The sequence below is a fragment of the Myripristis murdjan genome, chromosome 1 (assembly GCF_902150065.1).
Source record: "Myripristis murdjan chromosome 1, fMyrMur1.1, whole genome shotgun sequence".
Classification (NCBI taxonomy): Eukaryota; Metazoa; Chordata; class Actinopteri; order Holocentriformes; family Holocentridae; genus Myripristis; species Myripristis murdjan.
The window spans coordinates 29,244,202-29,305,149 of record NC_043980.1 but is presented as its reverse complement, the minus strand read 5'-3'; the positions used below and the strand labels follow the sequence as shown (position 1 = coordinate 29,305,149).

Genomic DNA, 60,948 nt, shown 5'->3' with positions numbered 1-60,948 from the left:
CACACACACACACACACACACACACACACACACACACACACACACACACACACACACACACACACACACACACACACACACACACACACACACACACACACAATGAGCAAATCCCCACACAGCTGCATCATTAATTACCAGACGCTTCTCTCTGCAGATCCTTGGTTTGAAACAGTGGTTTATTTGAAATATACTGCAGCCCACCACGCAAGCTGCATGTTGGCCGTGCATTGGGGTCTGATCAGCAGAGCCGGTTGGGGTGGGGGCTGCTGGTTGTGCGTGCGTCGCGGCTCGACCTGCTGCGCCCCCTCACCATGTCAGGTATGTGCCGAGCAGCAGGCCCTGTGACCCGTCCTGCCGTCACCTGGCTCTTCTCAAGCAGCCTGACAGGAGGAACGCTCCGTCTGTCCGCACACCGCTCCTTAATGGAGCCACACACATTCCTCCCTCTCTCTCGGCTTTCAACCTTCACGACCTTTTCCTTCCTTGCAGCTCGCGGGCAGCACGCTCCTCTCCCCCTCCCCTCTCTCTCTTTTATGAATCTCTGTTTATCCAGGGAGAGCAGAGCGGCCAGGTTTCTTCTTTCTCTCTTTTTTTCCCCCAGCATATTCACACAGCTGCACATATTCACTGCTGCGAGCGCTTGGGGAGGTGAGTGCCTTGCTCAAGGGCAGCTGGACAATAGTTTTTGAGGGAGGGGAGGGCATAACTCACATTCACTTTACCCACTGATGCTTTCATTGCCCAAGTATTTGGCCCAGCAACTTTCTGGTCTTTGCCTTCACACACATAGGTTCCTTCTGCCCCTGTGATCCTGATGCTTGTACAGTTACTATTATAGTTATTATCAGTCCTATCCTGTAATAATAATTCTGTAATAATAATTCATTCATAATCATTCATGTTTCTCGTTATTACTATACTAATATTACTTTACATCTATATGTGAAACTTGCATTGTAGGCCAACTATGTTCTGCTCTCTCTCTCTCTCTCTCTCTCTCTCTCTGTCTCTCTCTCTCTCTCCCTCTCTCTTCACAGAATAAGCCCAAATCTGTAAAGTGCCTTGACATAGCTTTTGTTATGATTTGATGCCATACAAATAAAACTGAAATGAACTGAGCATGCACAACACACACATGCAACACATCTTGTAGTCAGCTAGTGAATGAGAGAGGGAGGTGGGGATGGTGAATGGAAGTAAAATGGGGGTGGGGGGGGTGGGGGGTGAAACAAAGGAATGTTGTAAAGTTCCAGGTGAATGAAAAAGCCTTCAGTGTTTAACCTCTGTGAGCTCTCTTCACCCAAACACACCCAGCTCTTATCTGCTGCTGCACGGCCAGAGCGAGTACGCAGTTCTGTGTGTGTGTTCGGGTGCGTATTTATTTGGCCAGCAAGGGCAAGCAGGTTCCAGCGTCAGGGATATTCGTGTGTGTGTGTGTGTGTGTGTGCGTGTGTGTTATCAGCTCTGATGTCTGCAGAGAGACAAGGCGAGTGACTGAGTGTAAACATAGACTAAAGCTCTGTTTGCTCTCTCTCACAGACTCCTTCATAGATTCTCCATTAGGGCCCGCTCTGATCATCCTCCATGTGATTTGTTATGAGGACAGAGCAGCAGGAATGGATAAAACAGACGGGATGTATTTAGAAAGAGCATGGCCGTACTTAAATAATTCCTTTCTTAATGATATATACGCTATTTGGTAAAAGGTGCTTTAATCCTAAGCACCTTTTAGCTCCGTGACTGCATACATTTTTAGGCTCCAATGTTATGCGTCAATGTTATGCTGCACCTGCTGAACCATAAACTATGTAAGGATATTCACTAAAATGTTTAGTATTAGGGATGGTGAAAAGGGTAAAAAACCCATTATCAGTAAATAGAAAGGAGGGGATAAGGAATGAAAAAAAAAGATGAATAAAAACATTAGAAATGAGCAAGGAAGACCTTGAAATCCTGCTTCTCTAAATGTGGTGGATTCTCATGCATGTGTTTCTGTGTGTATTGGTGTGTGTGTTAGAGAGATAAAGAGAGGGAAGAGGGGTCTAGGTGGAGACTATGTGCTAAGTAGATGTGATAGTTTTCTCAGCCACTGGACTGGAGGAGGGCGTCTGTGGGCAGCTCCAAACACTACTGCCACCAACTCCAGCTCTGTTTCAAGGCCAGTCCACAGCTCTAGTATGATACTTTCATGACGATTCTGTGCATCTACACCTATGTGGTACTGTATTTCACAGAGGAATATAGTGGAAAATTGGAGGGAAAAAAAACGTCCTGGCAGAATTGAAGCCCCCTTCCCAGTCTCTTCCTTGTACTGTAAGTTCCCTACAAATTGCTGCGGCCAGATTTACAGTAAGGCAGACCGCCTCTCTGACCCAGGAAGCACCAGGGGGAGATTTGTGGGGAAAGGTCTGTTTACCTTTGAGCAGAAAAACTCAACACTCTGTGTGGTAAAATAAACCTTTTGTGTGCGCCTCTGTGTGCCTGCGTGCGGGTGTTTACGCATCAGAATTGCGCTCTCTTAAAGACGTTATTGTTCTTTTAGATTTCATAAGAGACCCACGGAAAGAAAAACAAATCTTGTGCAGTATCTGCGTTTTTAAGTTTGTAACAGATGTGTGTGTGTGTCTGATTTTTGCGTGATTGCATCAGAGCAAGAGCAGGGTAACCATTCTGGAGTCATGAAACATCCCACCCCATTTACTTGTAGAAACAACAGGGAAAATCTTTTGTAACAACATTTCCTTTTACTCCGAAACAAGGTCAAATTAAAAGTTGAAAGGGTTAAAAACTAAAAGGGTTTTCAAACCCTTGTTTTGAATCCCTTAGCTGACTTTCATTAAGCCACGGACCCACATGTGAACTGATTTTGCCCTATGGACCCTTACATGAAAAAATATTTTGATTTGAATGAATAATTAAATTATTTAGATGTCATACTTACATACATTCACAAAGGGATTCAAAGCCATGAGATTAAAACTTATTGTAAAAAAAAAAATACTCATACATTTTATCTCTAGTACAAGTACAAACAGCTGTGAAATTAAACCACTCTTTGTTTTGTTAAAGGAGCACTCCAACATTTTGTGCAAAATACCCTTTTTCCTACTTACCCAGACTATGCCAAGATGTTTGATACCATTTTCACCTCAGTGCACCCACAGGAACTGAACCGCTGGACGTGTTGAGGTTAAAATGGCATCAAACATCTTGTCTCAGTCTGAGTAAATCGGAAAAACAGTATTGTTCCCCTTTGACGACCCCATGGGAGCCCTTCAGGGACCCTTGGCAGTCTGTGGAGCTAAAAGGACTGCATTATGTGATTTTAAGTCTCAATTAAAGTAGAGCTGCAATTAGAAAACAGAATAACATTTTATTTATCCAATGGTCAACATTGGCAACATTTGTGTCACGTTACATGATAAACAGCTGTTTTCCTTCAAGTACATTTTTCACTCAAATTTTGACCACAGTAACTGAAAAAACAGTGAGATCACATTAGCATTCCTCCACTTCTTTCTTTATCCCATCTCTAGTCTTCATATATTTCCCATTGTTGTCTTTTCTCTAATGGGTTAGTTTATGGTTTCCTCTAGTGGCTCGACCCACCCTATTCCAGTTTTGGAGATCTCTGCAATATCAGTAGTGAGGTTCAGGTGTAATGCAAGAGGAAATCGGGGCAGGGATATACCTTGGAGCCTTTTTCAGTTGGAAAACAGCTCCTACTTCTATTTTGCCTTGTAAATCAGTGATTTACTTGGAAGGCTTGTCTGACAAATTTCAAATTCCAAGTGTGTCGGGGCTTTATAGTTGTAAAAGTATACTGCCAGCTTCTCCTCTCGCCCCTCTAGGTATTGTCCTTCAACCTACTGCAGGGCGTTGTTCTTTTATCATCCACCCATCACTTGGCTAGTGTGTGTGTGTATATGTGTGTGTGTGTGTGTGTGTGTGTAAGTGATCCACTCCTCTGCATTCCTCTGCCTGTTAAAGCTGCAGCGCTCCTCCTGCATCCGTCCCAGCAGTCACCTCAGCTGAAATGGTAGTAGTCTGTTCCTTCTTTCAGCTGCAAAGAGACAAGGTTTTCCTCCAGCACGCCTCCTGTCATGTCCTGCATGGCAGAAAAAAAAGTGCAAGGTGAAAGTTAGAGTCTGTTGCTTTTGTGGCCGCCGCCGCCGCCATCAACGGCAACACAATGGATCGTTACATGAAGCGTTCTCATTTCCCATTGCCAAAACTCGGCCGTTTACTTCCTCTTGGAGAACAAGGTCACGTCCTGCTTCCACTGCTTCCCTGGCGTGTGGTTTATCCACGTAGAACCAAAGCCAAAGTTTAAATTTAGACAGAAGAGATTCAGACTCACTGAAATGATATTTAACCTCTGTAATCTCACAAGATTCATATGAATTGTCTGTTAATTAGACTTATTTGACATCTGGGCGGATTTGAGAACGACTTGGACCCAGCTGTGATTGGCTCCAGGTGTCTATGTGTGCACGACCGTGTGAATGTGTGTATGTGTGTGTATCACAGAGACAGAGAATGATTGAGTCCAGATCTCCTTGTCCTGTAGCTGGATAATTACTACTCCCAATTCCCATAATTGACCAATTAGTAGCCCTGTAGGTGGGGTCACTTTAGATTTGATGTCTGAACCTTGCTGGGTGATAAATAGGCAATTAGCTGTCAGCCTGTCTGAACAGCTGGGTGTGTGAGAGAGAAATAGACAAAGTTGGTAAAAGACCAAAAGTCATGCTAAGAGATATTAGTTATCTTCAGGATTCTTGTTGTGAATTTTTGAAACAATCGTGAACAGGGCTGATGCTCATAAATGAGCAGCAGTAAAAACATCAAATGTTTGTACAAGCATCACGTGGCCAAAGATCAGGCTGCTGTCTCTACCCATTTCCTGCCTGCCTTCTGTGTGTGTGTGTGTGTGTGTGTGTGTGTGTCCTGTGCCAGGCACACGCCCTTGATCATTATGTCATTAACTGAGATTACAGACCTGAGGGACACACGGTCAGTGACAGCAAACACACAAATACACACACAAACCCAAGTGCACACGTATGCGTGCTCTCGACTCACCAGTTTAACACAGATGATGAAGGGAGCAGAGGCGTCTTTGTAGTGAACAACCGGGATCTTTGGCTTTGGTCTTTCCTGGAAGTAGAGTCAGTAGAGACAGAGACAGAGGGACTCCACTGGCAAACCACACGGCACTGCTGGTCACAGCTTAGCTTGGTTTCATACAAATTCCTTTGTAGAAAATGCTTGGGTGACCACGGTGCCATGGAAGGTAATCACAATTCAACAATGACCTTGCTAACATCTAAAAAGCTGGAGAAGAAGGGCTGTGGAATAGATGTGATTGCTCTTTGGCCTGCGTGTCAGAGACGAGTGCTTCTGCACAATAAAACCTGATGAACGTCCTGTTCTCTCACCTTGGATTCCTCATATGTGTAAAAGCCTTTCTGGATCTTGTTCTCATCCACATCGCAGAATGCCTTGACCTGATAAACGTAACAGAATGGAGATTAATGCAGGCGCACGCCCACATACCACAACTATTTCCACCAGCTTTAGCCAGTGAGAGAATGAAAACAGTCAGCCACTTACTGGGCTCTCACAGGAACATCCTGTCACTCAACAACCAAAGGACCACACCAGAGATTTTGCATGTTTAGCCTAATATCAACAAAATGTACATACAATACTTCATGTTTCTGCTCATCTTTTCCCAAAGCAAGCATCGTATTTTGGAACTCAATATCATTTTTTCTTTTTCCATTCATTCCACTACGATATGAAAATAAACTTTCAGAGACTTCAAACTTTCTCAACACCAGTTTTCCATCACTGTAATGAAGTTGTGCACATTAGTTTTTCTTAAGGCAGCAGCATTGTTGTGTTTTGATGATTTGAAACTGGACAAAGTGAAACAGTCCCTCCGCCAGAAAATAGGACATAGGGGAAACATTTTTTTTTTTTTTTTTTTTTTTTTACAGGCAATCATCAGTTCCATGGTTTAGAAATACTCATGACTTTGGACAGTATTAGGTGGATGTTCCAACCAAAAATTCTAATTTGAAAATTGAGGGATTTTAATCATATGTTGTGAAATCTTTAGTATGATTCTGCATGATTTACAAAATGGTTTGTTGCAACGTAAAATGTGGCCTAATCGTAGTAAATGGGCCAAACATTCAAAATCACTGGTATGGTCCTTTATGTTGCTCATATTCCGTGTCTGTACACACACACACGCACACACACACACACACACACACACACACACACATATGCAGAAGATTAAGAATGCTTGCATGTAGGAATAAGTGAACTGAAAGGAGCAGCTGAGCTACCTGGATGATGTGAGAACATAACAGGTTTCATCGTGTTACAAATGTGTAACTGAACGGTTAATTTGAATTTCCAAAAGTAGTAAAGGACACAAAGCAAAAGTAATGCGTTGCAACCTTAAAGGCTCAGGCTTGTGCACCGGAAATGAATATATGTCATTCATAAGCCTGGCGCTCTCTCTGAGTCACTCCCCTTTTGCCTGGTTACTGTGTTCCTCTGTTTATGTAGGTGCAGCTCCCTTTTTCCTGCTCCACACGGCTAAAAAAACCTTTGAGGTTGAAATTGTTTTGTGCCCTTTACTACTCTTGAAGGTGCACATAGTTTGTTAAACTGTTACACATGTGCAATATTTGTTTGTCATGAACGAGCAACAGGCCTCACCCCTGTATTTTCAGCTGCATCACTGCACATCAGCTAGCAGATGTCAGGCTCCTGTCCATACACACACAATCAGGCTAATCTGCACAGTAATCAGAGTCAACTTCGCTTGGCGCTCCCTGTTTCCAGAAGGACTCGACACCACTAATTGTCGCTCTCGTTAAAAATCATGTGAACCTGACCAAATTAAGTAAAAAGTGACAACCATATTTAGCTGCAATGTGCAAAGGGCTTTAGCATTCTCACATCTGACCTTCTTCTGATTGGCCGGAGTCAAGCTTCGGTACAGCTTCCGCCCCTGTTTCCCAGCGTTCCATATGGTGAAGCTCTCCCATTGGCTGAGAACTCTCTCCTGCAGGAAGCCCACACGCAGGTTCCAAATGGTCTCCCTGGAAACATGAGAGACGCCGACGGTATTGGAGAATGGACACAAAGAAGCACGCTGACGCAGAGCAGATTGGCTAGAGGCGGTGTTGCGGTTGATCCCGGCATGACGTTATACGATCATCTGCCCGTGGTGGCCTCGGTCATGCCACCGCTGTTGCTTTCATCCAGTTTGAAAACCAATTTTTGATTTTGTCTGGCAAAATAAATTAAAAATAATCTAAAGCAGACAGCTAAATGTGGTTATTGTACAGACAGAGTACGTATGACATGCACATGTGCACATATACAGGAATTACATGGACATGTGGATATATGTGCACATGCTCTTAAAAACACCCACCCACACACACTCTGATAGTAATCATATGGATGCATTAGCAGGGCGTCCTCGACTCTCATCCTCTGATGTGAGGGTCCAATTGTAACAGTGGGCCTCCTATGACAAACAAACCCTAACCCAACACCATCATAAAGCATGGGTGGTCTGCCATACGTTCCCCACATAGGCTTTGATTCCAAGGAACGGCTGAGATGCACTGAAGCCTTCAGTCTGCTAATACCCTGCAGATCAAAAGACAAACATCACGCGCTCGGATATCGGCCCAGGAAGGAGCGTGAGCTTGCACACACACGCACAGGTATACACACATATACACACATACAAGTGCACTCACGAGTAGGCTCGTATGTCCAAGCACACACAAAGTCGCTGTTGTTAAGAAGGCTCTTATCTCAACCTCTCTTTGGCACCATCTTAATTTTCCAGACACACACTTCTCACCTCAGTCAGGCCCCTCAGTGATTACATATCTGTGTGTGTGTGTGTGTGTGTGTGTGTGTGTCAGAGGAATAAAGATGATGTTTTGCATTGCGTGAAGAGAGGAGGTAGGTAGGCAGTGAACAGCAAGGGGTGACAACGGGGCGGAGTGGAAAGTAAGACAGGGTGAGCTTGAAATAGGCGTCCCAAAATAGATAGATGATAGATAAAGACAGAGAGGAGGATGACCAGTGAAGGAGTGCGTCAACGAGGGCTGACATACGAGCGGCAGACCGTCCGAGGGAAGGAAGGAAGGAAGAGAAGAAGGAGGGATAACAGGAAAGAGGGGATGAGAGGGCGGGTGGTGTGAGGGAGGGAAGGCAGGAAAAATCTTCTGCTTCGGTGTATTTTACAGATGCTGGCTTTCCGCTACGCTTGTCTGCCTGTGTGTGTGTGCGCGCGCGCGCGCGTGTGTGACCCAACAACGTCGCCTTCTACGCCCACGCACACGCAGACACCACATGACCTTGCTAAAGCACGGAATACAGCGGGAATGTCAACCCACCCACTCACCCACCCACATATACACACACACACACACACACACACTTTCTCACATAAATTTGTGGCAGACAACTTTTTTTTTTGCTCTTCACAACGAGATCCGATTCCCTTTCAGCAATGTCCGAGAGATACTGAACATTCCACAGGGAGAAGAAAACAGGTTGGAATTCCTGATTCATATGCTGGGAAAGTGGCTGGAATTCTGGAAAAAAAGAAAAAATTCTGGGAATTTGTAGAGCATGAAAACACGTGTGTATGTGAAAAACAGATGAGATAGACAGACAGAGAGTGATAGAAAGTAAGGCAGACAAGTAGGAAAGAGAGACACTCGTGTCTGTGTGTGTGTGTGTGTGTGTGTGTGTGTGTGCATTACAAAAATGAGCCCTGAGGAAATCTGGGATGTCTGCAGGCAGCTGTGTGAGTGCAAGTGGAGGATGAATGGTGTGTTTGTTTTTGTGTGTGTCCGTACGTGTGTGTGTCGGTCACACTTACTCCAGCACAGAGTGTGTGGCGGCCTTTTCGTGGTAGCGGTAGACCACCAGGCAGTGGTCAACCCTGGCCACGCCCCCTCCCTGACGAAGACTCTGGTAGAAGAAGAGCAGGTCCTCCGGGACGCCCTGCAGACACACAGAGAGGACGGACGTCTGATCTGAGGATAAAACCTGCTGACGAGACTTAAGGTGAAGGAGAAGAACACGGACCATCAGATGGAGGGAACAAGTTGGAGAAAAAGGGAAAGGATGCGTGAGAAAAAAAAGACAACAGTTTGGTCCCAGACCCCTGAATCGCCCATGCACTTTTGAACATTTTCAAATGATTCAGAGGTCCGCTGTTGCCCTCTTTCATCACTGTTTCTTGGTCGGAAGTTCACCCGAACCAGTCAGCACCTTTACTGGGCGGGACGAAAGTTGGTGACATTATGAAGCTCTGTCAAAGTCAGATTTTATCAAGCAAAATGGCAACAGTCGAAGAAATTATTGATTTTCTGAGTTTTAAATAGATTAAAAGTAACAGCACTTGATTAAGAGCAACATGATGGGCTGACAGCAGTTTTTCATGTGGGAGATGTATTTTGCATTTTCCCCAGGGCCAAAAATCCAATTCACCAACCAGCCCCTTTAACATTGACTCATTGAATTCCAACAAAACAGCATCCCGGGCAACTCTGTGCACCAACTCGGTAAATATTATATCAAGTATATGGATAAAATAGCTGTTAACTGTGTCTTTTTTCCATTCAGGCCACACAAAAGACACACATCCCCTCCATTACTTTTAGGGAAATCGGAGTGAGTTTCCAAGCTCTTACCTTGCCTCCCTCATCGAACGGGCCAACACCGTGGAACCAGTTTCTGGAGCAGAACCATGTCGGCATGACCACCGTGGGCCCATGAGAGGTGTACACCTAAGATACAGTGAAGGCTATGAATCCAAGCACAACTAGGAAAAACATCATCTTAAAAAATCATTCAGTCTCAAATTCAGTCCTAGGATGTTGGTTTTCAAGCGAAAAAACTCTGCCAGTGAGATGAGATAATCCCATTTGTTTCCAATTGAGTTTCACTTGTTTCAGGAATCTTTCTGGGAAGAGGGATAAATTGAAACAAGGCAGAATAAGGCGGATCGGCCCACTAACAGTTTTTTTCCTAAAATATATAAATACATAAAGTAAAATTTGGGATTAAGGTTGGGATTAATCACTTAATATGAGACTAAATGATTTGTTGTGAGATTTTTTGGAAAAAATATTTGTATTTTTGCAGCAAACTCACAACTAAGTCCAGTGTCCACCTTTACTTCTGGTATTTTGAGTCACTTTTAAACTCCAAAGGACCCAGTGATGCATTTTGTGAGAACTCAGGTTTTGGCTAATTTTGATTAAAATGTGTATTTAACAAACTTTATCCATCAACAACAAATCAAACAGGGCATGGATGACTAGCGGCACAATAAAAAAGTTGACATTAAAAAGTGTTTACACATACTTCTACACCGGTTTTATGATTCTGTGAAAAAAAGAAACATGACATGCAACACTGATGTTCAGTGATGTCACATGACTCAAACTACAGCAGGACTGCGACACCATAAAACATAGTACACCAGATACCGTGGCTGTTTGAGCATGAGAGTGGGACGCAGCGCTGAAAGAGATCAAAAACAGCTCCCATTCACATTCACTGCAAACATGAATGCGTAAGTCAGCACTCAGTTCACACACACTTGCAAGCCGCCACAATCAAAGCCTGCAGGAGTACACAGATGTGTAATTACATTCATCCTGTGCACTTAATCTTTCAGCGAGCTCTCCATCTCTCACGCACACACACACACACACACACACACACACACACACATGCTTTCACGAACACTGGGAAGGAAGCTCAATTTTTCTCCCACTGGCTACACTGGCTGGAGGATTCAAACTCTGGCAAGCCACTTTGAGTTTTCCACAAGCCAAACAGGATTTTTTGCACAGAAAAGGAACTTCCAATTGTGGTCGCAGCAGAAAATCTAAAATCCACGGCCAAAGCTGACCAGAAATTGGCGAATGGCTGTTGGAAACTTCCCACCCGCTTCAGGGTACACATTAGACATAGCTGATCGGAGAGAGGCCTTGGCGAAAGTTAGCTTCCAGTGCTGAAAATGGAATAGACAAGAGTGCAACCGCACGCACTCGCTTCCTGAAGCGTGTGGCGGAAGGACACACGCCTCCTCTCACACACACTCTATGACTAATGAGTTTGCTTTGGCCCCTGAGAGTGAGGCAAAGTCCTACAGCAGGAACACAGAGACGACTCTTTTTCTTTCTCCCTCTGTCTCTCCAAACAACCCCCAACCCCCTTTGTTTGACTACTGCTGCGACTACTTCTCTTGTCATTTCTTCCCTCCATCTGTGTGTGTGTGTGTGTGTGTGTGTGTGTGTTTTGTAACTGTAGCATTGTCTTAGAAGACTGTGGTGTTTTGAATCTCGGGGTCATTTGAGGCTGATCTGCTTCTTCCTCCAACTACATCGGTCCTTCACACAAACACACACACACACACACACACACACACACACACACACACACACACACACACACGTGCATGGGTGTGTATGTGCATGTGTTTGTTTTTTGGTTCAAGTGGAATATTACTGTGTAACTGATCTGCATCACAGATGAGAGAAATTGAGAAAAACATCTGGATTCAGCCTGGCCAACAGCTGGACAGAATCTGCTGTGTGTGTGTGTCTCTGTGTGTGTGTGTGTGTGTGTGTGTGTGTGTGTGTGTGTGTGTGTGTGTGCGTCCACCTACATGTCCTCTTAAGTTGTGTTATTGCAACATTTTGCCGATGTCAGCTGTGGCCAAAAGCATGAATATGAACAGTTTCTGGGAATTCAGGGAGCAGAGAGAGAGAGAGAGGGAGCGAGAGCGAGAGAGAGAGAGAGAGAGAGAGAGAGAGAGAGAGAGAGAGAGAGAGAGAGAGATTGGGGTGGAGAAAGTTATGGATAACCATATCTAACGTCCTTCAGCTGAACATTCAGGGTGCAGCGCTCCAGTCATATCATTCCCCATACTCATACATTCTCTCTTTCTCTCTCTCTCTCACACACACACACACAAATACAGTGAAAAAGCTGGATCAAGTTAAATAAGCACCACCCTTGATAGACTTTGGTTTACTGTCCGAAACCCAGTTAGGATCTACTTTTTTATCCAAAGAGACAGAACCTGAAGAAAAGGAGAGAGTGTGAGAGAGAGCGAGCCTGCAGAATCTATGTATGATCTCACTCTCACTTGCCATGAAATTCAATATCATATAAATATCCTGGAATGTGTGCTGAGGAGTTATGCAGACTGTGCGAGTGGAGAGAGACGGAGACGGCGATGTGAGGCAGCCAGACAGAGTCCAGGTTGTCTTGTATCCCTGGTGACAATGTGTTTTGTGCAGCAGGCAGCAACAGCAGACTTAACAGATAAACAGAAATATTTCCAATGGTTCCTCTGTGACATGAACACACCGCTTTCATATCTTCCAGTGGCCCCTTTGTCTGCTTAGCACAGCTGCAGGCGGCTGGACAAGTGGTGTTTAAAAGGATTCGTCATAGTACCTGGCCATCTACATCATCAAATTAAAGGAATACTCCAACATTTTGGGCAAAACATTCGTTTCCTGACCCAAACTGAGACAAGATGTTTGATGCCATTTTCACCTCTGTACGTCCACTGGTTCAGTTCCAACAGGTAGCATTTCGTGGTAGCTTAGCATAAAGACTTGAAGTCTATGAGAATTGTTAGCCTGGCTGTGAAAAAATAAACCTGACAGCAACTCTGAAGCTGTCTTATTAAACAGTGTATCATGTGTACTTGAAATACAAATACTGCAAAAAAAAAAAAAAAAAAAAAAAAAAAAAGTTAATCTGTGCCACATCTTCCTATTCCTCAAGAGCTTCAAACTACCCTGGATAAAGGTAAAAAAAAAAAAAAAAAAAAAAAAAAAAAAAAGCTTCTCATAACAACGAATATGCATTTACTCACACTTTCACTCTATCGACTATCTCCAACTGTAAAAAACTGAAACCTTTAGGTCCATTTGCATTGGAAGAACAGTGGCCCCCTTTTTGTCTTGTGCTGAATTGCAACATTGTTTGTGCTGTAAGTCATCACAAAATGATTACCTACATTCCAGATCTGAAATATTATTGTCTGGTCTTATTTTGGCTACAAGAACCAGACGACTGCCACAGATAGATGAGGACAGAGCAGGGAGAGAGAAGCAGAGACTAAAGACTGAATGCTCAGAATCCAAAAAGGACATTCATGGGTGTTTTTCAGACAGTTCAGGTGCCCCTTATAGATGAGCTAGAGTCCAATTTTAGCTTCTCCATTCTAATGCAACTAGCAAAATTTGTGTATTTATTAATGACTGCCACGATAGAGAGGCCAAAAGTACAGCCTAACTTTAAAAAAAATAAAAATAAATATTCACACGGCGCTCAGTCACAAAAACATTCTGTGCAATAAGGGCAGAATGCTTTGTGGTTATCATAATGACACCATCTGCATAAATGAGTTTTTCCACAGCCAACAGTTTCCACTACCCATCAGCCCCAGTGGGCTCGTGGCAGAGTGACCTGCTTCCTCTGCTGTGGCGGCGCTGGGCAGACAGAGGTCACCAGTGATGCTGTGCACTCTATTCAATCCACGGCTCTGTTTCCGTGGAAACTGTGGACTACAGGTACACATCCTGTTTCTGTCTGACCGGGTCACTGCCTGGAACATGACCCCCCCACACGTATGCACACACATGTGTACAATTACATACACACATACAGTTAAAGCGGCGGGCTGCTTACCTGGGTGATGAGCTGGTCCTGAGTGGTTGTGTTGATCCAGCGAGTGTAACGCTCAGTAGATCCCTCCGGAATCCTCCGAACTCTACAGCCAATCAGCTGTCATGAAAACACACACAGACACCTTATGTTTGGGAAACACCAAGCCGCCTAGTGCCGACTGAGGCCCACGGTCGGCTCACTTGGCATCTTCTCATGTCCGCTGCTTAAAAGTTTCCATGAACACACTGCACAGACGACGGCTGAAGGTTTACATTCAGTAATCTCCTATGCCAGAAGGGGGCAGTAGTCTCAAAAAAGCAATCTGGAGATTCAAGATTCAAGCGAACTTATTTGCCAATTGCACAAATAGTTAAGCACATGTACACTGGAATATTTGCACGGTTCCTAGGGCTGCTCTCTAATGATCGACCAAATGTTAATCGATGAGGAAAGTCTTAGTCAGCCCAGTTTTCATTGGTTGGTTAGTTGCAGACAAAAACAACAAATAAACAAACCTAGCTTTGTATATGACTACACCATGTACGAAACACTAGAGGGTCGTCTCAGTCAGATAGGGAAAGACAGTGTGGGATCATTTGGAGAGGGGAAAGGAAGACGCAAAGACTGTGACATGCAAACTCTGCATGTCTTTGATTCACCTGTCATCCACTGACCTTTTGCCCTTTCTGTTTAGTTAGCATGCTAACTGGTTAGCACAATATCAACACGGCTGGATGTGTTTCTCTTCTTGTTCCCTGATTCCCTTTAATTTGACTGCCAATCAGAAAGCTTTCTCAATGTCAGAGGCTTTGCAAACAGAAGACTGTGAGTGGAGCCTGGTTTCCTTACAGATAAACATGCAGGAATATGTTGAGAGATCCAAGAATCTAAGGGAGGCAGGGAGGAAGGAAACTCAAAGAGGACTTGAGCATGGAGCGGCAAGCAGAGATCAGAGGCGCGATGAATGGCAGACCTTTTTTTCATCCAGAGGATAAGAAAAACAATAAATCCACAGCTGGAAGGGGCAGGTTGTTTGTGCAGGGCAGCAAGCCTGCTGTCTCCAGTTGTCTCTCTCACCTCCCACACACACACGACCTTTCACCCCTGACCTGGCAGGCCACAGACAGCATCAACACCGGATACTCACTCACTCCACTCTGCATTCCACACACAAACATGCACACACACGCACACAGTCTACTATATCATTTATCAAAAAAATACGTTTCTTGCCAAATGTTATTACTCAAGCAGGATTTTTTTTTCATTATTATAGATGAAACACATTTGTTAGTATTTCCTGAAATTCAAATTTGTCCATCATTGACATTAATCACAGTTTGCACTGTGCAGTTTGGCATCAAATCTACACGTTTTTGCAGAATTTTTGAGGAAACGTCATTCCAGCTCTATTTCAGAGCACCTCAGAGTGCCGTGTAATGTTGCAGTATGTTCCACCTTTTCCCTTTTCAAATATTCCCTAAAGAAAATCAGGGCTCGAGGTCTGGTGATTTTGAGGGAAAGCTGCTTGGTTTTGGTCGGTGTGTAGCTGATTCCAGAAGAGGTGAAACATTCTCACACCTAAATATTATTACCACCATGCTTGACTGTAGGTTTTTATGCACTGTTTTATGACCCTCTCATACAACTGTCTCACATAAGCTATCCAACTGCAACTATAAAGTTCAACTCTGATTCATCCCTAAAGCAGCTTCTTCCAGTCTTCAGCAGTAAAACAGGTGTTATTTGTTGGAGAAGTGGTTTGGAAACTGCTGCTCTCCCATTAAGGCTGCAAATTACCAATCAGCATTTGACTGTACTTTTCCTAACTGGACTTGGGTGTCCTTTGCTCAGCTGGCTCTGTATCTTGGATGTATCTTGGCTTTCTGTGTCACAACATTGTTAGCTTCATGCTCTGGTCTTCACACGCTGTTATCTCTTTAGGTCTGCCTGGTATTGTTTGTATGACAGTGACACCTCTCCAGTGTGTGCTGCACTACCCCGTTAAAAACAGCAACTGGATTTTTTTGGACTATGTTATGTTGGATTATGTCAATTAGACTATGTTAATTCACTCAATATCTAGTCTTAGTTGTTATAAAGACCAAATCAACTCACACTTTGTATTAGGACAAAGTGTGTTAGGAGATTTATGTTAGCTTTTGAAAGACATATATGGTGTGACAATTTGATATTACCTTGATAATTAGATATCAAGGTAATATCAGTTTTACAGGAGAACTTCTCACAGACAAGAAGATTTTGATTCGCATCAGCTCTAAATAATGCAATATATTCTTATATTTAGTGACTTGGGAGCACAGAGGGAACACAGCCATGGAAGAAAATGATGGACTGTAAGGAAGGATTGTTCATATGGACAGTGAGAGAGGGAGAAGGGGAAGGAGAGACGTGAGGAGAAAAGAAGGGAAGGAGAGCTTTCAGACACACACACAACAGAAAGAGAAGAAAGTAAACTTACAGAGTTTGGGTGGAGGACAGCGGTCTCGTACTGCAGGCGAATCCTCTCAGGCAACATCACATCATCCTGGAAGACACACAATATCAACTCAGACATGTACAGCATGTAAATGACTGCAAGTAGGCATCATCATGAGACAGAGGTAAAGCTATCTGTGGGTTGGCTGAATAATATATGTCAATCCACTCCATATGAACACTGTACATATGGAGTGACTACGTATTCACACACTGCACAGCGTACACCAGAGAAGAGAGAAAGAGAAAAAAGTCTGGCCTGAGGGAGCCATACAAATCCAGTCATTCAAAAATGCACATAGATACAATTTGCCAGTTTTCTTCGGCAGGAAAAACCTCCCAGCTAAACTCTTCATCTTTGAGGCCTGTGGATCATGTCGGGTATCCATGTCATTGTTTCCACAAAGAACTGTTACTGCTGAGTTTTTTACAAGTAATTTTTTGTTGCTTTGAGCTCCAAAACCCATCCAGCTTCACTGTATCAGGTTGAAGGGAGAAAGAGAGAGAGAGAGAGAGATCGCAGCAGACTGGAAGCTCTGCCAAATCACACAGAAACTACCTGGATGGATAGACTGCACTAGTAGTGACTAGAGTATGATTATCTTTGTTTGTTTGTTTGTTTGTTTTGGTTGAAGTGTCCCTTTAAAGGCTAAAGAGGAATCTTGATATGATGAGCTGTCTAACAGAAATAAGCAAAACATGAAAACTATTATGAACAGTTATGCAGCTGTATGTAGTAGTACAGGTTCTGTTCTCTCGAGGCTCCCTGCTTTAGGATCCCCTCTACTGCTAATCAAGTTTTTAACCTTGTTAACACGTCCATGTCCTGTTCATTTGCTACAAGACATGAATCAGCAAAATCAGCATTCAATGCCATTGCTGAGTTCTTCAGATTTGAAACTGCAGTGTAGCAAGCACAATATCGAAAAGGCAAATACAGAAATGCCAAGTTTATGATGTCATAAACCTAATGAACCAATCAAGTTATGTGTGTTATTTGCAAAAAATAAACCAAACCAACTCGAGATGGCTTCCTCATATGAACAATATTAGCGTAACTAAGACTATTCACTGAAAAAAAAACAAAAAACAAAAACAATTTACATGGATAAATTATCAAATACAATACAGCAAGCCAGCGGGGTGGGCGGAGACTATGTGCAGATTCATAGATAAGACTTGATGAAAGCAAGGTATAGTTATATCTAAGCCATTTTAAGGCATAGAGGGATGTTTTTCTCATGGAAAAACCTACTAAATATGTAATACTAATGACCAAAGACAATTTTTCAGGGGTATAATCAATGCCTGCAGGGGGTCTTTACGATTAAACAAGAAAAGAGAACAGAAAGACACACATCACTGACATTTGGAAGACGATATTGATATTGGAATATAAGAGTATTGATTAATACGGCCACAGACAGGAGGAGGCAGCAGAGCCAGAGAACAGCAGCAGGTAGGAGCCACAGGAATGAATGCGGAGCTGACGGCTTGAACACACCACCTTCTATCAAGAGCTGAGAGTGATTGGTGTTTGTCTGGATCAGCTGATAAATCAGTTGATACTGTGTGCGTGACATGTGTCCTGCCTGAACTAACGTGATACTTCATAGAATAAGGTGGTTATAGTTTGAAAAGCAACCTTTTTTCCATGCAGCTGGACCAAGAGAGAGTCTATTATGCTGGGAAATTCTTGAGATATGATCGGCCTGAGGCCACAGAACAGAAAATAGCACTTGATACGCTCTGCTTTGTGACTTAGCTGACTAAAAAAGCATGTAAATAGAACTGAATAGAGATCAAATCAAATTCAAAGTTGTGTGTGTACACTTCTGCATTTTTGTGCCAGAAAATGTGGTCTCTGATCAGCAATTCAAGAATTTAGTCTTCAGATGAGCCACTATGAAGCTTTATTTACATACATGTCCCTCTGCACTGACCTAAAGTGTCACAGAACAAAACACAAGAAGCATATAAATACCAATGAGTATGAATACCTATGATGTGCATGTATCAAAATGCATGAACTCTCTCTCTCTCTCTCTCTCCCCCTCTCTCGGTCTCTCTCTCTTTCTCTTTCTCTTTCTCTCTCTCTCTCTCTCTCTCTCTCTCTCTCTCTCACACACACACACACACACACACAACCACCCACACACACACAAACAGCAAAAGAAACAAACATACAGACTTACACCAAGTCCCTCAGCTTATTAGTCATGCATTCTGACAGTCTGTCAAACAGTTTGCGGGTGGCTGAGGTCTGTCAGTGTGTGTGTGTGTGTGTGTGTGTGTGTGTGTGTGTGTGTGTGTGTGTGTGTGTGTGTGTGTGTGAATGTGAAACAGCACACCTTATTTCACTGGCACCTCAGTTGCTCCAAACACACACGCACACTTACCGCATCCTGAAAGCAAAGGTATTGTCCACAACTCTGTGATATGGCCTTATTCTTTGCATAACCCACTGAAAGACAGAAAAAAAATCAGTGTGTGAGTGAATGTGTGTGCGTATGTATGTGTGTGTGCATGTGTGTGGTCATGCACATCCTCAAGCATCACATCACCAACATGTGACAGCATAGAAAATAAGGTAATGTCATTATCAAATAATCATATCAAAAATGTAACAGTACACAATAGAGCATACTAATATTAGAAGTCATGCGCTCATGACTGCTATTATTGGCCAGCGCCTCGCTATCTGTCTGCATCTGTAAGTTCAAACCAAAGCAGCTACTGGACTTCCAGGCTGAGCACATTCATAACTCCACATACATTAAAATGTAGACACAGTTTGCCAATTTCAACTGAATACTGTATAAACTGCATCACAGACATCTGCCATTCTAAAGCTGTTTTCTACAGTAACATAAGCTGACTGTCACTCACGGCCACAACACCTCACAGACTGTTTTCACAGTTTGGCAGATTTTAGGGACACTGGGCCTCATTCACCAATATCAGCTTGAGTTTTTTTTTTTTTTCTTAAATTTGTTCTTGAGCAAGATCCTCAGAAAAGTCTATGTCAGATTCATGACATGTTCTTAAACTGCAGAACTGTTCGCTTCTTTTTTCTTATAATGATGAATCCCGTTGTGCTCGTAAACTGAAAGTGCGTGCCGTTTGATCCTATTAGCATATGTAAACGCCCCATCAGTCCCCATAAAAGGGCATGAGACTGCAGGGCCTTGTGCACACACAACAACTGATCAAGCTGAGGGAAGTCAATAACTCCCCAACAAAAGTCTAAAGAGAGATGTGATTACTAGTGAACGTGTATCTGGAAAAGGTCACAAAACTGATAAAGTTTTTTTTTTTTTTTTTTTTTTTTTTTTTTTTTTTTAATGCTTTGATCTAAAAAAAAAATATTGCATGAATTGAAGTGTTAATGCAGTGTTTATTGATTTTAAAAGACCATTATGACAATATTAAAATTATTACAAATGATAGAAAAATATGGTTGTAATTTAAATCCTATAATATTATACAACTCCAGAACTGAAGAAAATGCAATAACCAATTATTTTGCATAAACATGTCAGCACTTAAATGTGCATAAGACTGCTCTAGAGTGTGCATAGCTTCTGTTCAAAGACGAAATCCCAAATAAGAAAACACTGGTAAACGTAAGAATCTTTGTATGAAAATTGTGTATGTGTTTTTTTTTTTTTTTTTAAGAAGACATGTCTTCTTAAGAATGATTGGTGAATGAGGCCCAGTGTTCATCTCACAAATTACTATCTGTACATTAAAGTAGATAAAACATTTCTTCATTGTAAATACAGTGTGTGCAGAAACTTTTATTTACAGTATGAATGAGTACACTGAATCAACTGTCAGCTGACAAGGATGAAGAATCATTCAGACACAGCCTGAGTCTGATGGATTCTTCATGAGTTCGTTGTACGGCGGAAGGTTCAAAGGTAGAAGGAGAACTAATCGCTGTGGTTTATGTATATGATCAGGTAATCTGGGCTGGGATTTGACCCCAAATCAAGCACCAGAGAGCCTACTGACCTCCTCTTGGCTGGGCAGAGTTATGACCAGAAATCACCACAGAAATGGCCCTCGCCTCCAGCCTCTCCCTCCAGCCTTCCACCACCTTCATGGAATCATCCTGATGGACACACACATGCACGTACATGAAGGCAATCATTTTCATAGAGTGGCAAGTGCTCAAAATGCATAAAAATGGTATTGGTATGGTAAGGCCTATACATTAAATTACACATTATTATTAAAAAAAAAAAAGCAATACCACATTGTATTCAAACAAAGCAAAATGTTGAGAAATGTGTTGTGTCTGTACACTGTATTGCAATTTATATTATGCAGCTTTATCATTTAGATACACACACAGAAACACACACTAAAACTGAATTCAGGTAGGTACCACTTTACAAGAAGACTACCACTGTAAAGCATTTATGAAGACGTTCTAATTGTTTTTGAACTTTGACATGGACTCACTGATTGCAAGATCTGAGATTTAACAAAATAAATTCACTGCAGCAACAACGTGATCTTGCCAAATAGTGAGCTTGCATAGATCTATGAAAACTTTATTATAGCTTGTTAATTAATGACTTCTAAAGTGTTGAAAGCCTAATTAACAACCTAAGTATAAAGCACTCAGGTGTGATATTCCTACTCATTATTCCTATTCATGTATGTGTAATCACACATACACACACACTCTTACAGTGCTGGCATCATCATAGACTGACAGCTCCATGGATCCACTGAAGTCCTGGTGTGTGATGGCTTGCAAGCACTCATCCAGCCAGCAGGATGCATTGTGCACGGGCATGACTATGGACTGGAGACAGAGGACATAAGTCAGTCACACACACTGCGACACAGAGGCAGAGACAGTCATTGATCCATACCAGGGAGGACAGCTCAGGTCTTGGCATGTGAGGAAAAATGCAGTAACATTTCCTGACACGGTTGCCGGTCAGTGACCCACCACGTCCACTGCAGCCCCCTCTGTCCCCTCCGCTGCTCTCGGGGTCTCTGCGCCACAGTGTCCCATGCGGAGCCGCTTCGACGGGATAACATCGACCTCTTCCCCCTCCTCCCCACGCTCGGACGTCCCGCTACTCATCTGAGCAACGAGGCAGTCTTTAGCATACACAGGACCTGACTTATCTCCACATTGCTGCTTAATCTGATGAAGTATATAAGGCCCTAAGTGATTAAATGAACGAGTGTACAAATAAAACCCTTGGCGTAATGTCGAGCGAGATCCACATGGTCTGCACGTGAGTAAAACGTCAGTAATCACTGATGTTGTGGACAGTTACTTTGAGCTGTATCGCTCTGTAAGTTGAAAAGGCAAATAATCCAGATATTTGGTGCTAAAACATATTTAAGTTACGATTTTATTCAGGAAAACGTGGGTCCAAACTTGCCTTGCGGGAGAGCAGCCTCGCCACTTCCGTAAACAGTGACTGTCAGGCTCTCATTGGCTCGTGAAAACACGGACAAGCACCGGATTCGCTGTAGCTAACCGTCAATCAAATGTGTTCCAGTGACTTGTGGGCGGGACAAGACCGAGGAGACAGAGCTGTGTCGAGAAGGAGCTGAGCTAGCACCGGCAACAGCAAACCAAAGTCACTGCTCTACACCCACCAGCGAATTAACTCTCCCCTTTGCCCCTCAGATTGTATTTGTATACTGGCGGATTTTCAGTATATTTAATAATCTCGCTGCTGTAATATTCCCAGCACCTTTTGATTACACTGTAACAATGCAAAGGACTTGAATCACAAACACAATCAATCTTAGAGGCTTTGACTATAACAGTTGCAACAACTAAGAAGCATTTAAAACATAAATACCGCTATTGTTATACATGGTATGATGTCACAAAAACATCTGTGATAAGAAAAGCAAGCTTGTAGAATTTGACAGACAGGTGCTCACAAGGGAGTCCAGAGAAAACATCAAGCAATCTCTCTCAAATCCAGTTTTCCCTGGACTTGGAAATAACTTGCTTGATATGCCTTGCATTGATTCAAACTTAGACTTGACCATGATGACTCAAGACTTGAGCTGTACTTGATCATTATCAACTTATGATTTATTATTCAATTAACTTCAAATACATTGTTTTGATCTTTAAATGTAGACAATGTAGCCTTAAATTAGATTAGCTCACGTTAAAGTCACAGCACAGCACAGCACACACCAGTCCATAACGTAATAAGAGTGTGTGAGTGTGCACCGTCACAAACTTTGGCAAAACAAATAACCAACCAGGATACAACTTAACTTGACAGACAGTGATTAAGATTTGGTCTTGGCTCTTTACTTATTTCTATCTTATTTTCTTTTATTTTTTATTATTATTACCGTTATTATTATTATTTGTATTTTTATTTTTATTTATTTATTTATTTTTTACTTGCACAGTGCCGGAGTTGTTGCAATTACATTTCACTGCTGCTGTACCTGTACATTCATGCATGTGACGAATAAACCTTGAATCTTGAATCTTGAATCTTGAATCATGCATTTGAGAAGTAGAAATCCTCACTAGAAATCTGTAGAGGAAACACAAATGGGCTGTTTCAGATTGGTTTATGATGCACATTAATACACATGAACATCTGACCTGTTTGCCCCTCTCTCCATCTCTCTCTTTTCTTCCTTGTTTCTCTCCTGTTGATAATGGTGGCGTGTAATTCATTAGTGTTCCTGTAGTGTTGGAGGGAGCCAGATCATCACTGTTTACTCCAGCATGAGAGGTTCGTCTCAATGAAGAGTGAAAACAGGATGGGCTCAAATACTGTACAATAAACATTGCACATGTGCTGTTTTTTGTTTTTATTTATTTATTTTTTTGCATGTTAAAATCCTTGATAAAATTATAAAAAGATGAAATAAAGAATGAATGCAAAATAAATATAGATAATAATATTTGCAAGTAATAAAATGCCAGCAGCTAAAATGTGTCCTGCCAAATAAGCCTCTGTTAGGCAAGATTTCACAGATTGCTTTTATAATGAAGCCAGTGAATTATATCACACACACACACACACACACACACACACACACACACACACACACACACACACACACACACAAAACCCTCTCTAATCAGGGTACCAGGATGTAGTTTGGAAACTGCCTTGAATAAACACTGAACCTTCTGTACATGTTTGTATGTGTGTGTGTTTAGGTGTGTGTGTGTGCATGCGTGTTTGTGTGTGTGTGTGTGTGTGTGTGTGTTGATGGACACACTTTTATTCTCATGGAAATAGTTGCTAAGTAAAGCATTATGATTTTTTTGTGTGTGTGTTACTGACATTATATATGGAGACCATCCATTTGGCCCAGCAGGAGAGCTGTGGGCCTGCCAGTTCATAGCGGTGGATGGAAGCACACAGCTCTTCATGGTTAAATATAAACCACAGTCATAAAATTAGGATGTTTAAAATGTTTCTCCTTTAAACTCACTTATTCTCACAACTATGCTCACACTATCATAGTTTATCTGTGCATGTATACCATTTCCCTGCTCAGAACCGCTCCCTGTTGCCTCCTCCTGCCCCCACCAAATGAACACCTCATGGCAACACTGTATTAAAAGTGTGCATGGCGGGCTCAACTTCTCCGGAGGCCTGGAGCCGCTGTTTATGTCTGTGACCACAGTCACACTGCACTTGATTTGTTTGGACAGAAATGCCAGACATGAACCAGAAAGAAAGTGCGTGAGTGAGTTTATGCGTGTGCATGGTTGGGTTTTCTTGATTCGTGTAGTTGCACTGTTTTAATTTGTTTCACGTGCAACACACACAAATGTTTTACAAAGACATTATGGTGGCCTTGATGAACAAAAATCACTCTCTTTCTGTATGAGTACATGTGTGCAAGAGAGAGATGGGGAGGGGGGATAGAGGTTTTCAACTAAGCTCAATGTGATGCAACCATCCCACTTTGCAGTGATGTCACAAAGAGCCCTGAACATTTGGAATTCTTTTATCCAAAGATAAGAAAACAACTTTTAGGGTATGTTTCAGGTACTTATGTGGACATATCTTGCCAGTGTTGTAAGGACTAGACAAACAAATTCTGATTTATAGTCTGATTTGTGTTACGCCACATTCATTTTTTGCATTTGTAGCGCCCCCTAGTGGTCAGTTTGAATGAGGTTTTTATGCCTCTTGGATTCTTTTAATTTTAGTCACTCAGTGTCAGGCCCAACACATGAGAAGAGCTACATATTAGACTTTGTGTTATCATCTGTTTTTTTCGGTCTCCAACCTTGACATTGTTGATACTGGTGTCTCAGACTATCTTATGGTTATGTTTGTATCCACTTGGTCCTGCCAGCTCTTTGGCTTGTAAAGTTGGCCCTTTCAGTTTTAAAAGTGCAATTGTGCAACCCCTCCTGTGGAAACCTAGCCTAGACCTTTATTAGCTCCATAATACATCGCTGATCTACATATTCCCCAGGTCATCCTCACTACAAGTCCTCCCAGTCATCCAACCACATCTCAAAACCAAAGGTGACCAGGCTTTTTCTGTCAGTGCTCCAAAGCTCTGGGACAGCCTCCCTTCCCAAATTAAGTCTTGTTCCACCACCGACACTTTGAAATCAAATTTAAAGACCCCTTATGTTTCCTCTCACTTTTAGTTCAGTCTGAGGTGGCCCAATGTCAAGTCCACTCTTAATTTATCTCTAACATCCTTTTTTGAGTTTTAATCTACTGATGGTTTTATTCAGTTTTTGCTTCCTCATAACATCTTATTTCTTATCTTAATATTTGATTTTACCCTTTTGTGTTTATTTATATTGTAAACCCTTCTGCCACATCTGTAAAGCACTTTGGGTGAAGTCCTGTTGTTTTTAAATGTAATATCTATAATTGTGTGTGTGTGTTTGTGTGTGTGTGTGTGTGTGTGTGTGTGTGTGTATACATGTAAGACTTTTTGAGCCTTGTCAAAGAAAAATTTCTGGCACCTTCTGGGTCAGACAATAAAATTCTATCTATCTATATAAGTAAACTGACTTTACTTCTTTACTTGACTTCTTGACTACTTGATTCTGGATATGAAGATGTACTGATTTCTCGTCCTATATGTGATGTCTGCTTTGGCACTACAAATGCCTATTTGTCATTCCAGTAAAGCACTGAAATTGAGAACTCCTCATGATGGAAGTAGAGATCCATGCCACCCCAGAGTGCCTATCATTCCAGCGGCTGTTTGAACTTTTCACCACTCAGAGCCCTGCCTCAGTTCTCCTGTATGACATCATACAATAGAACAAGCCCTGCCTCAGTTGTGCTGTATGATGCCAACAGAGCTCAAACATCATCAGAGCAGGGTTTCCTATAAAAGCAGCATGCCTTTGCAAAATTGTGTCTCTGCAGTGCCGCTGCAGTCTCAGGACCACATTGCTGGGACCATATCGGGGATGTAATGGACTGAGACATTTTTGCACGTGACGAGACCATGTCCTTCTTCCGGTCTGAGTGCCTGATTTTTTTGTATTTGCCAGTGTATATAGATATTTGAATATTTGGTATACGTACTGATTTCTTGTCCTGTGTGTGAGTAGTGAGAAATGTGGCTTTCAAAAAATTCAAAATGGAGGGAAAATCCAATATAACAGACCTATAGATTATTGTGACAAATTTGTGGACTGGGGATTGATGGATGTCTGTACCAAGTACTGTGTAAATTGGACTAATGGCATAGAAGTAACGAATTTTTAAAATACAAAATTTTCACCTTTAATTGTAGTGCCAACATCAGGCCGACTGGTTCACATTTTCTGGGCAGCATTTGTACACATCTTCCAATTAACATGCAAAATTTCATGTCAGAGTTCATGTTTCTGAAAACGAAGGAACATGCTACTACTACCACTACTACTACTATACTGCTGCTACTACTACTACTACTACTACTACTAACAACAACAACAATAATAATAATAATGATGATAAACCAGAGCAAAAACAAAAGGGTTTCAGCCCTGTGTGAACCTCTAATAAATTCATACATGCGGTTCTCCATTCAATGTTTACTATAGTAGTACTACGCTGCCACCTGCTGGTCATTGAGTGAAGCTGAACGCATGTCATCTGTATTCTTGATAGAAGTGGATGAATATTCAGTATGTTTAATAAAAAGTTATTTCATCATTAGGATTATTAAGAAGTGGTAAAAGAGACAGACCTTCAGTGATGCAATCCCAAAGAGAAAGAGAGCAGGAGTGGAGAGGGAGTTGGGGGAAGGGGTTAATTTCGATCACATTTCCATGACTAATGCATAATTTAATATGGGACTATTTGGCTATTGTGCCTATTATGTATTATAAAGTTTCATATTGTTCCTGTGTCTAAAACTCAAAGTGATTTTCATTGTTTAACTTTGTTTTGAAGGATTACTGACTCCTCTCTAGGTTGGCAAAGTTATACAACCTTTGATTTTATGAAACCTTTTCAAAACCAGTCAATGAAACTGAAAAATGCACAGTGGTCAAACTGAAAGCAAGGCTGTTTTTCTTAGCTCTGGAGAGGCTGACATTTCAAAGATAGGTGGTTTTCATCAGGCAAGATCAATATACTGTATGTTGACCTAAGGATGTCATATATACCCACATACGTAGTTCAGTGGTGAGCTAGCAGGAGCTAGAACGGATTCAGTGCTTGAAGTTGCTTGAAGACACATCAGCAGGGTAGGTTTTTTTTTTTTTTTTTTTTTTTTTGCCAACAAGGATTTTGAACCCAGGTCAAAAGTTTAAAGTACAGTCTGCAACACAGCACCACAGTGTAGCTAGGAGAGCAACACTGCAGGGCTGAGTGGGCTGAAATAGGACAAAGATTACAATGTACACTCACACGCACAAGCCTGTACGTGTATGTGGGTGGCTGCATCATGTGCCTATGCACACATGGCTCTTGCTCTGCCTCTTATTGTAGCTCAGTTTGTTTGCCCATATGAATGAGGAAACACAAAGGAAAAATAGAAAAGGAGAAAAATTCAAATGTGACATTAAAAAGTGAGATGACAACAAAGACAACAAAGGTGGGTAAAGTGTTATTAACAAAACTAAAAGGTGAATAAACTGCTGTTGCTGTTAAAGAATTATGGAGAGAGATTGTGTGCATGTGCGTGTGTATTTGGTCCGAAAGATAAAGATATGTCATACAGTGGTGACCCTGTAGAGATGTACCATGATCAATAAATGTACCATGATCCCTTAAGAAAAAAGGACTCCATGTATCTGATTTTCTGTCTCTCATCCTCTTGACCAGAGAAATACCAAATCCATTACTTTTTACGGACAAAACCAATGACAAACACCTTACCATATATAATGCAAACACCATTCCTTTATTGGTATAATATTTCATAATACTGTATAGATATCATTCTATTAAATATGTACCAAGCCTGTGTGTATTTATAGGCAGGCATTTCACATTCAAGTCCAGGTTCAGTGCAGTGATGACCAAACATCTTGTCTTGTCACCGTTTCTCTCATTCCTGACAGCAGTGAATGAGGAGCAGAGGAAAGGGGAGGATGCTTCTTTCTACATCAGCTTATAATCTCAAACCATTTTTCCTTTCCTATCTTTCCTATCTCTTCACCTTTCCTCTCTCCTCTATTCCTCCCTCCTCTTATTGGTTCTTTGCCCTCTCATTTTCCACATGTATGCATCTGACATTAAGTCACCAATATCCCCGTCATTCTTTTGCTCAATTGGTTGCAGACTAATGCCTTTCCGTTTTGTAAGGTTGAATCTCATTGGCTGAGGGACAGAGTGGTCTCCCTGAGGTCCTCCTCAATGGTGCCAACATGAACCAGCCCGGAATGCATTGTGGGTCAGCTGTAGAGACAGGCACGCGGGTCCGATAGGGTACAATCAGTGATCTGGATAGGTCCAGACTGAGACAGTTAGGTCTGGCGTAGGCTGGTTGAGTCCTGTTTTGAATCCACCTGGGTCCTTGTCGTGGCTATTGGCCTCAAAGGACAAGTAATATATTTAATGTAGAACCAGTTTGTATAGAGCTTTCTAGATCTAATGTAACAAGGCAACGTAAAATAGATAACATCATGTGAATGCAGGGAAAAATACCTGAGTCAAGTAGTACTTGAACACTGCTGAGTGTTTGCTTGAATCAAGCAGGTGTGGCTAATACTGGTGGGACCTCAGCAATGTTTCAGTTGTGCCAAGAAAGCTCAAGATACTATTGACTCATCAGAAAAAGAGCATATATTTTATGTGGACTCATCTTAGGTGATCAAGAGAAGTTTTGGGTTTGTGTGTGTGAGGATAATGCGTCTCAAGGGAATGCATTCATGCTCTCGGTGAAGCAGCAGCAGTAAGGATCCTGGTGAATCTAGTTGGATGCTGGAGGTTACAATCAACAATCAGAGTGTGTGGCTTTGTCCCTTCATCTTCTAAAGTTACATTTCTGGTTCTGTGGTCTAAGGGTGCTCAGAGCTGTCTCTGTTGATGGGGAAAGGCATCGAGGAGACGGCCAAGATACACCCTGTTGCTGCGGTGATGTGTGTCTGCGCACAAGTGCTTGTTTGAGTCTGTGCATGTGACGGCGTGCGCATATGCATCCGTGCCATGTCTGCATGTGCATAATGTTTGTGTGTACATGTGTCTATGCACTTCCATGTGCACCTGATTGCATGTTTGTGTGTGTTGATGTGATGTTAATAATAATATTTTTTATTCAAGAGTTCAAGGTATAGCAGCTGATGTGTCTTGAGACAGACACAAATACATCCAGTACAAGCTTTATCCACTTCAAGTGTTCACGCTGACATCAGATCAGGATCCATAATTCAGTTCAGGCTCATTTAAACTCATTCCAATCCAGAATCTGCTTTAGGCATAGAATAATCAAAGCCCAAACTGTAAGAGTCCATTTCATTGTCTCCCTCCTCAGACTGGAGAAGGAGAGGCACTGGACGCAGACGTCTCAGAGGAAGGGGTTGTGGCTGTGTGTATGTGCCTGTGTGTGGGTGCGGGGCGCTGGCCGGGGAGAGAGGGGGAGTAGAGGTTGGGGGAGGTTGGAGGGAAGGTCCAGGAGCCCAGAGGGAGGCTGGGTGAGCGAGGAGGGGAGGACAGGAGGCTGGTGGGTCAGTGGGAGAGGCAGGGAAGGGCTATATGAGAGCATGTGGGGGGGCAGAGGTGAGGTGGAGGATGGGCGCATTTGGTTCAGGGTAAGACGAGGCTGGTCGCAGTGGAACGGGTTGGTGGGAGAGGGAGCACTCAGACCTGGAAAGACGGAAGATATTCATCGATCAGATTCATTAGCTAGGAAATGCTTTTATATTTTGTTATGTTTGTGGATGTAACTGCATGTCACCTGAGAGGAAAGGATTGTTGTGCGTCTTGGTGAGGGGATTGGGGGGTATGAGGGCATCGAGGTTGACCAGCGAGGCCCCAGTGGGTCCTAGAAAAGCCTCCGGGGTCCGACACATACGTGTAGGTGGGGCACTGAGTGGAGGCGCAAGCCGGGAAAGGTCAAACATCTCTGGGCTGGCTGATCCTCCACCATTCACCTGGGGTTTCACTGCAGAGTCGGCCCCAAATGGATCAGGCTCTGCTTCCACTTTGGGAAATGGATCAGTGTCTGCATTTGCTCCAAATGGATCTGCATCTGCACAGGAGTGGAGAAAATAATGTAAAAAAAGAGCCGTTATGGAATGAGGGTGTAATATGAGGTAACACGCTGCATTCACAAGATCAGTGGCATAGTTTCAGCTTGTTAAACCATTTCCTATGTCTGGGCTTATTGTACAAGTATGGACTATTTGTACCGCCAGCATGCCATGAACAAAATAAAATGAAATAAAATAAAACAAAATAAAACAAAACAAAATAATCTGTGGGTCACTTAAAAAAAACTTGCAGAAGAAATGCTGTGAAAATTGTCTAAACTTTGATTTGGTGGCCTTACTATGAAAGTGGTGAGAAATATTGCACAGCATTTTGAGTGAAGTTGACTATTTGAACAACAAGATTCAGCTTGTGGAACTGCAAAAAACAAGTCTGCTGGAGTATATTGTCTTTACTTATTCTTTTTGTGAGGTCTAAATTCACTTAGATAAAAGCTCTTTTCTGTAACCTGTATCTGCTGAGTGAGAGTGAGTCTGCAGTACCTGTGGGACTGACAGGCTGGGGGGAGGAGACTTGAACAACTTCTTGTTTAGGCCCCTCCTCTTTTTGCACAGAGAATGGATCTGTCTCATCAGCACCTGAGTGTCAATATGACTGCTGATGAGTACGGTACAGTCATAAACATAATAGACCAATAAGCTGTGAAAAGGCACAGTTCACCAAAAATAAAAAAATATATATTTTGCTGCTTACTGCTACTGCAGTCTATCCATTCAGATGGTTTGTATGTGATCTGGGGAGGTTTCCAAACTACAACTACAATTACAATTTCTCCTGTCTCCAGCATTCCAAAACAAGGGGACAAATATTATTCAGTGGAGCTCAAACCATCAAAAATTTATAAGAGAAAAACTAAACAGAAACAGTCCCTCCCCCCCAAAAAAGACATGGATACCCAGTATAACCAACAGCCCTAGCTGGCAACAGGTTTTGTTGGGAACCACTTCCTGCTGAAACTGTGTCTACCCACCCCAATGAGGGTGAATTAAAGGCAGAAAGATACAGTTTGCTGGTATTGAAACCTCACCTTTTTGTATTTTGGGTGAACTGTACCTTTAATATTTCAGTGTCATAACAAACATTCACTACAACTGCAACTGAATAATACTGCAACCATATAATGCAACTGCATTATATGGTTGTGTATGTGCATGCTGATGAGTGCTTAAGGCTGATCAGTATTTGAAAGACGCACCTGTATGAGATGGGCTCTTCCATCCATGATTGACGGGGCTGGAGGCCATTTCCCAGGGGTCTGTGGGGGACTTGGCCGATGGAGCCCAAGGATTGGCCACGTTGGCTGATGAGGGTGGGCCTGTCCAGGGGCTACCAATCACAGGAGTGCTGGAGTGAACTGCTACTGAGCCAGAGAGCCAAGATTTGCTTTCAGTGTAGTCCACGACATGGTTGCAGTACAGAATGTATTTACAGCACAAAACATAATTTTGGATGTTTTCTCACTGCGGGTCATTGAAACAAACCAAGTCACAAAATATAAGAAAGTACATGACAGGACAGAGGACATTACCCTAGCATTTGTGTATGTGTGAATGTGTATGTTTGTCTATGAATAGCTACCCACCTACAGAGTCCCAGGGGTCAGAATTGATGTCCGAGGTGGGCTGTGCAGAGTTCCATGGGTCATTAGAGGGGATCGGGGCCTCAGAGGAGGGGCCAAATATGTCCACCAGGTCCAGCATGGCTGACTACAGAGGGAACAAAAACCCTGTATGTACTTGTGTGTCAAATATTCATTCCCCTAATTCCAAAATTTCCTTGACTGGACAGGTCTTTGATCCATGTAGGGCTCTTCAGAGGACAGATTAAAACAGAACGTAACGGGTACTGTAACAGATCTGTGGCGGAGCGGGCGGAGCTGGGGAACTGAGGGGGTGTAACTTTGTAACAATCATGTTACAAATACAAACACAATTTAGAACAATATACCAAAAATACACTGTACTTAAAAATAGTATATTTAAAAAATCTATACGTTCAGTATGGCACTCTTTTAGTCAGTGAAGTAGATGAGACAATCTGAGGAGTGGAGTAGAAATGTCACCATTGCCAGCAGAGGTGGAAACTGAATCACTTTTCCCCAAAGAAAAGTGATTAAACTTAAGTTTTACTCAAGTCACACTGATGACGCTTTACTCACAAAGGAAGAGTTTAGCTCATTTGATTATGAATGAGGATTTATTATGATTCATTTTCAGCAGAAATGCTTCATATTTGGCATGTACAACTCTTTCCTCGTTAATAAATAATTAAATAAGTTTATTCTAAAGTACCTGAGCAGTATTTTTGGTAATCTGCCCATGTTTATGTAAACACTTCAGGAAAAAAAAAAAAAAAAAAAACACATCATTTCTACATGTGATAATTCTGTTTTCAGATTTTCTTGAAAGAAGAATTCACCCCCCTTTGGCTTTTCCACATTTTGCAGTGTTACGACCTGGAATTCAAATTGAAGCCATAAGCCACATTGGGAGTTTACCACAAGCCATGTGGGAGACACAGCAAACATGTGGAAGGAAGGTACTATGGTCAGATGAGACCATAATTGAACTTTCCACATCTTGTTAACTGTGTGAATGTGTGATGACGGTGAACTTTATGACATGTGATAGACCTTTCAGTGTTTGTGGTAGAAATGTTAGGTGTTATGTCAGTCCACGAGACATTATGAAACAGCCAGAGAAATCTGATATAAGATTATTGCAACTGCAAAACGTGGAACAAACACATGCAAAATAGTTTGCTTCCTTGGAATTCACATTTCCTGATTCTAATTACATATTTGCTTACATTTAAATTACTTAAATTTAAATGTAAACAAATGATTCAATGAATACTATTATTGTATATCTAAAAACAAACAAACAAAACAACTTCCAGTGATTTATTCGTTATAGCACCTGAAAGGCACCAGGAGCTCCACCTTAACCATGACATGCCCAGTCTCAACCTTTACATAAGATATCTGGTGCCTGATTGGTTTGTTAATGGGCTAATGAGTAAGGGAGCTTGCGTGCTACACGATAAGGAGAATGCTTTCAGGGAAATGTCATGCTGAGCTCAAGGTTAGACGAGACAAAGTCATTATCATTCCGCAGGCACCTCCTTCTCCCTCTCAGTTCTCTCTGTCGTTTCTCTCTCTAACCTCACCAATTATGCTGATGTGTGTGTTTTTGTCCAGTCTCTCTCCCATTCGCTCTCTCACCGCAAACACAAAACAGGCTTGAGCGGTCTGCACGATAGCCTACACTTCTCTAAATGCCTACCAAGAACCACCCACAAACAAAAAATCCCCAACCCACCTTTCCTTACAGAAACACATGCATAGAGCACTCAAGGACGCATGCTCCCACTCTCTCTCTCTCTCTCTCCCTCTCTCTCACTCACCTCTCGTGTCCCTGACTGGCTCTCTCTCCTGCTTTCATCCAGGGCCTTCTGTAACAACGACTCGTCTCCTTGGCAACAGCGCTGCTCCTGCAGAGGCGGCATCGTGACATCATCAGCATCATTACCGCGGCAATGCTGTAGATGCATGCATACACACACTGGCATAAAGAAACACTCTTTGGCTTGGGCCGGTGAAATGACAGCTCTGGCGGCTTTTTGTGCTGTTAAAATATTTAGTTGACAAAGAGCAGAGGCTGGTTTAGTCCAAGAAGAGAGAGACACAGAGGAAAAACACAACGCAGAAATTGTTCCAACATTGTTTCTGGTGGTTTGAGCATTATTTGTGATGAAAACGTGAGATGAGGGTACAGAAAGGACACAAAAACTACAGTCTCAAAGCAATACTTAAGGAAGAGAGGGCAGAGAGATGAGGGAAACACAAGCTGTGGTCATACAGTTTGATAACCACTGAGAAAAAGGGGTCCTGGTGGGTTGAAGGAGGAGCAGAGGAGGTGAAGGTAGAGGATATGATGAGAAGAGAAACATTTTAGTTCAGATGGAAGATTAAATTCACACACAGACCCAGAGCTCAGATCACAGAGGTTTAATAGCTGTTTGCACAAAATATTAGGGTGTGAGGCATCTGTGTGTACGTACGTGTGTGTACCTGCTCATACTCCTTTTTGCTAAGGCTTAAAGCAATCTGTAGTTGTGTGTCTTCATTCATCGCCATGGTAACGGGAGTAGGAAGGGCTAGCTAGATGAAGGTGGGTGAATGTTGAGAACATTTACAACATTTCATTATCAGGATCATCAAGAAGCAGTATGAAATGTGTGGCTCAGCCTAAAACGTACTGAGTGATCAGAGAGAGACAAAGAAAGACAGGAAGTCAGGAAGGTGGGGGGACATAACGCTGTCCAAGAGGAGGACTGGAGAAAGAGTCTGCAGTCTGGAAAAGAGAGGGGTGATCACACCACAGTTACTGAAAGCATAAGTACATGACACAGGTTCCCAGAATGTGTGTTTTACCTTCTGACTCTCCTCCCTGCTCATAGCTAAGGCCAGCTGCAGCTGCAACTCCTCTTCCCCGCTGGTCTGAGGGCGAGCCTGTTCCAGATCTGAGGCCGCACGAGGAGACGAGGATGAAGCTGGAGGATGTACAGAGGAAGAAGCTTAATGAGAGATTGAGGGAATTTTGCAGTTGGGACACATAGTTGGCAAAAAGGGGGTCAGTGGTGGTTAAGAATGACGGAAGAGAAATAAGCAGGTTCAAACAGGGATAGCCAAAGTGACAGAGACATGAAGGGAAGGACGGAGGATGGAGCTGATCTGAATATTTGCAGGCTTACACTGCATTATTGATAATCTATCTGATGGATTGTCCTGGGTGCTGGCCTAGACCACATAATAATCTTTACTGGGGATGAGGGGATCAGCCTGAATATTGCTGTGTATTTTTAACTACGCATCTTCATCTGTTTATTAAAAAAGCGCCACCAAATGAAAGGAGGCTTTCAGTGCTCTAGATAAGCAGAGACTTTAAATACCCACTCACAGTTAAAGGAGGACGGAGAGCCTCTGGAGCGGCTGAATTCCTCCCCATAGAGCACCGCCATGCTGGGCTGGCTGGTTCGCCTGCCAGGGTGGTAAGAGGGGGGTGCGCCTCCGTACACGCCCCCTCCCCCTCCGCTGCCTCCCCCGGCCATGCGCTCCTTAGTCTTCAGCGCTTGGCTTCTCTCCTGGCGAAGGCGCTCCTCGTCCCGGAGGAGACACACCAGCTGGCGCGCCTTTTCCCTCACATTGGCCCCCTGGTCTCTGCCGTCACGGTCCACATATTGAAAGTCACGCAGCGTCTGAACCACACAGGCAAACAACATCACAGGGATTTCATGGAGATCATGGGTCATCTTTTTGGTCACTGCTTCATTCTAGTGTAAAAGCTGTAGCAAAACTTCATTTGTCTGAACCTCTGGCACAATGAACATAACATAGTAACTCCTTTCAACTCAGGATGTGGACTTTTCAGCTTAGTGACAGAGCTTGCCTTTGATGCTATGTTCACCTGTTTCAAAGAATAATCAATTATGAATTTTCAGGGACTGGAATGGGAGAGCGCGTCTTTTAAACATTAGGGAAAGGAGAAGGAGAAACTTAAGCCTGGTGCAGATTTTTTTTTTTTTTTTTTTTTTTTTTTTTTTTTGCATTGTAACCTTTTTTTTTTTTTTATTTCACCAAGTGGACATAAAGTACAGACAGTAGACATACAGTACGAAACACAACAGCCAGCACAATTGCAGTTACAATGACATGTATATAGGAAGTGTGTGTGTGTGTGTGTGTGTGTGGGTGTGTGGGTGTGTGTGTTTGTGTGTGTGCGTGTGTGTGCGTGTGCGTGTGTGTGCGTGTGTGGGTGAAGTAGCAGAAGGTATGGTGTTATTATATCCGATATGGTATAGGTAATATAATACGGATAACTAAACAATAAAGTAACGATCAAATAAAAATAAATAAATAATTAAATAAATAAATAAATAGATGATAATAATAACAATAATAATAATAATAATAATAATGATGATAAAAAAAAAAAAAAAAAAAAACATACATATACGCCTGGTGCAGATTTTGTCAACACACATTGAAGAGACGGTGAAAAGGCCTAAAGACAGCAACATTACTGGCCTACAGGAGATGGTATTGGTTTATAGCCCATCACCCTCGCAAGCATGGGGAGAAGATGCAAACACCTTTCTGTGTGGAGTTTGCATGTTCTGCTTGTGTTTGTGTGGGTTTCCTCTGGGTGCTCCAGTTTCCTCCACCATCAAAACATGTATGTCAGGTTAATTCTGCTGTCAGTGCACTTGACAAAGGCACTGATATAGAACTGGAGTTGTAACCTGGGCGCTGCACACTGGCTGTCCACTGCTGCTAATACTTAGGATGGGTCACATGCACAGATCAAATTTCCCTATGGGGATGAATAAAGGATAACTACACTTAACTTAACTTATCATTACTTCTCAAAAGTTCTCCACAAAGCACAGATGAGTTTCAGGGTGGTGTGTTCTGCATATGCAAATCTGCAAATCTTTAAATATGTTAATAAAGCAGTTTGGTGTTTTTCAGCCATCAAATCATTGCTTTACCCTGAACCAACTCAGTTCCTGAGGGGTTCAGATTGCTGGGGTTATACTGTATTGTAGAGGCAGACCAGTACCTGAATGGTGAAGGCGTTCTCACGGCACTGCTGGGCCACTCTCTCTGAGCCCGTCTTCAGCAGGTAGTCCAACAGCGTCAGGGCCTGGAGTCAAACACTGGTTACCATACTGACATCCAGAATGTAATCCATAATGTTTTTACTTTAGATAATTGGCTAAGACCCTCGTCCAGAGTAACCTACACTGAATGGAACACAAGAATAATCTTCAGATCCTAGATAACAAACACTGCATGCAGCTACAAGTGAAAAGCGCATTGAGATGGATGGAAAGAGGAGATAATAGCTTGGAAGTGGCTGAGGTTTTCCGAAAGCCAATCTTGTGACATCTTCCTCCAGCTGCCGAAAGCTTTGTATATTCATATTGCAAGGCAAGAACGGCGGTGAGGTGAGGACAGGCAGGCAGGTGAGGACAGGCAGGCAGGTGTAGAGGAAAGCGGACAGGAGATTAAAAGAGGAGGCAACGTCAGACAGGATTGTGAGGGTGTTGGAGAAAGACAAGGCATCAGAAGTGGTAAGGACAGGATAGAGGATGAGAGGGGAGGAAAGATGAAGCGATCAAATGCTACACAATGGTGATACAGTATGCAGTGAGGCAGGGTTTCTAGAGAACCATTTCTTGCCCAACAACACTGACAAACTGTATCTATCCACCTCCAATGAGTACAGTTTTCCAGGGTTCTTTGCCAGCAAATAGCACCCTATGAAAGCCTCCGAGGGCTATGGATTATGTCAGGTATCCACGTCATTATTTTTAGAGAGAAGTATTGCCCTTGAGTTTTCCACTCTGTTTTGAGCTCCACTTAAGAATACCCATCCTGCCCCACTGTATTCGGTTGCCAGGAGACGGTGAAGACCATGTCAGACTGGAAACTTCACCAAATGACGCAGAAACTATCTGGATGGACAGATCACACGAGGGCGATGTGGGAAAATATCTTATATTTTGGGTGAACTGTGAGGAAGGGGACGTGCACACCGCCCAAAAGAAAAGGATTCAGAATTTAATAGACTCGTCAAGTTTGACAGAGAGCAAAGCAATAGTGATCACAGTCATCACAGTGGGAACATCCTTTCGTTTACATATGTGATCACCTTGTAGACGTGTCTCCAGTTCTTGCCGCTGTCATTGAGGCGTTTCCAAACCATGCCCATCACCTCGGCAAACGCCACCACGTTGAAGGTCAGGTCAGCGATCTCTGACATGAGAGATGAGGAAGGGCCCCATGGATCGTTAGAGGTGGCCTCGCGAACCTGCATGTCACCAGAGAAGGAACCAAAATTTACGTTTTACTTCACATTTACATTCATGCATGCACCTGATGCTCTTCTCTGCAGCAAACTGAAATAAGTGCAACAGGTGAATAAGGACTGAAAAGGTCCAAGCAAAGCTCTGTATCACCAGCATATTCATCTATAATAGAGAAGTGCCCACTAAGGAAATAAGAGTCATTAAAAGATTATTGGTTTGATTTGCTGCTATATGACATGATGAGAACACCAGTGTAATAGTAAAGGCTCTAACTCATCATCAGTCTTACAAATTAAAAAATACACATTGGAGATATTTAAAGTTAAATCTTCGACCTGTACACCCTACACACTGATGTTATATTATATGCGTAGGCTTTATATGAGAGCCACTGCACCTCAGTGACACATGAAATGAAACAAGCAGTTGAGTTATAATACCTTGATTTCTGCCTCTGAGTAGTTGTGTACAATGTTCTTCACCTGCCGGCGCAGGGCTGAGGTTGTCATGGTGACAGAGATGATGGAGTGAATGGAGGGAAAGAAAGTCAACAACAAACCCTCGACAGGTGGAAGGAGGAACGTAGACCGGAGTTGGGGGAGGTAGTTACGGCAGAGAAGGCTCCTCTGTTCTGTCAGGAGTTAGGAATACACTGTAGGAAAGAAACAGGGGATTTTAAAACAATTTGTAGTATCTGTCCAAGTCAAATCCTACAGTAAAGTTATATGTCTATCTCACTTTTTCTACAGTGAGTTAATTAAGCATTAATTCCAACTAAACAATCATGGGTGAAAGTAGGGAGTTTACTTGGCTCAGTTCATTCCATTTCACTAAACCTCCATGAACATCTGTTGTTCTACTGAGATAAAAATCTAGAGACCAACAGGTTAAGTGGATGCTTCTCTACATCCACTTATCTTGTCTGATTGAAAATGCATCGAACAAGACAACTGTGAGAAATAATAACTCCATACACCCAGGCTGAGAGAGGAAAGGACACGAGAAATCAAGGTAAACACTTCAACCATTGATTTAACACGGATTGTAGGCCCTTTGCTCCCAATCTTTATCTATCTGCTTCAATCATAACATAGTGAGAGATATAAACATGGACCGAATACTGTGATAAAATGAGCGGGCCGCTGTTAGCGCCCACTCAAGAAGGAAGTGGGTCATAAAAAAGTGCTGGCGCTCAGGTGTCTGACGAGCATTCCTGATAGCTTATTTTATTCAGGCCAACATGAGCACATGCGCGTCTGTATGCATGGACACACACACACAGACACACACACACAACCCATTTCCACTTCCAAATTCATATTTCAGTAAGGACTTAAGGGAATTCATCATTAAGGACTCTTGTGATACTTCTTCCTCTCTCTGTGCCTGGGAGCTTTCACAGACACAGCCCATAATTAACCTACTAAACCGAAGCTGATCTAGGGTAACCCCACTAAAACAAAACCCATTTCATTAAACACTGGCCTACTAAACTGTCAAATGCACCCCAATAAAGATGGTCATACTTTTTCAACTAAATCAACTGTGTAGTCATCAGTTGGCCTAAAGGAAACTACAGCGTAAGAACGGCTTGAAAAATCAAGATAGAGTTTTGAAACTGAGAAAACCGAGCTGATGGCAGCTGGTGCTTCCAGGGAGGCTGAAGGTAGGCTCAATCACAGGCATGTTGATACTGTCAACATTTGCACATGCTATGTTAATTTCGGCATTCTCTTCTCCTTTCCTCTCTTCTGATAGTGACAATTGGCAATCCTAACAAGTATACTGAATGATATCTCTGTCTCTTGTTTCCAAATATCGTTTTCATATTCTAGTGACACAGTAGTATCCTGTCCGTGGGATACACACACAGTGAAAGGAACTATATCTAACGAGTACGCAGCTTACATGAAAAGCGTCTCCTGAAATCTTAATGACACAAAGTTTCACTGTTTGTTTGTAAAGCACTCATACTTTGTTGCTTTTATGAAACTCATAAAATCATCTGTGCCTAAAAAGTTCACCAAGTCGCCTTTTGGAACAGTTATGCATTGTCTGGAAACAAATCCACAGAGTTTTGTGAGCCCTTTGTGCATTTCAGAACATGTCTTTTTGACAGTGTGAGCCTCAACATGAATCCAAGAAAGTCAGAAATTCAAATTCATTCTTGCTTTACACTTCCACTAATGTCTTTTCAGTTTCAAGAAAAGTTTCATAATGCCAAGATCTGCTGCAGCTGATAATGTAATTACTTCTGAATTTTACATTAAGTTATTAAAATGTGACCAAATGCTATAAAATGTACCAAAATGCCCGTTTTATAAGGTTTGGAAGTAAAGAACCATGTTAAAATAACAAATTATTGGATAATGCAGTGACACCACATATATAGCACAAATACAGTATATTAAATAGCAATTCTTACTTCATCAGAGGTGTAGTATATTTTAACTGATGATGTAATCATATTAACTGATAATAAATAGGAATAACGAAATAACTGAAATTATGATGCAATTAGTCAATATTGTCATCACTCCATCAGATAAACTTCTGCACCCCTTTCAAGGTAATAACAATGTAATAATTTGATGCTTGATGTTAGTACATTAGCAGGTTTTACAGTAATACATGAGCAACCCATTTAGAGGGGCATTTTTTTCACCATCTCTGTTATTACATCATTACTTGTTACAAGATCTCATTAGCAAGAACTTCTACTTCAGAGCCTGACACTCAGTTTTCATGTCACATTTCTCTCCACATTCAGAGCAAGCAAAACACTACTACTACTATTACTACTACAGCAACAGCTACTACTATGGCCACTCCTACTAAAAATAGGCCTGTCGGTAATAGTAATAATAACAGAGGAAGAAGAAAAGGAAGAGGAAGAGGAAGAAGCTAATTGCTCTTTTGATTTTGATAGAGTAACAATGTTTTATTTTTGTTCTGCTCACAGGTGCTGTGTGGCCAAAGGCCACAGTGCTTAACAGACTAAAAAGTCTCTAATGCCAGTGCCTCTAGTGACATTGTGTGTGTCTGGGAAAATAGAAAAGTTTTTACTCAATGGCACCCCTGCTATTCATCAACACACCACAAAGGTTGCTCCAGTCATAGGATGCCTTGTCCTGTGGAAATGCATACATCAGCAAAAGTACTGAGGAACTGCAATACACACAGAAGGGACACAGACAGAAAAGGGTGAGAGGAGAGTGAGTCTGTGTGTGTTTGTGCATGTGCAAGAGACAAAGGGAGGTAGACACAGAGGATGAAGGGCACAGGGAAGGAAGTAAAGCTCAGCAACTTCAACCAGTATCACCTTTCTGCAAAATCATCTTCGGCTCTGTGCTCTGACACATCAGACACACACACACACACACACACACACACACACACACACACACACACACATTAGCAGAAGCTGCTGCTTGCTATGGATTGTTTCAAAACATTACAGGTTCTGTCCTTCTCTGCTCTTTTTGTCCCATGATCTGACCCCTGTAGCCACTACAGATAATTCACAATGTGGCTGGCACTGAGGAGGCAGTAATACAATCTGTCTCTGTGTTGCAGCATGTGGGCACTTTTAAAACAAACTGTGGGAACCAGGAATAGGAATCCCAGGTAAAGGAATTAGCAGAATATGAGAAAGTGAGAGACAAAGATAACATAACAAGCAAGAAATTGTTATGTGTGATCATAGCAAATTATTTGTATTTTACAGACCCTTGATGAGGGTGAGCAAATAGGCCTGGATTACAAGGGCCTCAGTGCAAAAATATTCACCACCCCCCTGATTGCCAGTAATCATCATTCCACCCTCTTCCTTCTGTCCTATAAACCACCCACCTAGTCATATACCCACCTCATCAGTAAGATTACACAAACAATACTAATGGTTCATTACACAACTTTAAAAGATAGTCAAGATAGTATGCGCATTGTCTGGGAATGTGAAGATGTTAATTGTACTGAGAAGTGAATCAGAGATGTCAAAACATGTGCCCTGCTAGTAATCCAGGAATGGAATCATCTTTAAAATACCCACATTACACTAAGAAAAAGGGGTGAAGAGCCAGGAAAGCTAAATGGGAGCACTGCCTGCCCTGGAAAGTAAGTCACAGCGATTGAGTTTATAACCTGACATGACCTCCTCTGATGCATAAACATATCTGCACTCTGCAATGCCTCTGACAAATAGATTAGAATAGTAAATTGATGAAACCCAGAGAGCTCTGGCTGAGATAAAGTTGTGTTACGTCACTCCCACAACGTATGTCGGTGCGCATGCTCAGTGAAAAAGCAGGTGTACTGTATGGGGATTTTTCCCTAGCAAAGCGAGGGGGTTTGTAATTGACTTAAATTCTTTCTCCACACCCTTTCCCCATAATGTTAACTCTATCCCGAACCATAATAAACCAAAATCCCCTCGCTTTGCTGTGAAAGAAAAGCATCATTGTATTTGACAGGTGGCGATAGGGGGCGTTGACATGGTTTGCATACATCCAATACATTGACAGCCACCACCACCACCACCACCACCACCACCACACACACACACACACACACACACACACACACACTCGCGCGTATATACACGCCCCCTCTTGTGGTGCACTCCCTGTGCGGTTTGCCATGTGTAGATCCCTGCAAGGCCAACGTACAGCATTGTCTGAGGTGTCGAGCACATGGACTAAATTTGGGTATTTATAAATACCTCAGTCTCAATCAGATTTTCTGAGTTGCCATTAAATATAGCCGAGGGTGCTCAGCCACAAGATGATTTGAACTGTAACCTACATTAGGAAAACAAATAATAATAATAATGATAAAAAAAAAAAAAAAACACTAAACCCACATCCCCAGTTATTTTACAGCATGCCGCTTACTTTGCCATTGCTCATCTCTCGCCTTGTCCACTGAGCATCTCCGCCTGTGCTGTTTTGCTCCCCCAGTCCACAGCGTCGATAGATCCGATATTTCCCCTGAGCTGAGGCTGCCTGATTTTAGCAGCAACGGCGCAGAGCAGGGCAGTCCCCGCACCTATTTGTCCGGCAAACGTGAGGCAAAGGCCGAATACCTTTTTGTTTTTCCAATCCAAGCCTACGCTGGATGATGGATGAGCCAACAGATCAGGCAGCGGTGAAATCCGCATAGGACATGGATTAGCCACGGTGCACAGCCGCTCACTCACTCCCTCTCTCACTCAGGCACCCCATCACACGCATACCGGCAGCCGCAGGCACGCAGAGCACACACAGCATACACAACTGGGAGCGAAAGAGAGGCGGGGTCGGGAGCGCGTCGTTTGCAGAGTCAGCGGTAGTGTTAACCCACTACTCTCCGATAGCGTGTGTGTGTGTGTGTGTGTGTGTGTGTGTGTGTGTGTGTGTGTGTGTGTGTGTGTGTGTGTGTGTCTGCGTGGTAGTGGTGGTGGCGGTGTGGGTTAATAAAAGTTGTCCTGGGCACATATCTACTGTATGGAGCACATCAGACAGATTTATTGATTTTGTTGTAACAGTAACAACATACAATGTGACACAAAAGTTGTTCAGCTTTATTAACTGGTGTTACAGCTTTGTAGTGGCTCCTGTGTGCCTGTTAATGTAGAATGGTGTGTGTTTGTGCTTGTGTGTGTGTGTGTGTGTGTGTGTGTGTGTGTGTGTGTGTGTGTGTGTGTGTGTGTGTCCGCTATCCTGTCAGCTAAAGGAACCATTCACAGATCAGGTTCCTGTCCCTCTTTGATCTCATCTGCCAGGTCACACAGGTTGTCCACCAGGTCTTCCATCAGAACATAAACCTGACAGATAGATAGATAGATAGATAGATAGGTCAAGGAAAACCATATATACTCTGCCATCAAACTGCATCTTTTTGTCAGTTGAGCCTACAGTAAACAGTCTTCGTCACTTCAATCAACTCTTTGCAATTTTGCATCGTGCGCATTTAAATTAAAAAAGTGGGATGAAAATAATGAAAACACTAACCGTTTGGTGCAGGCAGCTCCTGTATTTGTTCATCACCTCCTCCTGGACATTGGGGTCTGGGGTCTCAGGTCCGTCATCAATCAGTGAGGACTCTTTAGCCAGCTCTTTCCCTTCCTTTCCCCCTGGATGCTTCACAGGTTCTTCCCCTTTTCTACCCAACTTCTTGCGGTCCTGTTCACAGGATGGACAGATGACAGAAATACAGACAGAGAGGGAGAGAGAGAGAAAGAGAGATAGAGAGAGAGAGAGAAAGAGAGAGAAAGAGAGAGAGAGAGAGGAAAAGGGAGAGATTAGCATATTTTAGTGATGAGATAAGACTAAAGTGGGCGTTCTTATTGTACAATGCATGATGTTAGCATATTCCACAATGAAATTTGCAGCTACTGCATAATTCAAGGAGTTCATGTTGTTGATGTACTGTACTGCTTAAGCTGCTGTCCAGATTTCGCTCGCTGAGTTTGTATGTGTGTGTGTGTGCGTGTGTGTGTGTGTGTGTGTGTGTGTCGCAGATGGCTAAGTCTGGTGCAGGTGCCATCAGTTCACACCCTGGACACACAGTTGGAGAGCAGGTGCACATTTTTACATGGTGTTCTGTTACCATGGTACCCAGTGACTAATAGGCTCTACCCCAACTATGACTCAACCATCAGAGAGAGAGGAGAAAATCACTCAGCAAAATATACAGTGATGAAGAGAGATACTGAGAACACTGTCTGTTATGAGTGTCAAAACCACTGGCAAAGACTTTGAAATGAAGCAGCTCCATCAACACCTACACCTGGCAATGAACCACTGAGATGAAAATCAGATTCAGCATTAGGATAACTCCAAAATGGAAGCATGGAGACTAGAATGGGTATTGAAATAAACTTATTGAAATAAATTTGCAAACTAAAAACAAACAAATAAATTACATTGCTGTTTTGTGGTGTCTACAGGTATGAGAGAATTTAACTTAATGCCTCTTAAGATCTTTGAAAGACAATTTGTGATGAAATCTAAGGTGTGCTCATGATCCTTGTCTTATTCAAATAAAACAGAACTTGAATGGAGTAGAATGGGCATTGAACTATTTTCATTTGGATAGTACAAAATAAAATGACACATTTGTTTAGTTGTTATACTAAAAACGCATGTATAGGGCAGTAAAGTGTATCACACTCGCTTGTTGACCGAGAAGATATGTTGTGCTGTGGCTGCTTGTTCAAAACAATAAATACATGGCAACAGCTCTTTGTGACAGCAATGATTCACATAAAAATGGCTGCCGCTCCGACCATCCTGTTATGTTGATTTCAATAAAAAGGTCTGTTCTACTCAAATTCAAGGTCTATGTGAAATAAGTATTGCCATGTCAATGTAGGCTCAATGTTATACATTTAGTCACATGAGGAGGTAAGTTTTAGTTTGGAATATGGTCGGTTATCAACTTAATGATTCTATGAACTTTTATTATAATGACTTTATCTGGGGAAGATAACAATTAGACTAAATTATTTATTACAGTGCTAAGCTGGTGCTGTAACAAATCCAATATTACTCTTTTCCACAGAAATCAGGTGTAAAGTAAGCTGGATTAATTTGCAAAGGGCATTTTCCCTACGGAGCAGGTAAGTGTAAGGGCAAGCATTAGATTCACTGGTACGTTTAGAGTTTTACAACATCAGAAATGCTGTTTTGATGCAATGATCTGAAATTACATAAGGATAAGGATAAGGAGATAAGGATATCCTTACATACATAAAATGTTTATGCTGAAATTAAGACCCCATACATTCAATTGTAAGACTACATAAAGACTGGTTGTCTTGCCTTGTCAGTTTCAATCCAAAAATATGGATTTTTATGCAGCTGTGGTGCTTTTGAGTGATAACTATATTTGTATTTTCTCTTGCACTGGTGGTTAATTTGCACCACTGCTAAATTAATACATTGGAAACTCTGGTCCCCTCCCATATTCACTGTGAAGTGAAAAAACTGACTTGGGAAGGGCTGGCTTTGTGGACTGGTTGAAACTGTGAAGAGTGGATGTGGAATGTCAGTCTAACCGTTTTCAGCTGGTTCACACACTCTGAACTGTCCATACACACACTTTATGATCAACATGTGTCAGAATCTGCTGCCCCTCAGTGGCTTGATCCAGTATGTGTCTTATTGTTGACACATTTAAGTCAGCTACACAGAAGACATACATGTTCTCTCTTTCACCCTCTCTCTCTCTCTCTCAAACACACACACACACACACCAACACACACACAGTATAATAATACACACCTTCATCTTACCTCCACTGATTTCGCCCTTGCTGATGACTTAGATTCTGGTGTTTTGTCATCCTTTTCTCTTACACTCCCTCTACTCTTCGCCTTTGCAGTTGCTTCTCCCTTTGTCTCACTCTTCTCATCTTTCTTTGTACAATCCGCCAAAACTAGAATTCAGTCACATTGTAATAATCAGTACACATATCATATATTCACCGATCAGTATTAAGAACATGGTGCATGTGTGTGTCTGTGAAACATACTGGGGTCATTGATTGGGGGTTCTTGAATTTCTTGGGTCCATGTGTCTGTCTCTGGTAGGCCCAGCTGGTGTCTGAGCCTCATAGCCTCACCAGCCAGTTTATCCAGCAGCCTCCCCCACAACTGCTGCCTGCAGGGGGCAGCACACAATTCACAAGCTGACAACACTCTATATCTGAGGGTGTGCAACTGTGCGTGTGTGAGAGACTGTGCTTGATTCATACACTTAGTAATCAGTCGTGTGTGTGATTGTGTGGATTCATGCCTCACCCTATAGTTGCTATCATCAAAGGGATATGTGTGAGCAGAGGCTGAGAGAGCTCCAGAATCAGGGAGTTGAGCTTGGACAGACCCTGCTCTCTGGTGAGGGTGCCCTCTGCTGACTCATGCTCTGGCAGGGACAAAACCACCTGAAAGGAACAGTTCAAATTTAGTCATTTTGTCTGCTCACCCTCATGTCAGTTTAAACACTGATGAATTTTGTATATGCATGTCTGCCAGCGCTGCTCCATACCCGCTCTGTGGTTCTGTAGATTACCAAAACAGCAAAAATGACTACAAAATTATTGCAGAGCATAATCCAGGTGTTCTGAAATCAAATTATTGTACTGTGGCTCCAAATGCTTGATATTTACTTGTAATGGGAAAAGATGAATGGATAAATCTACCATGTTTCTTGTGTCAGTGTTGTATGGTAAATTATTTACTTTTTCGCAAGAGAATGCAGAGACAACACAATTCAAAGTGTTTTTTTTTTTTTTTTCATTTCAGTTTAATTCTGGGTAAATACATAAGGTAGTGACAGTGACGACTAAAAGGAAAAGAGATAAGGAGTGATGCCACAGTATTTTATGGGCCAGAATTCAGAGGGGTTCCATGAGGCACTAGAAAACATACACAGCTATATTTTATGCAGTTTTATTTATGTTATCAAGTGTCATTTTGGCAAGTTACCTGTCTGAGTGTATCCCCCGAGAGGTCCCAGCTGTGTCCTGGATTGACTTCCTGCCACAGTCTCTTTAGTGCCTCCACTGGTTCATGAAGATATTGCAGCTTAAAAAAAAAATAAGAGTGAGTGCATGTGTACGTGCAAAGAGAATCTTACCCAGCAGAATGAAAGAAGTGTTAACATGTGACCACAAGACTCCTCTGAACACAAATTATTGTCACACAACGGGATAATAATCATAATAGCGGAGATGTGTGTCATCCTTTTTACCTACTCAACGGAGGTGTAGAGAGATGTGTGTCATCTTTTGTGTTGCTAGAACATACTCACGTGAAAGACCCTCTAAGCTGTAATGGTCCTAACAGTTGGTAATGACAGATGTGACTTTTTTGTCCTCCATTTATCCCAATTATAGGTTATAATGCCCGATTTCAAAAGAGGATATTGCACTCTCTACTTTGTTTTTTAATAGATACTTTTGAGTGTGTGCACCACTTCTCTCTCATGTCTATGGGCAATTAAGACAGGCATGTTCCATATTCAATAAACCAATCTAATCAGCCATCCAATTAACCCAGTTATAGGCAACAAAGGCTAAATTGTGTAGTGTGACTGGCTTAAGATATTAGTAGTTGTAAGATATTATTAGTTAATGAGATAATAAGAATTATTATGGCAATAACATAATTTGGTGTACTAAATGAATGTGGACTCACACAGGATCTCAGTTGGGTAGGCAGTGCCATAATGGACTCATCATGAAGGGGTCATCTTACTTTTAACAAGGTAGTGAGACTATGCCAGCAAAGAAGCTTTGCCAGCAAAGAAAATGGGGTTATTCAGAGCTATAATGGCTAATATGTCTCAAATGCCCAACCAAACTGAGGGAGAGATTAATGCCGTCATTATGATCTGTTTTATAGGGTCATACTGTGTAGGCAATGCTGTGGCCCTAAGAAGACATTTTACAAACAATATACATCACTTCACTTGTCACTAAGAAAAATTGAGATGCTTATGGAAAATTCATTGTGGTGCATCTACTACTACTATTTACCTTGGGATTTTTGCTGATGAACTTGTGTTCTTCAGTGATGTAGAGCTCTGCAGGAGAGCTGGGTCTCTCTGGGGTCTGGACCCCTCGCAGCACATCGTGCACTATTGACCGACACATTTTTAGCACCACCTTCTTCTCCAGCTCCCTCTGCAGTCACACACCAAAACACCCACCCACAACCATGTCCACGCATACAAACACACAGAAACACAATTATGTAAGGGTTCATTCAGTTCATGTGTGCATGTGTGTTTCACAGACACATGCACGCAGGGCACGAAATAAGGGGGAGCTAAGGGGAGCTCTGCTCCCCTAGTAGTGACATGAGCTCCCCTGGCTGGAAACACTGTGAAATTTTGGGGGAGCCGTGCCTGCTCAGTGCCAGCCAGCACTGCACGGTGTGCATGACCACCCGGTCAGGTCTGCCGGATCTGGTTGATTATTATTATCAGTTGATTATTGATTGTGCAATGCTGCGATCAGCAGTTTATCGCGCTGTGCGCATCAAACGATTTTGCAGAAGCAGGAGGACGGCATGATTTACGTCGTACGCCGCACACCGTGGTATAATTCGCACACTGCATGCACGCACACACTCATACCACTTTAACAATTCAGTACCTCTATGTCCAGTTGCTGGTCTGCAGTCTTGTCATGGTACAGTGCCACTCCCCTCAAGATAACCTGCATAGAGGCTCCTCTCAGCAGCACAGGGTGGGTGTTAAGCTGCCATATCTCACTCTTGATGCCTGGCACCTCTGACTTGAATATAAACTCCACCTGTTTGGTATCACCAGGAAGGATCACACCTACAGAATGGATTGTGGAAAGACATATTGAGAGCTGGCTGATAGATAGAAAGGTTGGGCATAAGTTAAAATAACAAACAATTTTTATGCAAGAGTGTTTGCTGCAGGTGTATGTGGGTTTGTGTGTGTGTGTGCCTGTGAGTATGTACCAGCTGAGGAGTTGAAGTAGAAGTGTGGAGAGGTTGTTTGTGACCGTAGGTCAGGAAAGCTGTGTGGCAGAGGCAGCTGCTGCCAGGTGTAGTAAATGGCAGTGCTACCCTCGTTGTGCAGATCCAGGTGGGACGAGGCTCTTTGACCAACCAGAGCCTCAAAGTTTATCCTAGCACTGATTCCCACCTCTCCCTAAGATGGAGGATGATGAAGAATAAGATAAATCAAAGTGTTAAACTATCCATCATACCATCTGCATAGAGTTGTGTGTGACAGATCTAGATTCTAGACCCTGAGTTTGTGTGTTTTGTATGTGTCTGTATTAAGGATGTTTTGCTATAACGTGATAAAATAAGTCTCCTTGTGTCATTTACCCAAGACGCCTCTCTCTCATGGCCACGGCACTAATCATCCATAATGAATTTGATATCTTTATGTTGTGTAACATATAACATATGGCATTGATTATGTTATTATTGTATTGCAAACAGTTTATAGTGCTGAAAAAATAACATAAAACATGGTGAAATTATTTCAACGAGTGTCAGCAATCATTTAACATGTTCAGCACAGTTCAACAACACTAACGATTTTTTTTAATTTCATTTTGTCCCATCTCTAGTTTGTACAGTACCTACAGTATATTATCAAATGACCCATCCACTGGGACTGTTGTTCACATTCTTTTGGAGCTGAGTGTGAAGTGCTGTATTAAGGTCATTCTGTACCTGATAAGAGGTGGAGCTACCAGTCCAGTGAGCTGCCTGACCACAGAACCTCAAGGCAGGAATCAGCAGTGCATCCAACACAGCGTGGTCACACTGAGCCAATGGATCACTGAGGACAGGACATGACTGCATTACCACTCAGTCTGACAGTCAGACTGTCAGTCAAAAAGGCAATTAGGCAGTTAGAGGGTTAGTCAGTCAGTTTGTCCACAAGTTTACTCAGTAGTACTCAGTTAGTCAGTGACTCACTCAGGTAGTTAGTCAGGCTTTTAGTCATTTAGCTAATAAATCAGTTCACCATTTACTGATATCTTACAGGCTCTCCTGCTGCATCCTGTTCTGCTCCTTCTCTTCTTCCTCCACCAGTAAAGGACTGCGACACACTGTGACAGAAGTGAATGGCTTGCCAGAACCAATCACCTCCAATCCATCAATGTCCTTTGATAAGACATACATGAGGGGTGAGGTACACACACATACAGAATTTTGGTACTTGCAATTGTTATGTAATATTCTCTTGCGCTCGGATTAGAGCTTGTCACGAAGATCCTGAAATACTGCACTCAATGCACTGTTCAATCTGACATCAATAGAAATGTCCTGTCCATTCACCTCCAATAAGCACAGCTACATAAGACAAAATTAGGGGTCTTATAAAACCTACCATGTGGCAAAAGAAGGTGGAACAGGTTGTCCAGGTTCGACTGACAAAGACAGCTTATCTATCTATCTATCAATGACATGTCGTCACTTTTGCAGACCCTCTCAACTGTGTAAATCCCCCAAATGTCATCCCTTACTCTTTTTTAGTAAGGACAGAGAAGACTTGGAGTGAACATCGAGTGCCCACTGCACTGTGGGATAGGCAATGCTAAACAAGTGACATAAATCCAGGAGGCCTCCATCATTCTGCACACCAACCAACCGTTCCTGCTTTCCTCTTTTCAAACGTATCCACACTTCACAGTACTACCAGAAATTCAATTTTCCCTCACCACTCTCATTCACTTAGCACCGCTGAGTTTACCTCTTTTCTCTCTTTATCTCGTCCCATCCCCCTCTCACTCGTGCTTTGCACATCTGTCACGAAACCACGGGTTAGCCTGCTGCCAACAGGACGAGCTGTCTCTGCCTGCCTGTTTGTCAGCAGGTACTTCAAACCCAAAATCACCTCAGCATCACATTAACCACAGATAAGACAGAACACACTGCTACCATTTTCTGTTATATCACTGCCACAGGTGTGTAAGTGTGTAACAGAGTGTGACAGAGAGGTGTCGGAGGGTTTGGTGAGGGGGTGGAGCAGGGGGAGTATGAGGGAGGGACTGAGAGAAACAAAGAGAAAGACGTAATTTGAATAAACCTTTCCATAATCAGCACCTGTTACTCGAGGTGTTAATGAGGTTTAATGGGCACTGGCTGTGCGGAGCAGTGTACATTTCCGTATGTGTGTGTGTGTGTGTGTGTGTGTGTGTGACAGAACTGGCTGTGCCCCAGGACCCCACTGTGATAGAGTTATTGTAATGCTGAGAGCAGTTGGACAAGTCTGTTTCCTTCTCTTGGGCTCTGTTACCCTACAAACCACAGCATGGTTTATGGCTGAACACGCGCCAGATTTCATAACTGTACCCTCTGTGTGTATATGTGCATGAGGGTTGTTTGTGGAAGTGCTCTATTATCTCTTATGCATGTGCATATTTCTGTTTTACAGGTATATGATGTATTTGTAAACAGTGAATTTACAATCAGCTGTGTATGTGTGCTTGCGTGCATGTTTGTCCTCCCTGTGTAGCTTGTTCCTTGTACAGAACAGCTAGGTACAGTGTGACCCTGGCTGGGTGATCACAGGCAGGTTGAGAAGATCCAGACTAAATGAGGGCCACTAGCCAGCACCAGTAGTAATAATATGTTAATACCTGCGATGTGTATGTATTCTATTGAACTTAAGCCTAAAAAGCGATAAAGGGTCACTGAACTCAAATTACCGGCTTTTGGAAGTTAATGTCCTTTAGAACCTCTCTGAGCTCCTGGAGTTGTTTTTGCAGGTACAGACTCCGGTCCCAGGTCTGCATGGATGGATGTTGTCCCTCAGCACACATGTTTCCTACATGAAGGTATGTTTTCCCATGGAGAGAAATGTTTATCTCCTAGAAAGGCTGTATGCACATTTGTATGTGCGTGTGCAGGTCTCATACCTGACTCCTGGCATATGCTGCGTGGTTGTCCTACATGTACAACAGGCTCTTGCTTGCCTTGCTGTGTCTGAGTCAGGGTGCTTGTGATGCCACTCAGCTCATCTCCAAAGCGCTGGGGCACACTCCAGAATTCACTGCCCACACGGTAACCCTACAACATAGAAATATAGACTCACACAAACTTACACAATAAGAAACCAAATGAGTCATGAAAAACCAAAGGAGAGAGTGATAGGGAGACATAAGCGTGTTTTACAGTGGAGCTGAGAGGGAAGGGAGTGTTAGTGAACTGGAACAAGGAATTGAAGAAATATAACATTATTCAGACACTGAGGCAGATGCTTAGAGATGCAATAGCGATGTCATACATATCCAGAGTGTATGACTGGCAGGACTTGATTCAAAAGGTCTTTCTGCTCCTGAGTTTCTCTGAAATGGTTGACTTGGTTCATCAGTAAGTTCTCCACTGGCCTTTGGAGCACACCTATTTTGGGGGAAATAGACAGATAAACAAAATTATAGACACATAGATAGGAAAAACGTAGAAGGGAGAGAGAGACCGAAAGATAATAAGACAGTGCTTTGCAAGCTAACCCCATGATTTACTAGAGCTGGCACAAACCAGCTACATGCGCTGAAAAATACGGGGCACAAATATTACCAGTGTAGCAAATGATTTACTAATAGCTGATATTTAAATGAGCTCTGCTGCAATTTTGGTGTAATTAACCAGCTTTCTGGCTGACACCTAAAATACATATTGATCAGTTCTAATCATTATTATTATTTTTCAAGCAAGGGAGGAATTTTCAATATATTTGCATGGAATTTTAAATACAGAATACTGGGAATTAGTTTAAATACCTTTTTCTAATGTAGTGTATCTATGCAATATAAATATTTATATGGTGTTTTGCCAGCATATTAAGATGTTCATACAGACTACACAGTTTTGATATCATAGCTTGTAATGTTTTAATTGCTGTGAGTCCTCCAGTGATGTCTCACATGGTGTGATACTCTGAGGAACACTTCTGATGAACACTGCAGGAACCACAGTAGTTGAAACATGTCAAAGTGTGACATCAATGCAGTCTGTACATTAGAACATTTTAATATACTAAAACTCAGACTAAATGAACCTCTTTGGAGTATTCTGGTGTTTTGACAGCAAAAATATGGCAAGGTCACTATCATGTCAGCTTTGACATGCCAGTGTCTGTGCACACAATAAAGTTTTAATGCGACTGTAAATATTTTTTTCTCTGCTGCAGGTTGTTGCAGTCTTGAACGTACTAGATAAGAAGTCCTGCTGGTGTCGGCGCTGCCTTATATGTAAACGCCAGTTCTGCAGGGCATTGCTCTGAATGTCTCTGTGGCCACAAGGGGCCCTGAGGCATTTCTCCCCAGCTTCAGTATGCTCTCCCCCTGATGCCTCAGACAGATGTCCTCTGTGGGACTCTGGTATCCGCATCACCAGCTGGAGGCAGAGAGAGAAGGTTGGTTTACACAATGCAAGGGAAACTTTCTGTATTTAGATTTGGAATATGTATTTTTACAGATATATTATATATTATATATATTATATATATTTACAGAAATTATGAAAACATTATTGAGTTAATGGTTTTTCATTTTACATGTTGACACTTTGTCTATCCAAGTGCCACAGCACACCTCTGTCTCTCCCCTGGCCTCTAGGTAACTTCTGAAGTCCTCCAGACTGCCTAGGATGCTGTGTGGCAGAACCATCCCTTGGCAATCAAAACGAGGGCCTCCGGGTCCTGAGGAGAACAATATGGGAACAGTAACACCAGCCTGGGTCTAAACAATTCGTTTGTACTCTGATAAATGAGCTGGCCTTCATGTTGATTATTACTGTTCATTCATTCCATAGCTTATTTTCTTCCAAATCAACTAAATCAATCTGCTAAATAAATAAAAAGAATGAACTGCTCTTACTTTGGCCTTTGTTGATATGAAATAATACGCTTTGAATCAATTCATTCACTATCCTTAAACAAAAACAAGGTTGTGGTGATCTAATAGGATAACTATTACTTGCACCTAAATAATGTTAAAGTAACTGTTCATCTCAGTTCATCTCACCTGTGTAGTCCAGAGGCTGAGAGTCACTGTCAAAAGATCCTGGACCAGCCCCTAGCACTGCATTTCTAACTTCATCGGCAGACCTTGTCTTCCGCACTGGGACTCGAGTCATGACCACAGGCTTCTGAGGGTTTTTGGGTGGCTTTGGTACATGAAGCTGCACTCATAAACACATAATCAGTTACACTCACAGCTACTTCTAATTTGTAGGGTAGCTGTTTTAATATTGTTGTTAATTCCATTTGGATGAGCCTGATAAGCCTTTTTAATTCATGTATTTTTTTCTAGCACAATATGTAACCTTACTGTTGCACTAGTACTAGTCCTACCAGCACATATTCATTGTTTAAAGCACATCTTTGAAACAAAGAAAACAAGTGAGCCCCATTCTGTCTTAAATTTGGAACAAAAGGACAAGTTAACTTTCCTGATGTCGTTTGAGTGAATGGCCTGAGCCTGGATATCCCCCCATTGATAGTAGAGTTACCACTCACATGAGAGAATGACAAAACTTTGGATGTTTCTAGCTTCCTCTTCTCTGGAGGGGCAGAACAGAAGAGAAACACATTACTATTAAATGACGGACATAAATATGTGTGTGTGTGTGTGTGTGTGTGGGGGGGGGGGGGGGGGGGGGGGGCGGGGGGCTTTTTATCCATAGATAATAGAATTTTATAACTCACACAAACACACACTCACAAACACAGAGACATACAGATAATGGATTACTATGAGATAATGATTCATGTTGCATCACTCACTGATCCCCTGATTTTAACAGAAACACAAGCGCTACATTATGCACTATGCTCTCTCTTTCTCTCTCTCTCTCAAACACACACACACGCACACACACACACACACACACACACACTCATAGAGAGAGAGAGAGAGAGAGAGAGAGAGAGAGAGAGAGAGAGACAGGGGGGTCAGACTGGAACACTGAAACTCTTATGCAATTCTCATCATTTCTCCAGCCTGGCCTAATTATGGTTTCCATGGCCACAAAACAATGACTCATTAGTACTTCATCCTGAGCTTTTGCATGTTTTTTCTCTCCCCTGCCTCTGTGTTTTCAGTCAGTCTGTAAACAGTCTTGTGTAATTTGAAATGAGTGCCTTGACCTGCTGAAGATGATGAGGTTTCTTGCTCTCACCTGGGCCCGCTAAAAGCTTTTACATCCTTCAAACTTCATAGACATAAAACCTAACGCTATTCACCTGTCTTCTGAAAGACATTTGCGTGTGTATGTGTGTGTGTGTGTGTGTGTGTGTGTGTGTGTGTGTGTGTGTGTGTGTATTTGAAGTGTGTCATACTGTCACAGTCACAGAATACTAAGTATCCACCTATTCTCAATTAGTGAGTAGCTCATAGTCCAACTATGTTAGGTGGAGGGGTCACAGTGTGCATTGCAGCTTTGCACTGTCTGTGCGGAGGAGAGAAACAGAGACAGACATGTTGAGACAGACGGGCAGAGACACAGACAAACAGTAGCCTACACAGAGACACAGGCTTTAACTAACCTGGAGCGCTTTGAACTCTTGACTCCTTTCCAGCGGCCTTGGCCATTTTACCAGCGCGTAATGTTACGGACGGCTAACGTTAGCTACGGTGCTAACTGCAGCAGGCGCCGCTGCCTTTACCTTGAGTTCAGTGTTATGCGTTGTCTATAAGCCAGCAGTTAGTCTAGAGCTTCACATGACATGTAACGTAATGCTTCTATATTATCCTGTCAGTCTTACTTGTGAGATATAACTTTTCATTCGGCTAAGTTTAGAGTTTGCTCGCTGCTTCTCTCCATCTCCCACTTTTCTTTGCTGCTCTTCCGTAACCATGGCAACGGACGCCTCTGCGGTTTGTCAAAGACTCAAGGACACACACACACTCACTGGAGGAAACACCGCTCACCTGGTTGCAGGAAAGCGGCATAAACCAAATGCAGACTCAAGAATCTAGCTTTATCTGGGAATCAAGAGGGAATACGTGCTGCATGCCTTTCTTTCTTTCTTTCTTTCTTTCTTTCTTTCTTTCTTTCTTTCTTTCTTTCTTTCTCTTTTTATTCTGGTTTTATATCTTCTCCCCTGCCTATTCATCTGTTTAGGCCCACTGTTGGATATCTGACTAGGTCTAAAATGGACATTCACACCTCGGCTATAGCTAGAATAAATGTTATGTAGTCGGTTACAATCTATATGGAAATAGGCTACCATTATGTAGCCTAGTGTACAGTCTATTCTGTAACTTTGGGCCTCACAGACATCCTATTATCCTATCATGATAATTAAGTGTGTCTGGTAATTTCAATACAGCCTAGACTAATACTGAAGGACAGATTAAATGGACAGGTCATTATATTCCCCCTACCCAGTGGATGGGCCAATGTTATCTTTAAGAGCATCTCCGTGTTTAGCACCAGTGATGAAAGACCTCGCCTACAGACCAGAAATACAATATATGTTCTAGACTAAAATTTATAACCATGTGAAAATATGCTTTCCAAATCCCAAGCAGTTAGAGACTCTGTGTTCTCCTGGAGAACACAACAATCTCTCTTCTAAATCAGCACTTGGCTGCTGAGACAGACAAGAACCTGGTGGTGACGTGGGGGGACCACGGGATTCAGGATAGCCTATATAAAGGCAACCGGTGGGTATCAACCTCCGTGCCAAAGAGAAGCAGCAGCATGAAACGTCAGGGTACATACACTGCCCACTTTGCTGCACGGAATCACTGGCCAAGCTCGTCATCTCTCAAGACGATGGAGCCGAGCAGCATCTCCAACAGCTCACAGAATACAACCATCTCTGTCCCGCGTCACCTCGGCTGCTCGACCCTCGATGTACCCCATTTCCACGGGAACAGGGACGGGCAGTGTGCCGGTTCCTCCAAGGTCTTATTTGCGTGCAAAAACGCCTCGCAACACTTGAGCTCATCTGGAATTAAAGCAGGTGTGGGGCTACTTAAAGTGGCCACCTCACAGTGGAAACAAGAGAAGAAGACGCGCTCAGGGGCAGCTATCAGGCAAGTGTCCTCACCCTCCAGCAGCTATCCCTGCAAGAAGTCCCCGCTAGATCAGCTGGCAGCTCTGGTGCTCCATGGTCAAACTCGGCTCCGACAACTTGGCCAGGAGCAGCGCCAAGACTCCTTGTGCTCCACCAAACCACAAAACTGTAAGCGCATTGTGGTTCTTGGTGCGCCACGGGTCGGAAAGACCTCCATCCTACGAAGGTACCTTCGGGACGGATTTGTGGAGGAGTACAAGCCCACTTCCGAGGATTTCCTTAGGAAACTGTTTCGTATCCGCGGGGAGACCTACCAAATAGACATCCTGGACGCATCAGGGGAAAGAAGCTTCCCAGCCAAGCGGCGGTTATCCATCCTTACCGGTGCGTAGTCTCTCATTGTTTAAATTAAATCTATTTTATCATCATGTAAATTAAATGTAGGCTACACTACGTAGGCTATTTGGTTAAATACAGATTATTCAGTAGGCTTTTTATATAATGCAACTGTCCAGGCGATCGGTGCGTAACCGAAAAGCTTCATGTGATCTCCCTGATGAAAACTGAGGTGTTGACATGTAGTCTAATCTGAGATATTTCCTTATTATATTTTTCCGCAGGTGATATTTTCCTGCTTGTATTCAGTTTGGACGACCGGCACTCCTTTGAGGAGGTATGCGCCCTGCGAGCGGAGATTCTGGCGGCTAAAACCAAGCTCATCAAATCCTCTGTGTCAGACCAGTGCGCAAAGCCACAGGTTCCTTTAGTGGTCTGCGCCAACAAGGTGGATCTCCCCCCGTCGGAAACAGAAATATCTCGGGCAGAGGTGCTCCAGGCCCTCGGTGAGGACTGCGCCTACTTTGAAACGTCCGCAAAGGACAGCACTAACCTGGAGAAACTTTTCGAGACTTTGGCAAAGCGAGGGGGGCTACCCACTGAAACTGGCCCGTCTCAGCACCGCAAGGTCTCCATCCGTTCATACCAGGCAATGCGGACAGGCCGTGTGACAGGGAAGGGGAGTCAGACGCCGGGCTGTGATGATCCCTGCGGCGCCTTGTATCCCCTGGCCCGTCGGCCGAGTTTCAGCACGGATCTCCGTCAAGTCATGGGGCCTAACGCGGCACGAAAGCCCGGTAAACGACTGGAAAAATGTCAGATTCAGTGAGAGACAACACGACAAACCGAACTGTTAAAGAGCTGATAAAACAACACATAGGCTAAAGTATGCATATTAAACACAAATGCATTGTGATTGTGTAGTGCGCATGGAATGATGATTTTAAAATAAAATAAAATAAAAAATTTTTTCATACCATATAAGGTTTGTTCGTTAATGTGGGAGACAACTCTGCGACAGTGTGTGCGAGCGAGTGAGGGAGGAAGGAAATGAGATTAATTTCTATGAACGACATCATTAGGCATGTCTCTCTGTTTATCTTTTAATTTCTGTTGTTTTTCCTTCATGTCCCTATGCTGTTTGTTTACATAATTACCTATTTTAAAGGTGTGTGTGTGTGTGTGTGTGTGTGTGTGTGTGTGTGTGTGTGTGTGTGTGTGTGTCACCACATACAGTAAAACTGTGGAGGAGAGAGTGGGAGGATGCTGAGTCAGGAATTTTCTATCTGTCTTGCATAACCTTTATTCAAATATCCACTTAGCACCTCTCTCTCTCTCTCTCTCTCTCTCTCTCTCTCTCTCTCTCTCTCTCTCTCTCTCAGTCTGTCTGTCTGCATCTCTCTTTCTTCCTGTGTGTGTGTGTGTGTGTGTGTGTGTGTGGTTGCCTTGATCTGAAACTGAGTTGGAGTCGTGACAGCCTGGGGCAGCCTACAGCCCAAACAACCACATTAACACTGGAGTTCTTCAGTCAGATAATGGTACGTGTTCACCCTCTGTTAAATCATAATATTAGTATTCAAAATGATAACTTACTCACTGACACAAACCTCTGCAGTTAACTCAATAGGTCCTCCATACACCTCAAAACCAATTTCCATGATTCTCAGAGAATTTGGTCAAAATTTTGAGAAGATGAACTATCATTCAAAGCTAAAGAAGTGGTAAGGTAAGGTAAATGAAGAGACACAAGGTTAGGGCCTACTTTCTTTTAATGACAGTAGATGATGATGATTATGATAATAAAATATTTTATTCAAAGAGCTTTTCTTAGTACTCAAAGATGTTTTACAGTAAAAAGAGATAAAAACTCATGAAATAATATAACAAAGAAAATAAGACGTATAGATTAAAACAACTATGGACTTTAACAACAATGACACAATTAAAGAGGCAAAAACATTTAATTTCCCCTAGTAAAGTTGGATGGCTCCAGAACATTTGAATCAGAATTCAACTTTATTAGTTACAACATGAAAAAAAATTGTTTGTCATCATCCAAGACAGAGCCAACGAGCATACTGTGTTTAATACAAATCAAAATATTTTTTTAAAAAGCATTGAAAAAGCATCTTAACCCACTAAAATGGCACATTTCTGGTATGACATACACTGTCATCTGGTGCTTTGGAGGCTGTGTGCAAAATCATGATTCCCCACTGACATTTTATAGCTCTATCAATACCTGCATCTTGTACCGCATCACTGAGCAGCATGGCAGCTGATAAGGTTTTTCCACACTGCTTGTTGTGTTTACCACTTATTCCAGTGTTTACAGCTTCAATTTACATAGCTCTCAATCAAGTATGTTATACTGACTCCAGGCACTAAAACATATTCACATTCAGATTAAATGAATTCCTTGACGAGGTGAGCCCTATTCTCAGAGAGGTTTAATCTGTTGTCTTGGGATGTAGCAAGTAATTGAAACTTTGAGGCAGCTATGGGCTCATTGGGTTCCCTATTATTTTCTATCAGACTAAGTTTTTAAATCTAACCTTTCTTGTTTGAAAAAAAAAATGTGCTTCAGAAGCTGGCATGCACCTGGTACATCTTTTTTAGAAAAGGTGTTAACTAAAGCCATATCCCTCCCACTCAGTTATTGCTGTTGGGCTTGTAGCTGTGGAACAGAGCTGAAGATGGAGAATCTTTCATTGGTCAAAAGCAAATGCAACATCGAGAGTGAATTTACATTTCACTTGTTATTGAAAAGGGGTTGGGATAGTAATGTTCACTGTGGTAGGCTGAAGTGGAGTGAAATGAAGTGTTCATTAAAAAAAAAATACAAATTAATATTCAGAAAAAAGGGTGTTTTATTTTCACGTTTGTCATCCAAAGACCATTTAACAACTTGACATCAAGGAACTAACGCCAGAGGAAGAGAACAGGCGCCTACTCTATCTATCCTATGTCAGTTAATGACTAAGCAGGATGTTTTTTGTTGTCAGTGAAGGTCGTTCGTCACTTTAGAGGCAGGTGTGTTTCCATGGACACCACTATTCAGTTCATAATGAAAATCATTTGCCAGTGGATAACAGACCACTCAGGCTTTACATTTAGAGACCTCAAGGTCATTACATGAGTTCTGTCACCTAAGACAGTTCTCAGTGCTTTCCCCCCTCTGCACTCAGAGCAATGCTGTTTCTCATGTACCTGTGCAGTGAAAAATGGATGAAAAAACATGATCGCTCACAGTGCCAGCCTTCACGTCAAATAAGCGATGAAAGTGCAAAGAGTC

At 42.5% G+C, this 60,948-nt stretch overlaps 4 protein-coding genes across 6 annotated transcripts; 1 reads left to right on the top strand and 3 right to left on the bottom strand.

Moving 5' to 3' along the window:
* Positions 1-3,362: 3,362 nt before the first annotated feature.
* Positions 3,363-21,696, bottom strand: qtgal (queuosine-tRNA galactosyltransferase). 3 transcript variants are annotated; one of them, XM_030063411.1, is made up of 12 exons: positions 21,236-21,696; positions 20,969-21,085; positions 20,284-20,383; positions 18,666-18,730; positions 16,250-16,315; positions 13,789-13,884; positions 9,759-9,854; positions 8,942-9,066; positions 6,995-7,130; positions 5,445-5,513; positions 5,089-5,163; positions 3,363-4,111 (listed from the first exon to the last, which is right to left on the bottom strand). In XM_030063411.1, the coding sequence occupies exons 1-12, from the start codon at positions 21,371-21,373 to the stop codon at positions 4,031-4,033; spliced, it is 1,164 nt and encodes a 387-aa protein (XP_029919271.1). In that variant the 5' UTR covers positions 21,374-21,696; the 3' UTR covers positions 3,363-4,030. The 3 variants fall into 3 exon arrangements, 2 of the variants coding, with proteins under 2 accessions (XP_029919271.1, XP_029919286.1); XR_003928929.1 differs by having other exon boundaries at positions 4,038-4,111; positions 5,089-5,259; XM_030063426.1 differs by lacking the exons at positions 18,666-18,730; positions 20,284-20,383; positions 20,969-21,085; positions 21,236-21,696 and adding an exon at positions 16,495-16,513 and having other exon boundaries at positions 16,250-16,401.
* A 6,842-nt stretch (positions 21,697-28,538) lies between these two features.
* epn3b (epsin 3b) lies at positions 28,539-42,838 on the bottom strand. The gene is made up of 12 exons (XM_030058178.1): positions 42,698-42,838; positions 38,246-38,457; positions 37,649-37,807; positions 36,554-36,637; positions 34,892-35,189; positions 34,366-34,484; positions 33,336-33,422; positions 31,513-31,636; positions 31,126-31,287; positions 30,413-30,508; positions 29,617-29,910; positions 28,539-29,525 (listed from the first exon to the last, which is right to left on the bottom strand). Exons 2-12 carry the CDS (start codon positions 38,312-38,314, stop codon positions 29,227-29,229), a joined length of 1,791 nt encoding a protein of 596 aa, XP_029914038.1. The 5' UTR covers positions 38,315-38,457; positions 42,698-42,838; the 3' UTR covers positions 28,539-29,226.
* A 686-nt stretch (positions 42,839-43,524) lies between these two features.
* Positions 43,525-55,884, bottom strand: mycbpap (mycbp associated protein). Its single transcript, XM_030056203.1, is given in 19 exon segments — positions 43,525-43,608; positions 43,796-43,966; positions 46,082-46,224; positions 46,321-46,444; positions 46,543-46,728; positions 47,273-47,371; positions 48,325-48,471; positions 48,946-49,133; positions 49,283-49,475; positions 50,012-50,120; positions 50,328-50,449; positions 51,997-52,077; positions 52,178-52,357; positions 52,575-52,690; positions 53,503-53,686; positions 53,884-53,990; positions 54,316-54,472; positions 54,810-54,853; positions 55,839-55,884. Coding segments are annotated over 19 exon segments (2,481 nt in total).
* A 1,189-nt stretch (positions 55,885-57,073) lies between these two features.
* rasd2b (RASD family member 2b) lies at positions 57,074-58,632 on the top strand. Its single transcript, XM_030056190.1, has 2 exons — positions 57,074-57,701; positions 57,938-58,632. The coding sequence occupies exons 1-2, from the start codon at positions 57,074-57,076 to the stop codon at positions 58,480-58,482; spliced, it is 1,173 nt and encodes a 390-aa protein (XP_029912050.1). The 3' UTR covers positions 58,483-58,632.
* Positions 58,633-60,948: the final 2,316 nt, after the last annotated feature.

What these genes read in the sequence shown, in the direction of transcription:
- epn3b (XM_030058178.1), bottom strand. Translation starts at nt 38,314, where the DNA reads ATGACAACCTCAGCCCTGCGCCGGCAGGTGAAGAACATTGTACACAAC. An exon ending in ACTGGAGACACGTCTACAAG is followed by an intron (nt 36,638 to 37,648) that starts GTGATCACATAT and finishes GTTTGACTCCAG; the next exon opens with GCCCTGACGCTGTTGGACTA. An exon ending in GAAGAGCCCATCTCATACAG is followed by an intron (nt 30,509 to 31,125) that starts GTGCGTCTTTCA and finishes ATTGACACTCAG; the next exon opens with GTGCTGATGAGACAGATCCA.
- rasd2b (XM_030056190.1), top strand. Translation starts at nt 57,074, where the DNA reads ATGGAGCCGAGCAGCATCTCCAACAGCTCACAGAATACAACCATCTCT. An exon ending in GCGGTTATCCATCCTTACCG is followed by an intron (nt 57,702 to 57,937) that starts GTGCGTAGTCTC and finishes ATTTTTCCGCAG; the next exon opens with GTGATATTTTCCTGCTTGTA.
- qtgal (XM_030063411.1), bottom strand. Translation starts at nt 21,373, where the DNA reads ATGAGTAGCGGGACGTCCGAGCGTGGGGAGGAGGGGGAAGAGGTCGAT. An exon ending in ACCTTTGCTTTCAGGATGCG is followed by an intron (nt 16,316 to 18,665) that starts GTAAGTGTGCGT and finishes TGTGTCTTCCAG; the next exon opens with GATGATGTGATGTTGCCTGA. An exon ending in GCCACACACTCTGTGCTGGA is followed by an intron (nt 7,131 to 8,941) that starts GTAAGTGTGACC and finishes TCATGTTTCCAG; the next exon opens with GGAGACCATTTGGAACCTGC.